This window comes from Triticum aestivum, chromosome 4B, assembly GCF_018294505.1.
Source record: "Triticum aestivum cultivar Chinese Spring chromosome 4B, IWGSC CS RefSeq v2.1, whole genome shotgun sequence".
Classification (NCBI taxonomy): Eukaryota; Viridiplantae; Streptophyta; class Magnoliopsida; order Poales; family Poaceae; genus Triticum; species Triticum aestivum.
Genome location: NC_057804.1, coordinates 639,351,372 through 639,423,460, shown reverse-complemented (window position 1 = coordinate 639,423,460; position 72,089 = coordinate 639,351,372). Strand labels below are relative to the sequence as shown.

Here is a 72,089-nt window from a genome sequence, read left to right as displayed (position 1 = left end):
CATCTAGGTCGTCTTTTTGTAACCCGTCACTGACAGGTTCGTTGGTGGTGCGGTGTAGATGCTCTAAGAGTAGTCACTCACTGGTCCTTGGATGTACACGACTGACCCTAGCTATGAGATGAGATGGCCAGATAAGCACGCACGTGCTCGTGACCGCTCAAAGAAAAAGCACGCACGTGCTGGTGAGTGCACCGCGCCCGGGTCGATACTCTTGTAGCGTACGTACGTGTCCTTGCCCACACCGGTGGTTCGACGAGACTCGGTCGTGGTATCGCTCTCTTCCACGTACGTATCGGTGCGGGTGCAGCAGCTTCGTCAATCGTCATCCGGGCCGGGCGGGAACACGTCAAAACGATGGGGACGTGCACGCGCCGAGGCGTAGCAATCCAGTCCTCAAGGATCGCCACAGGTTAGGGTAGACGCGCTTGACCGTCGGGTTGCTTTCGTGGCAGTCTCTAACTTTCATTGTCACAACCAATCACGTTTTTTTAATAAACCGTCATTAGTTTATGGACAAGTAACAAGTACTACTCCCTTTGTCTTAAAATAAGTGTTTTGAGCTTAGTACAAATTTATACTATAGCTAGAATAAAATTGAGACATTTATTTTGGGATGGAGGAAGTACTTCCTTGACTAAAAGGGCAGCACTGGGCGCCGGTGCGCCGGCCGAAAGTTTCGGCCGGTCTGCCCCAGCCGCCCGATTGCAGCTCATATTCTATTTTTTTCCCTTACCTTATCCCCGTCTCCAGCACACAGAGATAGGAGCGAGCCAGCCAAGGCCGCCATAGATGGGCGACCACCAAGCCCGTGCTTGCCGCCTTGGCACCGCCCGTGCTCGTCGCCCTGGCTGCATGTGGCGCTCGTCGCCGGTCCACATCCTCGCCGGCGGTCCTCGTCGCCGGTCCCCACTCGCGCCACCCGTGTTTGTCCTCGGTCTCGTGCTCGCCGGCAACCCGCGCTCACCGCCATATCCTTGGCCGCCCGTGCTCGTTCTCGGCCTCGTGCTCGGTGTCGCATCCTTTGACGGCCGCGCTTATCGGCCATGGCAACTCCGGTGCCGGTCGTAGCAAAAACGAACAAATGGTTGCAGCAATTGTTCGTTGTCGCTGCCGTCGCTGCTCGCGACTCCGCCATGGATGGATGTAGCAAAAACCCACGCCATTAGTAGCAAAATCCGAGGATGGTTGCAACAAAAAAAAGGCATCACCGTAGTATGTCGCAGCTCCGCCGTGATAGATGTAGCAAATTCTGTCGCTGGTAGTAGCAAAATTTGGCGACGGTTGTAGCAAAAACCTCGGCCGTTTCCAGCAAAGTTCTTGTCGTCGGTTGCCTGATTAATTCGCTTCCCATCACCGCCATTGACTTGGGGGGTTGCAACTTTTCTGCACAACGGTCTGAGCACCTTCAATGGGGGGTTGCAGCTTTTCTACGGGGGACAAAGCTTTCAGCTGGTCGAAGCTGTCTACAGAATTAGGTTGAAGCTTTTTCAAACTACGGTTGCAGCTTTCATATGAATGAATGTAGCTTTTTTCGATGCATGGTGTCCGGTTGAAACTTTATATGCCGCAGGTTGAAGCTTTCGATCAAAGGGTTGTAGCATTTTGGGTAGTCGATTGCAGCGTCAATGGAGGAGCAAGAAAAAAATGCTTCTAGGTTTGTTTTGGGAGGACATGGTGCAGCACTGGGGGGAGGAGACCGCGCTGCCGTGGCTGTAGCATCTCCAGTGGACGGTTCCAGCGTACAAAAACTGTGTGCTGCAGCTCGCGGACGGCATGTCCATGGAAGCTTCCCAAGTCCGGCTCGCCGGGGCGGAAGGAATCTGCAAGCCGGACCAGTGGAAGAAGTGTTTATGGGCGCGGATGTTGGAGATGGAGACTTACATGGGATTGGGGCTAGCCGGCAGCGGGATCTGAACGAGGAAGACAGAGGAGCGGCTGAGAGAGGGAGGGGGATCAAGAGGAAGAAGATGAGCGCTGAGCGAGAGAAGGGGATCGGGAGGGGTCGGGTGAGTAGGTGGGCCAGCTGTCGCACGAGGCCCACACCTTATACCCGCCGCTCGCGACCGGCTGAAGTTTCGGCCGGTCCACCGGCCACAAATGTTTACCTAACTAAAATCACCATACTTATATTGAAACAAGAGAAGTAAACCAGTGGTGCATGTGTGCACTACATATACAATCACGTATGCCTTCGTCGTTTAGCCTCTTCACACAATTGCGGATTGTGGTAGCCGAGTTTTTTTTGAAAGTATGTCTAGGCGTACCATAGCTTTATAGAAGATAGAATGTCCACTACAAGAAAACTAGCATTACGAACAACGAGCGTAGCACACACCACACCCGGGAAAGACCAAAGACGGGAACCACCCAAAGCGAACTACAACACCAAAGAGCCTATCCTAAGATGATATACAACACCGCGCCACGACCGATGCCGGTCACCTCCAAAGACCACAACTACCGCAGAGCTTCTCTTGTCGACGCACCATTCACTCTGAGCGCCTAAGAGGAAGTGGAAAGTGAATGGCAGGACTCGATCCAATCCGAAGAAGACGCCATCTTGGACACACCGACGACGGGTGTACATAGCGCCATCGAGGATCAAGGAACGACAGCGACGAGCACCAGAGGAGAACAACGAGGAAGCAGCCATGTCTCCAACACCATGCTCCCAACGGAGGAATGACGTTGAGGACACCGCCATCATGCCGATCCACCACCGAATCGAGGCTTTCGCCCGGAGACAACCACTGATAGAGGCAAGGGTCCCGATCTTTTGATGAGATGATAACTATCGATTTGGTGGAGCTGACTTTGACTATCTGACTACAAACGAGCACGACATTGCGCCTTAGCAATCGCTAAACCAATCTCCTGAGATTACTTACGATGCTGGAAGCACGATCAGCCTAACCACGAAGGTCTATTCCTGCATGCAATCGAAGAACAAGCAAGAATATGATAAAAGCAATCTGAATATTGCGAATATCGATGAAGTATTGATAAAGGTGAGGATCCGTAAGCGGTCTTGGTCTGGTCGTTGGACACAAACAAAGTACACGAAGTTGCGTTGGCTAACTTTTAACTAAACAAATCCCAAAGAAAAAGCTACTAGATGGATCTACTTATATAGGAGCAAGGGGTGGCAGCCAAGGAGGTGGGAGGACGTCCCAAGGCAGCCTAAAACTAACCCTAGGTTGTACAAGGCTCGTGGGCCCAAGTGGAGGTGATGATGCAACACCTTTGGACTTGTAGTTTGACTCGGATTCTGCTGCAGCGTCAGATTGTTTCATCGATAACTCAATGCTCCGGACGAATATGAAGGTGAATCCAATTTGGTTGGAAAGAACACGAAATCTACTTTCCAACTAAAAAATGAATCACCCAATTGGGAGTCCGTAGGAAATATTTCTTTGCATTTTGAGTCAGGTATGTCTGTGCAGTCTGAATCTGAATCCAGAATGTGAGAGACTTGGACTCTATCTTCTCTTGGCCCAAAAATTATGTGAGAGGACTTTTTGAACAGCACCTAAACTTCTCTTTTCCCCCTATCTTTATATGTGGATTGTAGAAATGTCCAATACACCTGTAATTAGACATGACACAAAAGTTTGTGAAGTACTTTTGTCCTGGATGACATAAATAAATTATTGCATAGTTTGCATTAGAAATCACCTCACAAATATACATGTATCCAATATTTTTGGTCGTATCCAAGGTAGTCATGTCCTCATCATCCTCCCCTTTTGAAAACAAAGCCGTCCTCAGCGTTGCTTAATCTGAAATGTGGATAACAAAAGAGACAAGGTATACATGTTGTATATGTATATGTCATCCATTTTTACTTCCCTTGATTTTTGCACATATGACACATGTATACATGAGTAACCTTCATAGTTTATAAAATGTAAAGCCAAAATATTATCAAAAGAAGTACAAGGCATGAAAATATTGCAACTCGGTTTGCACATATAAGTGAAGCTCTTATTCATTTCAAAAGGTTGACAATGTTCATCATTAAACGATCCTAACATTGGTGAATAAACCTTACTAAAATCAAATTTACATGCTACAACATGCTTAAATAAGCAAACATGCAATAAGTCATTGATCATAGGATCATCACCAAGATTAGAGGTCATATCAAAATGATTAAACATTGGTTGTTTTGTATCAACAACTAATTCAATGGGTGCACTCAATTTTTTTGGTATTTTAGTTGTTTGATCACATGATGCATTCATGACAGTAAGACAATTCTCTAAAATAGGTGGTGTGTTCAAATCAATAGGTAACTCAACACATGATGTTTTCAAGTTAACTAGGCATGCATCATTCTCATGTGAAAGTGGAAAATCTGTACCTTTGTCATTATCTCTTATGATCAACTCCGATGATGTAGGAACTCTCGGTGGTGATGTGTCACATTGTGGAGATGATGTAGTCCTCGCAACAACGGATGTGGTTGTCATAGTACGCCTAGTAGTTGGAGAAATGTCTGTATCAACACTTGGAATGTGCACCTTGCGCTTGTTCTCCTCGTGCAACACGTCGTTTTATTTCCTATTCAGCTTTGCAAGCAAGACTAAACAAACGGCCCATAGGATAACACTCTTCATGGATTAGTATATCCTGAATATCATGGTTTAATCCTCCCTAAAATCTATCCATAAAATCTTCTTCACTTTATTCTAAAAATGAGTGCAACAAGGTAGTTTGTAAATCATCATAATATTTTCTTACAGTGTCACTACCTTATTTTAAATGTTGTAGTTTTTTAATCATGCCATGAGTATAATAAACATCTATTGCCGTGGAATTGTCACGTCAGATGTCCTCGTGAAAGGACTTAGTTGTGGAGCCATCGCAACTAGGAAGCTTGAAGGGGTTAATCGGGACAAAGGACACGAGAGGGTTTATACTAGTTCGGCCCCTTACGGTGAAGGTAAGGCCTACATCTAGTTGGGTTGGTATTGATGTTTCGATGACCAGGGAGCGAGATACACTATGCCCGGTTCTCGATGAGTTGTTTCCTGCCCTAAGCCGCCAGTAGGTCGTCCCCTTATATACACGGGTTGACGCTCTGTGGCCTACAGAGTCCCGGCCGGCTTATAACAGTGTCCGGCTCGGTGACTAGTTAAAACTACCTTATGATACAAGTCATGCCATTATGGTGGTTTACTACAACGGGCCTTAAGTCGCATGTGGGCCTTAAGCCCTCTATGAACCGCCATCTTCATGCTTTGGTCTTGGGCCTTCTCTCTGGTAAGTCTTCTTTGCGTAACCCGGCCCCTCCTGGGCGGTTTACTCAAATAGTTATATCCCCAACATTAGGCCCCAGATTGATTTGAACCTGTTCATGTCAATCTTAAAATACCTCATGGAACTCTCCTTAGTCTTTTGTCTTGCATGAAGGTTTTAACCCGCCGTGACGTCATCATCTGGATCCGGGTTAAGTCTTCGTGATGTCATCTTCAATAAAACTTATTTTTACTCCGTCATATCTTCCAACGGATCTTTGCCTTTACTGACCATCCCAAGAATCGAGGCGTCGGGGCCGCTGGATAATGATGTTTTGGTCTCCTTGTTTCTTGCGCCATCTTGGTCAGTCTTCCTTTATAAATAGAGTGACCTAGGTCTTTCACTCTTCCTTCTTCCAGTCATCCTCTTCCTCTTGCTTCCTCTCGAGCTCCGCCGCCGCCGCCGTCGAACCCCTCGTCTTCACCGACTCAGGCCGCTGCATCAACCCGACTCTGACCAGAGATCGACGGTGAACCTCCGCAGCTCGTCCGCATCCGTGAGTTCCTCTCCTTCCCTTTCTTAGATCTGCATTGGGACTTTGTCGAGTTCGTCGGCGTTCATCACCGCCCGACGCAAACCCTCACTAGTTCTTACCTCCAATGCCCTGTTTAGATCATAAAAACTACATAGAATTGTTGAGGTACTTGTTTGTGTTGATCTTGCATAGAAATATATCTCATTTCCCTTGTTTGGAAACCCTCTTCGAGTGCATGAACTTCTCTGTCCTGTTTTTAGGTCTAAATGTTTTTCCTTTCAGAGCAATATTTTGATCCAGAGTAATAACTATCATCTGTGAAACTTGTTTTTATCACCCGGAAAACTTCTTTCTGGTAAATGCCCTTAAACACAACTGTCGAGGTGTCCGGTTTAAATAAATGACACAGAACCTTAGTTGCTCCTTATGACCTGAAGAATTTTGAACTGCGCTTGATACTGGTAGCGGCTTAAATATTGTTGCACAGTCATCCTTATATCATTAGGCCCCTCCTTAAGCCGCCACCTTGAATAATTAGGATTTTCCTCCCTGGTTAAAATTGAACCGGGTCTTCTTATTTTATCATAGGCCAACTGTTGTCATGGCTCCTAAGGCAGCCAAAGGCCCCTGTAACCTGCAATAGGGTCCCATCCACAGTTACCAAGAGTAAACTGGCTGAGTTTGTGAAATCTGGCCACCTGCCAAAAAAGGAGGTCATGTCTTATCGTGTCCCTGACCCATCTAAAGAGAAGCCTCATCCCAAAGAAGGGGAGGTGATAGTTTTTACGGATCACATGAGCCGGGGATTTGCTCCTCCCGGTTCAAAATTCTTCAGGGAGGTTTTGAATTTCTTTGACCTTAGACCTCAAGACATCGGACCCAACTCCGTGTCAAATATTTGCAATTTCCAAGTCTTCTGCGAGGTGTACCTGGGAAAAGAGCCAAGTGTGCTATTGTTCAGGGAACTTTTCTACATGAAGCGGCAAAATGAACGTGCCAACGGGCCGAGTCTTGAGCTTGGCGGCATCTCAATCCAGCGACGGAGAGATTGCCTTTTTCCTTATGCTGAGCTGCCGAGTCACCCAAAATCTTGGAACCAAACGTGGTTCTACTGTCAGGACACTTCTCCGGTTGATGAGAAGCCTCTGCCCGGCTTTCGCGCCCTGCGCCTTGAATCCAACCATCCGTTACCAGACAAACTGACGGCCGTTGAACGTCTGCCTATCAACCCTACCATCAAGAAGATCAAAGCTCTCTTGGGAAATGGCTTAAACGGCGTCGATCTGGTCCGAGTCTGGGTCACCTGGCGAGTACTTCCATTAAGCCGCTGTTCTGGCTTAATGTGTACTTATACTGGCGAAAAAGATGACTCATTACGCCATAGTCCTGACGACTTACCAGATGATGTGGTGGAGGCTACGACCCAGTCATTGCCGAAGGAGGGCACTGCGACGAGTAACACCTTCGGCTTACTTCCCTTTTGCAAGAAGAACCCGACCCCTGCAGTAAGTTATCAATCTTAACAAATACTCTTTGCTATGTTTTACCTTCTTTGGTACTCATAATTCCTTATCTTTCCCCACAGGCCGATGATAACTTCTGGAAGGTCAAATATGACCATGAAGCTGCAAAACAAGCCAGGGCAACCAAGAAAGCCGAAAGGAAAGCCGCCAAGACGGGAACCTCAAAGAAAAAGAGACCCAGCGCCTCCGACTTACTCAGATTGGAAGATAGTTCTTCCGATGATGAAGAGGTAATCTTTAAATTTTATTAATTCCCTTGTTATTACCTGTCTGGCATTCTATCCCTTCAGGAGGATACGGGGAACAGTCAAGTAGCCAATGAAGAGGTAACTATAATCTCCTCCGACTCAGAGCCTTTGCCAAAGCAAAAGATCCGAAGGGTGACCCGGAAAGTAAGATTTTCACATGCTCTTGCTTATCAAGATCCTCAATTTCTTTTGAAGCAAGAACAACTTGAGAATCGGAGGTAGACGCGGAACAACAAGGATGTGGAACTCTCCTCCGGCTTACCTGACGTAACCAGGAAGCGTCGGACTGAGGTTATCTCCGATTTACGTTCCGTTTTACCTTTAGCGGGCTTAATTCGACATCCTCTTAATTCGTCTGACTCTGATTATCAGGATACCTCTCCTTCTTCCGGTGAATCCATGCAGTCAAACATGCCAGCTTTCAAAACTGCTCCCGGGTAATGTAACCTTATGTACCTTGAATTTTTCTTTACCCATGCTTGCGTATTCATCCTTCTGCCTTTGTTAACAGCATGCAAGTAAAACCCAGCAAGAGGGCGAAGAAGAATAAGCCGTCCCAAGACCCGATTATAACTGAACCGGTGATTAATGCATCTACTCCAGACAGCTCTGCCCATCAGCCGCCGCCTGCGGCTTCTGATATTCCAGTGCCAACTTCTGATCCGCCTGCTGAAGATACTCTCAACACAAATGACCCGGAAACTCCTAGCCCGGTCAAGACAAATGAACCGGAAGTGGAGATTGTGAGGTCTCAGTTTGTTGAACCAGGGCGGCCTACTATCCTTGCCAAGTGTTCCGCCAAGGAAGAACTTGCCGAACGCCAGAAAGCCAAACAGGACATTACTGATTATACTCACTTAAGCATTGGTGATATAGTCTCGGGCTATCTGAATCAAGTGCATAATAGCCGTGACCTGGAAATTGACATGGTAAAACAAATACAGCACAAATCTGAGGTATAACTTATACTTTTACCTGATTATTACATACTGTACCAGCCCCCAAGTCTATTGCTTATGAATAAATATGCTGTAGACTTAGAAATCTGCTTTATTTATTAATTGAACCGACTCAAAGAGAATATATTTAACCCGGTTATAACATGATAGTTGTAAATTTTGCAATATACATTAGTCCCCAAGTGTCAAGTATCTTTACTTGTAAAGTGCTTGAGACTTAATATGTATGACCCGGGAGGATAAGGTTTAAAATTCTTCAACATACATTAGCCCCCAAGTGCCAAGTATCTTTACTTGTAAAGTGCTTGGGACTTGAATGTTACCTTACTATAATCCTTACCGTAACCTGGTGTCAATGCAGGCTGCCATAAGTCAGTTTGAATCGGAGGTCGCTGTCCTGAAGAGCCGTCTGGGAACTCAAGAACTTGAGACGCAGAAGGCTAACTCCAAATTTGAATTCAGCGTCTCTGAAAATGAGAAGCTGAAGAAGAATTTTGAGTCGGAGAAGAAAACTTGGGCTGATGAGAAGGCTTCCCTGGTGACTCGGGCCGAAACAGCAGAAGCATCCCTTGCAGAAGGAACAACCGAGCTGTCCGACTTAAAACAGCAGATATCTCAAATGGTCTCAGCCATCTTCGGTAAGTTATCGTGCAAAACTTCCAACCTTGTAACCTTTCAATGACTATGGTAATAATTACTTCCGGCTGACTGTTATACTTGTGCACATACAGGCCCCAGGAGTATCAACCTAAAGCAAAACATGCTGATCAAGCTTAAAGCAGTTTACACCTTAGTGGAACAGCTATACTCCGGGTCACAACGTGCCTTGGCCGTTGTAGCTTTATCAACTCCACATCCCCGCCTTCTGCAAGATGTATTGAAGAGCCTCGCTTTTCTTCCTCAGTGGATCCAAGACTTAAGGCGTACGTCCTCAAGAGTCGGAGCCGTAGCCGCATTGAGCCGGGCTAAAGCATGGCTCCCAGAACTAGACCCGGCCAACCTTGCCCTTGGATACCCAAGTCTGAAGGAGGACGACACTGCTTTTGACGACCATGACTTCGCCGCCTGTGTCAAAGCCATACGTCCCGTGGCGACCCTTATTGGAAACGACACTGATCTTAGCAAGTATGCACTGGCTTATGACAGTGAAAACCGGAGAATTCCAAATGCTCCATATGATCAAATCAGCCTGACCCCTCCAATTCGTAAGCATACTTTTGCCCCTGAAGTGGACCTAGCCGGTTTAATAGATGATGAAGCTGAGTTTGAAGCTTTGAGCGGCATTGACTGGGCCTTGTCAACTTTCCATGACAAAACAGCCGACGGAGAAGCGGAGAAGGATAATCCGGAGACTTCAAGCCCACCGAAGGAGTGAATCTCCAGGTGTCTTGCAAAAAACAATGCTTCAGTTACTCAGACTCAGGGAGTCTTGTAATAGGATAAGAAAAACCTCTCAATGTTTTTCATGCCTTCGTGCATGTTTTATGGCGCTTAATACTTTCATAAGCTGCCGTTTATATATTTCCAGCTTATGTTGATCGTTTGTCTCCCTGATGGTAAATTTGCTTGTCTTATCCTGCACATGAAACAAACAAAAGCTCCCTTGGCGGTTTATCACACCGGGGGTTACATAAAGTATTTGTAACCCGGAAACGAACCAAAGGCACCTTACATAGGTCGATTTATGACATTACTTTACTTAGCATAATAGCATACCTGCAATCTTTTGATAACTTTTCCTGCTAACTTAGTGCTCACCTGGTACTCAACAACCTGGTGTAACCAATATTAAACCGGAAAAACAAAAAACATCTCATAATGTTTTCCCAAGGTCTCAGGATAGTCAAAATAATTTATAGGCTTCTGATTCGAATACGATCAGTAAACCGTTCCAAAGGGGTTAAGCTAAGATTCGGATACGATCATATAGCCCCCAGTGGCTTGGCGATGCCGATCAAGTGGGTATCGACAGCTATGTTCTGTTTGGTTCGAATACGACCTATGTTTGAACAGGAAGCCCCCAAGTGACCATGAGATTTGTTTAATGACGCTGATTCGTACACGATCCACGTCAGACCCAAAGGGGTTAAGCTATGATTCAAATATGATCAAGAATCCCCCAAGTGGGTTTGGCAGTATGCCGATCAAGCGGGTATCGACAGCTATGTTCTCTTTGGTTCGAATACGACCCATGTTTGAACAGGAAGCCCCCAAGTGATCATGGCTAGATTCAATATGATCATAAGCCAGTCCAAAGGGAAAGCCGGATTCAGATATGATCCGCTCCCCGTTGGTAATGTCCACCACCTGATAAAGAAGACATAAACTTTTGAGGTAAAAAAGGACCAAGATCCTGCTTTATTATTTTATATACCGTTAAAATATATACATCTTGAGAGCCGGTGGCTTAAGTATAGTAAAACTGAAGATGTGTTATATCCCACAGCCGGTGATTCTCCTCCTCCAGCTTACGTGAGTCTTAGTGCTCTCGAGTATCAACGAGATAACATGACCTGTTGTTCAGATTCTGGCTGACCACAAAGGGTCCTTCCCAAGGAGGGGATAACCTGTGTATATCAGACTGATCCTGGATGAGCTGGAACACTAAGTCGCCTTCCTGAGGTTCTGCTTCTAACCCGGCGGCTGTGATAGAGATGAAGGTCTTGCTGGTCAATCGCTGAGTGGGCTATTACCAAGTCTCGCTCCCCATCCGACAAGTCAAGTGCCTTCTATAGAGCTTTTTTATTATCAGCCTCAATGTAAGCCGCCACACGGGGCGCATCGTGCCGGATATCATTTGGCAGAACTGCCTCTGCTCCATAAACCATAAATAAAGGTGTATAACCCGTCGGATCGAGGCCACTTACCCTTACGTCTCTGATTGTTACTCTATGTATTAGTGTTGGCCACAAATTCTGGGTTGCCGTCCGTCTTACGCTTATTGCCGCTTAGACTCACCGGGTTGTGTTGTTGGCTCTTTCCATTGCCGTCTCATTTTCCCTTTCCTGTCCTTTCATCGTCAGACACGGAATCTTTGGTACTATCAGAATCGGCATATTTGACTAGAGCCGCCATTAGCATACTCATATCCTTGCAGCCACGTTTAAGGCGCCCCAGTTTCTGCCTCAGTGGCTCGAAGCTGCAATTCTTCTCCAATAGAAGGACCGCAGAACCGGCATCCATCTTATCAGATGAATGAACTATCTCCTTGACCCGGCGTACCAAATGGGTGGTAGATTCACCCTCCCCCTACTTACAATTCGTCAAGTCCACGATTGACATAGATTGCTTACAAGTTTCCTTGAAGTTCTGGATGAAACGGGCTTTTAACTCCTCCCACGAACCAATGGAATTGGGTGGTAAACTCTTTAACCAAGACCGGGCCATTCCATCTAACATCATGGTGAAGTATTTGGCCATTGCCGCGTCACTGACTTCCAACAGCTCCATGGCCATCTCATAACTCTCAATCCATGATCCAGGCTGTAAGTCGGCCGTGTAATTTGGCACCTTTCGAGGTCCCTTGAAGTCCTTGGGCAGGCGTACATTGCGCAAAGCCGGTATCAAACAAGGAACACCTCCAGTTCTGGTGGCTACTCCCATCTCAGTAGAAGTCATTGGATACACTGGAATATCCTGATGTGCCGCCTGTTGAGCCGCCAGCTGAGCCGCCTGCTCGTTCTCCTGACATACTCGGTCCTGCGCCGAGTTATAGCCACCATGTTGGTCACGGCGTTGGGCGTAGCTTAACAAAGCTTCAGATTCCATGTGCCTATTGTAACTCGGACTCCGGTTCTGACGAGGCGGTGCTAACCAAGGCGAAGGAGTTGAATGAATCCTATCCCGGCTATAAGAATAGGTCTCTTGCTGAGCCAGGGCTGTCTGGACAAGTTCCCTGATTCTCCGGGTCTCAACTGCTGTTGGATCATCACCATCCGCTGGGAGAACCGCCAGACGTGCTGATGCTGCGATTAAGTTCTCCATGGGGTTGGACAAGTGACCCAGCGGCATCGGCACATAACATGGCGGTGCCATGCTCACATGAGGAGGTGGCATCTCTCGATGCTGAGCCGATCCTCCTGCTCCGGATGTCATAAACTGATTGGCATTCGGCGGGTTACTTGGGCCGGCTCCGGGTATAGCGAAAAGAACCCGAGGGTCGTAACTTGGAGGTAACCGGGATTGGGTCTTCTGGTGTAGCGGGATTGGGTCTTCTGGTGTAGCCGGCGGGCGCACACAGCCTCCTGCCCCGGCCGCTCCTATCCCGGATGTAACTGCAGTAGCGGCTGTAGAGTTTTGACCGGGTTGAGTCCCAGCCATGAAGACTCCTGCCCAATTCGGCGACTCACAGGGGTCCAGAATACTTAAGCCATCGGAACAGCCCCCGAGCACACCATCTTGAACTTGATACAGAGAATCTGTTGAACCGGCGGATGAATCACGGTCAGAGTGGACGGCCGTCTTACCACCATCTTCAGGACTTTCGGAAAGCTCTTCTCCATGGACACATCCCACAAAGACATGCTTCATGCCGGGTTGAGCCCGGGCGGTTTTCGCACGCTGAGCCGTCTCGACGAGGTCGGTGCAGTTATCCGGCTCAGGCCCCGGCTCGCCAATCCGGCCGATGAAGACGTGGATCCCTCCGAAGGGGACCCGGTACCCATACTCAATTGAGTCGGCGTCGGGGCCCCAGCCTTCGTCGTCGATGTAGATCTTGTCGCGATGACTCTTGGTCATCCCGACCACTGCGTATCCCTTGAGCCCTTCGAAGCTGCCCTTCAAGAACTCAAATCCACCGTGCGCTGGTCCCACTGTGGGCGCCAACTGTCGTGGAATTGTCACGTCAGATGTCCTCGTGAAAGGACTTAGTTGTGGAGCCATCGCAACTAGGAAGCTTGAAGGGGTTAATCGGGACAAAGGACACGAGAGGGTTTATACTAGTTCGGCCCCTTACGGTGAAGGTAAGGCCTACGTCTAGTTGGGTTGGTATTGATGTTTCAATGACCAAGGAGCGAGATACGCTATGCCCGGTTCTCGATGAGTTGTTTCCTACCCTAAGCCGCCAACAGGTCATCCCCTTATATACACGGGTTGACGCCCTGTGGCCTACAGAGTCCCGGCCAGCTTATAACAGTGTCCGGCTCGGTGACTAGTTAAAACTACCTTATGATACAAGTCATGCCATTATGGCGGTTTACTACAACGGGCCTTAAGTCGCCTGTGGGCCTTAAGCCCTCTATGAACCGCCATCTTCATGCTTTGGTCTTGGGCCTTCTCTCTAGTAAGTCTTCTTTGCGTAACCCGGCCCCTCCTGGGCGGTTTACTGAAATAGTTATATCCCCAACATCTATGAATCTATCTGTCATGACATGTTTTAAACCATCCCAAGTAGTAGGTATATAATCAGGGTTTAACCGACAGTATTCACTCCACCAAACTGAAGCATAACCAATGAATGAACCAACCGCGACCTTAACTTTTTTACAATCAGCAAAATTATTGGAAGCAAATATATTATTTATGTCGAACTCCCACAGAATATATAAAGCTGTTCTAAAACGGCCATTAAATGGTGGTATTGAAACATTAACCTGATCATGTGTGTTTGGATATTTGTTTACCTCTCGTGATGGTTGTAGTATTTGCTTAGGTGGTGGCACGTCTCCCACAATCGTTAACGCCCAAGAACTAACAACTCCAAAACCTACCATAATCGGCAGAAAACAAGAAACAAAATTGGAAAAGAATGTTCCTATGAACTACTAGGATGTGGTGGTAAAACGCTCACAGTATAGCAAATACCAATGTCTTACAAGTTCTTACCATGCAGTAGGTGGTGACCGGAAACCAACGGTGTCAAATAACTCCAAAGATTGAGAAAATGATTGCGAGGTGAACGTAAAAATGCACAGTGTAGAAATATGTGGAGCTAGGTTGGCTATATATGGTAGCAAAAGATTAGCAATAATCAATTCAGAGATGCAATGTTGAATAAACACTCAACAACGGTACTGTGCTGGTTCTAGGCTAGACCGGACTAGAGAAGCGAGCCTAGAACACTAATGAGGTCAAGGCGTAGCACAACTAGCATTAATAAAGTATATGGAGTAGCTCTAGACAGCAAGATAAAAGTGAATATCGCAATAGCAATAAAGATAATGATGTGAAACAACTGCCAAGCAGGATATACCAAGAACTTCCTCTCCAACTTTCCTCTGGAATAGTTTGAGCCAATTTGTGATATTTTTTCTAAAAATGGCACTAACTCATGCTTTCAAACGCAAAAAGAATCACTCAATTCCGAGTTGATATGAGGAGTCAAAAAATTCTAAAACTGGCCTGAAAAACTGGAACAAGCTGTGTTCACGAACTTCGGAGGACAAAAAGGCCTATTTAGAAGCCGATTTTGAGGTGTCAAATATTGAACTAGCTTCTGCAACTATTTATATGCGTCTCATCTCTAGCTTTAATTCAAATCATGAAGCCAAAGTGGACTTCGTATGAGGAAGATACGCTTGTTTTACTAAACAATGTGCAAAACAGATTCGAATCTGAATTCAGGTACAAGATTGAGTCTAGATAGATCTGAATTTCATGTTTTTTTCTTCTCTATTCTTTTTGTCTCACTTTTTTCTATTTTTCTTTCTCTCCTTTTTTTCTCTAATTTTTTTCCTGTCTTTTTTCTCTCTTTCTAAATCAAACTAGACAAGATGTAGATTGGATCAAGCAAAGATGCGAACGACCTCAACTATGATCATGACAATGAACGATGGGTAGCACGTGGTGGAAATGGATGGATGTGGTGGTGGATAGCAGAAGGGATAACAATGCAGCGGTGGTGTGACTAATGTGAACAGAACTCGAAACTCTAAACGAACTAGGCACTAAGACCAACAACTCGACACGACGATGCAACCGACAATTCAATAATGCAAAGAATAAAAAGAAAATTGCAAAGGCGCAGACTGGCTTGGACAAAGGATGAATAGATCTAACTTTTTTGTGGTGTTTTCTTTGAAAATAGGTAAGTAAATAAATCTAATCTAGGGAAAACTGGAAATTCTCCCCGAGCAACCTGAAAACTGATACCACTTGATAGAGGCAAGGGTCCTGATCTTTCGATGAGATGATAACTATCGATTTGGTGGAGCCGACTTTGACGATCTGACTACAAACACGCATGATGTTGCGCCTTAGCAATCGCTAAACCACTCTCTTGAGGTTACTGACGATGCTGGAAGCATGATCAGCCTAACCACGAAGGTCTATTCCTGCATGCAATCGAAGAACAAGCAAGAATATGATAAAAGAAATCTAAATATTGCGAATATAGATGAAGTATTGATAAAGATGGGGATCCGAAAGCGGTCTTGTTTTGGTCGTTGGACACAAACAAAGTACACGAAGTTGGGTTGGCTAACTTTTAACTAAATAAATCCCAAAGAAAAAGCTACTAAATGGATCTACTTATATAGGAGCAAGGTGTGGCAGTCAAGGAGGTGGGAGACGTCCCAAGGCAGCCTAAAACTAACCCTAGGTCGTACAAGGCTCATGGGCCCAAGTGGAGGTGATGATGCAACACCTTTGGACTTGTAGTTTGACTCGGATTCTGCTGCGGTGTCAGATTGTTTCATCGATAACTCAACGCTCCAGACGAATTTGAAGGTGAATCCAATTGGGTTGCAAAGAGCATGAAATCTACTTTCCAACAAAGAAAGAATCACCCAATTAGTAGTCCGTATGAAAGAGTTCTTGGTGTTTTGAGTCAGGTATATCTGTGCAGTCCGAATCTAAATCAAGAACATGAGAGACTTGGCCTCTATCTTCTCTTGGCCAAAGTGACGTGAGATGACTTTTTGAACAGCACCTAAACTTCTCGTTTGCCCTTATCTTTATATGTGGATTGTACAAATGTCCAATACACCTGAATTAGACATGACACAAAAGTTTGTGAAGTATTTTTGTCCTGGATGACATAAGTAAATTATTGCATAGTTTGCATTAGAAATCACCTCACAAATATACATGTATGCAATATTTTTGGTCATACCCAAGGTAGTCATGTGCTCATCAGCCACCAACTCCAGAAGAGCGAGGGAAATGACGAACATGCTTCAGCAACGCCTCCAAGGAGTGGAATGCAACCACAGGTGCCACCGCCACCGGCCCGGCAAAAACCGTGCAAGATTTTCATCCGCGCACCGCACTTCACCACACCTCCAGGGAATGGCGGTACCGTCCAAGTAGCCTCACACCACCGCCACTGCAGCACATAGTCGACGTAGTCGTAAAGCCGAGGGTCGGCGACCGTCCGGACACACGGTAAGGGGAAAACACGGCCACACCACCAACACCCAGCCTGGACAAAGAATCATAGCCACCCCACTCCAAGGGACGGCCTTGCGACAGCCAGATCTTCACCGCGCCGAGAAGCAGCGCACTGGCCGCCAGCACCCACCACTGCAGTGCGTCGAGGCCGATCAGTGGGCTCTGCTGCCCCGCTTCGTCGCTTGCCTGCGCGCCTCACCGTATCATGGCGCGCTGGCCACCAAGCTCGCTATCAAGTCGAGGAGAAGGAGAAGCCCTCCGCGACCCCTGCTCCAGGAACGGGAGATGGAGATCCCTCCACCACCGGCACCGCCCGGGCTTCGCCCGACGGTGGGGAGGGAGAGGGAAGGGGGTTGAGGACCGGTGTTTAGAGTAGGAGCACCCGGGTCGCCCGCAGGGGGGGGGGGGGGGGGGCACGGGGCCGGGTCGATCGTGGCAGCCGAGCTCACAATACACAGACAACTCTAATAAAGGGTTGCTTCTCTTTTGGTAGAATTATCGTTGGCGACTCTCTGTTTACAATAATAGCACTTACACAGATGGTTTTCAGGGGATACTATTGGCGAAATATCACAAACGGCTTTTGACGAGAACTGTCACTAGTAGAAAACAGGGCACTAGTCCCAGTTCCAGAGGGCCTTTAGTCCCGGTTATAGAACCGGGACAAAATGGTCGGGACTAATGCCCAAAACCTTTAGTCCTGGTTGGCTTATGAACCGGGACTAAAGGGGCTCCACGTGGCCGCTGTGGGGCGCCCACGAAGGAGGACCTTTAGTCCCGGTTGGTAACACCGACCGGGACTAAAAAGCAGCCATGTGTCAGCAGCTCGCTGGCGCTGTTTGTTTTGAAAGGGGTGGTTAATTAGGGGGTTTTGAGGGTTTAGGGGTTTCATATTGTGTTAGCTAGCTACTACATATAGAGAGAAGTGACATCCCTTTCTTCGTGCTTGGTTGACGGTAGCTACTACATATAGAGAGAACTCGACACTAGCTAGTAAGCAAATGAAGGAACCATTAATTACACAACATCGTCCTAAACATATATAGAGAGAAGTGACCTCTCTTTCTCTGTGCTTGGTCGAACAACAAGTTTTTGTATATCTAGCTGACGCTACTACATATATACAATATAACATCTCTTACAATCGCTAACATCATCTACCTAAGATCCATTTGCAATTCTACATGGTATTCTCCTTTGTCATGTATGACATGGTCAAGAAAGAATCCCGCCAATTCCTCTTGAATTGCTCGTATGAGATCATGTGGTAGGAGTTCTTCCCGCATCTAATTTAAAGAAGGGGGTCAATACATATATATGAATGAAACTCAACACAATTGATGGTAATAAAATAGAATTGTGAATATTGTTTACGTACTTTAAATTGTTGGTCAGAGGAGCCCCGCTCAGAGGTCGAGTGGCGCATAAACTCGCAAACGTAGTATCCATATACATTATTCCCGCTTTCCTGCCGCAAGCACTTTACGAGAATATATTTCAATCAAACTGATAATCAAGCATGATAATGGTATTGATGAAACTAGAATTAATGAGAGATGCGCGGAACTAGCTAGTACTACTTACTTTGGGTTATGTAAATCGCAGCTCCTTCTGCATACCCCGAACTTGAAAATTTTCCAAACCCTGCCCGACAAAGAAAATGATTACTTGATATCATAAAATGAACGAAAGTTGCCGATATGGTGCGATAATGATTGAACTTACTTCTGGAGCATTGCAGTCATGTCCGCATAAGCCTTGGGATCTTTACGTCTCGAGTCTAATACAGTTACTACTCCACCGTCAAACTTAATGGATAGCAAAATAAAGTGGAACCTGCAAACGCATAACTCATCAATTACATTACTTAATTAACCTCGAGTAAGCAAAACCAAATATACACAAGACAGTAACACTCACTTGAAGTTGTAAGGAAAGAGTATTTCCCTTTTGTTTTGATGTCGAAGGAACGCTTTTAACAAGTTATCCTCTGTTTCTTTGGCTCTGTTTTCTACCGTCCATTCATTTAAGGTATTTGGGCTAATGAACCCAATGTCATAGATTTTTCCTATTTTGCATTCGAAGATCTTCAATATGCATAATATAGTGAGGATAATTATATACATGCAATGAATGAGCTGAGACAGGGACTTAATTACAGAAGTAATACTTAGAGACAATAGCAAGTCATGAGTTGTTTGTCGAGGGCATCTTGATTGAATAACTGAAATAATTCCACAAATTCAACAGGCATCCACCTCAACTCCAATGAAGTCGTGCTCATCTTTAATCCCTAGCAATATACTGTCGGTCCCATCCTTGCTGCCGGTTTCCAAGTACCAGTTATGCAATCTTTACATCATGGTTGGTTGATGCAGGAGCTGATCAGGTTTGATGAGAGGCTTCCCGTGCTCGCATCTAAAGATCTCTACTACCTCAGCCGTTTCAAACTGTACATCATCACCCACATAATCACCAAGAGTGGTACCCGGCAGTAGCCCCGGATTAGCGATAACGCTAGACACCTTGAGCGGGGGGCACGATTGCTTCTCCTGTTCGCCGAGCTAGGGAATTGTTTTCCCACTTCTTCGTCTTGTAGAACTGGTAGTACTTCCCAACCGCTGCGCTTCATCATATGTCCTTCCAATACAACGGTCATAGTTGGATTGCAGCGGAGGCGGTGATGGTCGCTTAAGGGATCCAGAGTGCGCTTCACTTTCACCGGATCTACTGTTTCCTTCGAAGGTGAACATTTCTTCCGTTCAAAATGGGCATGCACTTCGGCTTCCATGATGTCTGCGTTTTCCTCGTCAGTCCTCTCATATGGTAACTTTGGAGGAGACTTGAGGCTTGGACCATATTTGAACTTCTTCCCGCATGTTGTACTGCTAGCTGTCAGAGCAGCAGTGGCTCTCTTTCGCCGTTGCTGAGGCAGCGGAGCCTGCTGACGCGCCAGAGGAGGCGGAGGCAGAGGTGGAGTGCGCTGCCGCACCGGAGGAGGCGGAGGAGGAGGAGGCGGAGTTCGCTGACGCGTCGGGGACAGCTGAGGACTCTGTCGAGAAGGTACATCTGGTTGAGTCTGCTGAGGCGGCGTCCAGTTTGGAAGCTTGATGTTCTTCTATCTCCATAGGCAGGTACTCCTTAAGGCATTTTCCAGTAGAATATCACCTTCACCTGTAGGGTAGTCAAGCTCTAGCCCCTCAAATCCCTCCATTATTTCATCCACCGTGACAATAGCATAGCCATGTGGAATCAACGGGAATGGAAAGTTCCCTCAGCTCGAGGAGGTATGACAGAGCCGAGCGCCACCTTCAAGTAAAGGTTATGGCATTTCGCCATTAGCACACAATGTTCAGCCTCCGTGATACTATCCACGAGGCAGCGAGGAGCAGTGATATCAGACTAAACGAGCTCCGTGGAAGCCACACTGCTTCTTCGCTGAGATGGTGGGGTAGCTTCGGGGGCAGTGTCAAAGGAAGGATCTTCGTGCCGCTAAGATGGTTAGCTGGTAGCATGCTGGCTCTCAAGTTCCTCTAGTTTCGCTAATCTTGCACTGAGCTTCTGCATTTCGCTTGCTTCATCTTTCTTCTTTCTCTCTTGGCTTCTATAACCACCATTGTCGGGAAACCCATGCACCCACGGAACGGAGCCTAATGTGCCTCATGTTCATCCAGGCTATTCAAGATTCCCGAGGGCCTCTATCAGCTCGTCCTTCTCTCTGTCGGGAATGAATGTCCCTTCCTGCGCTGCCTTGATTGCTTTCTCAAGCTTCCTGATGGGTATTGCAAGTTGATCATTCGTCCAAACACACTTCCCTGATTCTGGGTCCAAAGTTCCCCCAACCCCAAAGAACCAAGTTCTTGCCCAATCTGGCCAGTGCAATGTCGCTGGCTGGACCCCTTTAGCAAGCAGGTCTTGCTCAGCTTTGTCCCATAACGTTCGGGCTTTGCTGTAGCCACCTGACCCCATGGTATGGTGATACTTCTTCTTTGCAGCATTTTGCTTGTTTGTCAGTGACCTTTGCATACCCTTCTCCGATTTCTTGTAGGCCACAAATACGGGACAGTGATTTCTTATCTTCTCATATCGACCGATGAATTTTGGCTCTCGTCTTTCTTAACAAATTTTTTGTTCAACTCTTTCTTCTAGTTGTTGAATAGTGTAGTCATCTTTTTAAGAGCAAACGCCTTGACCATTTGCTCTATAACTGGGTTATCTGGATCCTCCTCTGGTGGTAGGCTGAAATTTGTCATCAGTGAGGTCTAAAGATCATCTTTCAGTCTATCTTGGACATAAGAAACATCAGGGGTCCTTCTTCTTATTCTATTCTTAGTCGTGTCTGGAACCGGGACCAAAGGGGTATGACGAACCAGGACCAATGGCCCCCGAGGCCCGGCCGACACCCCGGCCTCACGAACCGAGACTGATGCACCCATTGGTCTTGGTTCGTAGGAGAATCGAGATTAATGCCCTTTTCTGGCCTGGACCAAAGCCCTGTTTTCTACTAATGTGTGTTAAATTACCTATTTGGAGAAGCGACCAATATACCAATTTTCTTAGAGCATCTACGACCGCACCTCTCAAACCTGCCTCATACGTCCAGGCGGGCCGCCCGGTCACTGTCCCGTCACGATTTTTTAACCCAGACGGGCCCCACAAACGGCCCTCAAACGCCCGGGCTGACCGGTACCTCCCATATCCAGCCCAAATATATGGCGGATATGGGGGCACCCGGGCACGCCAGCCACGTCGGCTTGACGGCGTGGCCCCACACAGACTTGCCGGGAAACCCGACATTCCGACGGGTGCCTTGACCGTCGCCGCGGTGTGAATGCCACATGGCGCCACTCCGGCTCCCCGCCCGAGGCCGTAGCCGGCTATTTAAGCCGGCCGACGCCCTCAGCCCTAGCACATCTGCCTCTTCCCTCCCTCCGCCACCACTCGAGCCCGTTAGCCATGCCCCACGCCGCCGCTACTACACAATCCAGCACCGTCTCTTCCACCTTGAGCAGGTCCGGGTCCGTGGGGAAGCGGGGCTACCTCTAGAATCGGAGGAGGATTTCAAGGAGGTGGAGGAGGAGGAGCGGTGGAGGAGGAAGAAGAGGAGGAGCAGGAGCCGACAAACGAGGAAGAGGAGGAGGAGGAGCAGGAGCCGACGGAGGAGGCGCCATCGCTGGATGTGGGGATGGAGGAGGCGCCGACGATGGAGGAGGACGTGGGCGCGTGGCTGGACCAGCACACCATCCTGAACTCCATCCGCGCGGAGTCGGTTGCGGAGGCCAGGCGTCGCCATCGGCAATAGATGGAGGCGGCGCATGCAGCCCAGGCTCCGGCGCTGGTGGCCCAAGCTCCGTCGTGGGCGGCTCCGGCTCCGGCGCAGGCGACTCAGGCCATCTCCGTCAACGACGAAATTTGAGTAGTATAGAACGTAGTACGTAGCTATATATATGCAAGCTTTTATATGGAATTAGGGGATGAATATGAGAGAGCTGTATGTGAAGAAGGAAATATGGCGGGTGCCCAGTCAGTGCCCACGGACGCGCCCGGGCGCATCCGCGGGCGTTTGAAAGGCCGGATTTGCTAAATCCGGCTGTAGATGCGCTTGGGTATGATCTGGGAGATGAAATTCTTTTGTGGCGTTTTGGGATCAATTTTTTGGACATACAAAACGTGTTGAACGATTTTAAGAAGAATCCAACAACATACACCGATGTTATATATACAACTCCAAAAATTGCAGCTTTAATTTTGACACAAACTTCAAGAAAAAAAGGTACAAAACAGTTGTAAATAGTGCCAAATACTATTCACTCAAAGGTAACTGCAGACTGAATTTTGAGCTGAAATTTTGGAGTTGTCGATCTAACCCAGAAGTATATTGCAATTTCTAAATGTGAACTTTCTTGGTTGATTCAATTTTTTAATTTTTGTAAAGGAGGTTAAAAATCTTGGCCTGCATCAATCGATGCACATGATCACCTTTATTTATTATTCAACAAAGGTTTGACAAGAACATACATTAAACCAACTGAGCTATCACTCACATCTACAAACTGGATAATGTGGAGTGCCCTCACTCCGCACCATCTAAAACCATGATCACCGCCGATCCGCCCACATGACGTGTCAGGAACCTACACCTAGTGCAGCGAACCTAAAGAATACACCGCATGCATACGTTTTAGAAGTTGCCACCACCATCGAACTGCTGATCCAATGATCATATCTAAATGTCCACTCCGAAATGTTAGGGGTGTTTGTACTTAAAGAAAACATCCTTGTTTGGGAAATTTCCGGGTAACACCGGATGGACATAAACAACAAAACAGCTGCATAATTTAATTCCCTACAAGCTGCATACGACGCAAGTCAACATGTAGTAAACAAACATGAAACTTTGGAATGCCAGCAACACTAAACTGCAGCCTGACAGATCACTTTAGCCATGTTTCTATATGCACCACGAGGCTCAATTAATTGAGCATCTTGATTTGAAACGGGTATAGTATCGTCTCTCTCCTTGACCTGTGGTAACATGCAAGCTGGTCAAGCAAAGATAATGCAGGTCTACCAGCCGATTGTGTGTCGATCGGTACAATGACAGTGTATCCTTTGGTTTCATTCGCTTTCATTCACCGCTGGCGAGTGTCCGGGCTTGCATCGCCAGTTCACCAGAGACACAACTGGTGATCGCCTCACGTCATCAGCGTATATGCTGCTCGTCCGTAGTGACATAGAGTGCGTACGTCCCTAGTGATGGAATATGCTCCCTGATCTCGAGGATATATTCCACTCTGACGAGATTTGTCAGGCTAAGAGAAGGTTGACCTCGAGGTCTTTGTCGCCAGTAGTTGTCTTGTGTACGTATCTGACGTAGAGCCTGACGTTATTAAAAATTGGAGGGGATTTTTCTTTTTCTGAAGTTGAATTCCTAAAAATCATGAGAAATCCTAACGCAACCTAAGAATCCTTACCTTGTTTTATTTGACGATCCGCCTATTTACGCAGTAGCGCGAGTGAAGAAACTAAAGAATCGACGCCGCCATAGGCAACAAAGGCCCATTATATTGTGGAAACAAAAGTCGCATCGATTTGAAGCCACCAACTCCTCCTCAACAATGTAACATGAGTTTTTTTTTTGAAAGATCCGGGTTAGCCGGTTTCATTGATTTAGGAGAAAGCAGTCGGGAACAAGGTGATCAAACAATCAGTGGGATGGTACATAGAGAAAGAATAAAGGAAAAGTGATAGGGTTCTAGGCCACTATCTCATGTTTGGGTCCCCAAAAGGGGGCTCAAGGCAGACTGCTCCGGCTAGTCTCCACTGCTCTATGTTTGTGCGGATGGCACGGATGATATCTTTGCTCGATGGAGTCTTGGCTCTGAAGACGCAGTTGTTCCTCTCCTTCCAGATTTCCCATGGTACCATCAAGAGCATTGATCTGGCGCCGCACTTGTGAGCTTCAGGTGTCAGGTTGATCATCCTTTGACAGTGTGTGATCGATGATCTGCTTGGCGTCCACAGGAGGCTGAGCGCGAGACAACCCTGCCACGAGGCAACTCTTTGCCAGATTGCAGAAGAGAATGGGCAGTCCCACATCAGGTGTTTGTACGTTTTCAAATTTCTCATGCAAAGCGGGCAAAAGTAATCGTTCGGCCAACCTCTTCGCTGCAGTCGATCATTGACCCATAGTCTGTTGTGGTGCAGCAGCCAGGCAAATAGCTTCACATTGCCAGGGGCCCAGGCTTTCCAGATGTTTGATTTAAAACCAGTGGTTGTCGGGGACTGGTTGAATTGGAAGCGATATGTCGCGCGGGTAGTGTAAGAGTTGCCTCCTCCTGCCGTCCAGCGTATTTGGTCCGACATTTCTTCATCAATCACAATGCCCGAGTTCTGAATTCTTCTCCAAAGCTGCAAAAAGTCATTGGCGACCGTGTTGTAGGTCTCTAATCCATTGCTCATTGAGAAGGGTCGCTGCCACTGTTCTGTTTTTTCTTCTAGAATGCTTTAAGAGAGCTGGGTAGGAAGAGTAGAGGGCGGCCGGCCCAAGCCAGGAGCACTTCCAGAAGCTTGCGAACTGCCCATTGCCAATGGTGACCTGGGTGGCCTTAGCAAACAGAAGCTGGTCCCTGGGGGCGGTGTCGATCGGGAAGGCCATCCATGGCCGATGTGGTTCCTGCCAAGACTGCCAGAGTCATCGAAGGCGAAGGGCAGAGCCAAAACATTGGAGGTTTGGGATGCCCAGCCCTCTCTTGTCGATCAACGAGCATACTAAATCCCAGGCCACCTTGCATTTGCCTCCAGCTAGTGGTTCCTCTTGGGCCCAATGGAATCTACGCCATGTCTTGTCCATCTCTTTGAGGATCTTTTTGGGCACCCTGAGTACTGTGAGAGCGTAGGTAGGCAGTGCGGATAGGACGGCACGCACCAGCACTCTGCGACCTGCCAGGTTCATCAATTTTCCCTTCCATCCAGCAAGGCGGGCGTGGACACGGTCAATCAGGAACTGAAGCTGCACAAGACGCAGTTTTCTTGGGAATAGCGGCAGACCTAGACAGATTGTCGGAAATGCAGCAATCTGTCCTTTGAATTCCTGTAGCACATCTAGCAAGGACACATGTTCACGGTTTATAGGAATCACTGTTGATTTTTCTTGATTCAGTTTCAGTCCTGTGGCTTGACCAAACGAAATGAGCATCTCAAGCAAGTTGTCCACTTCTTCCTTGATTGGGTTTGCAAAAATGACAGCGTCGTCAGCATATAGGCTTGTCCTCAAATTCATTCTGCGTCCTGGAAGGGGAGCCAACAAGCCACGGTCGCTGAGAGTGCAACTATCCCTAGGTGGTTTTGGTAATGATTAACAACATATAGCTCAGTGAACTAATGCTATTTCAAGATCAATATTTCAGGAAAGTTCATTGATTGGCATGGCATGGATTAGGAATGTGGATCCCTCAAAATGCTAAGGACAAAGGATTGGCTCAACCTCTAAAGTTCAAGACTCTACATTTTACTTTTAGTGATCCAAGATCACATTGAGACCATAGGAAAGCCAATACTATTAAAAGGGGATGAGGTGTTGCTTAATGGCTTGCTTGCTCTCAAAGTGCTTAGTGATATGCTCCAAAGCCCTCAACCACTTTCTCATATCCAAATATGTCCCAAACCAGAAGTCAAACTCGGACCCACCAATTTGATATATCCGGCGCCACCGAGTTCAGTTGACATAGCCACTGCGAGAAACCCTAATCACTTCAGTCTAACCGATAGGGATCTCGGTCTCATCGAGATGGGATTGCAAACTCCCTGTTTCCCTTCATAACATTTTGGTCCCACCGAAATGAGCGATTGGTCCCACCGAGTTCGCAATGCAAACTCCCTGTTTCCTTTTTGTAATGTTTTGGTCCCACCGAGATGAGCGAATCGGTCCCACTAAGTTTGCCTGACCAACTCTTTGGTTAGCTTATTACCAAAGTCGGTCCCACCGAGTTTGTTTAATCGGTCAAACCGATATTACGTTATGCCCTAACCCTAATGATATCGGTCCCACCGAATTGACGTGTCGGTCCCACAAAAATGCCTAACAGTCACATTATGAACTAAATCGGTCCAACCAAGTTTTCTGATTCGGTCCCACCGAGTTTGGTAAATTGTGTGTAACGGTTAGATTTTGTGTGGAGGCTATATATATCCCTCCACCCTCTCCTCATTCGTGGGGAAAGCTATCAGAACGAGCCTACACTTCCAGCATTTATTTTCTGAGAGAGAACCACCTACTCATGTGTTGAGACTAGGATATTCCAATCCTACCATATAAATCTTGATCTCTAGCCTTCCCCAAGTTGCTTTCCACCCAAATCTTCTTTCCACCAAATCCAATCCTATGAGAGAGAGTTGAGTGTTGGGGAGACTATCATTTGAAGCACAAGAGCAAGGAGTTCATCATCAACACACCATCTATTACCTTTTGGAGACTGGTGTCTCCTAGATTGGTTAGGTGTCACTTGGGAGCCTCCGACAAGATTGTGGAGTTGAACCAAGGAGTTTGTAAGGGCAAGGAGATCGCCTACATCATGAAGATCTACCCTAGTGAGGCAAGTCCTTTGTGGGCGATGGCCATGGTGGGATAGACAAGGTTACTTCTTCGTGGACCCTTCGTGGGTGGATCCCTTCATGGACTCTTGCAGCCGTTACCCTTCATGGGTTGAAATCTTCATCATCGTGGATGTAAGATAGCACCACCTATCGGAACCACGCCAAAAACATCCATGTCCCCAATTGCGTTTGCACACTCCAATCCCATCCCTTTACTTTCTTGCAAGTTGCATGCTTTACTTTCCGCTGCTCATATACTCTTTGCATACTTGCTTGAACTATATCTTGATTGCTTGACTTGTGCTAAGTTGCTAAAATCTGCTAAGAACTAAAATTGGGAAAAGGCTAGATTTTTAGTTGGTCAAGTAGTCTAATCACCCCCCCTCTAGACATACTTTCAATCCTACAATTGGTATCAGTGCTTTGGTCTCCATTTGCTTTGATTTCCATAGCTTTTGGTGAACATAGCCTTGGTTTCACAACCTAGGAGAGTATGGCGTCTAGTGAGGGAAATTACCACGGTAGAGGTCCTTACTTTGATGGTACTAATTTTGCTAGTTGGAAGCATAAGATGAAAATGCATATTCTTGGACATAACCCCGCCGCTTGGGCTATTGTGTGTATTGGCTTGCAAGGTGAATTCTTCGATGGGAGAGAACCGAACCATGAAGCTACCGCAGAAGAGTTGAAGATGCTACAATGCAGCGCTCAAGCTTGTGATATCATCTTCAACGGATTGTGCCCCAAAGAATTCAACAAAATCAGCTGCCTTTAGAATGCAACAGAAATTTGGGATACTTTGATTGATATGCACGAAGGTACCGACTCCATCAAGGAATCCAAATTGGATGTGCTTCAAAGTCAACTTGACAAGTTCAAAATGAAGGACAGTGTAGGGGTCACTGAAATGTACTCTAGGCTTGCTGAGGGAGTCCTGGATTAGGGGGTGTCTGGATAGCCGAACTATCACCATTGGCCGGACTCCTGGACTATGAAGATACAAGATTGAAGACTTCGTCCCGTGTCCGGATGGGACTTTGCTTGGCATGGAGGGCAAGCTTGGCAATACGGATATGTAGATCTCCTACCATTGTAACCGACTCTGTGTAACCCTAACCTCTCCGGTGTCTATATAAACCGGAGGGTTTTAGTCCGTAGGACGAACAACAACCATACCATAGGCTAGCTTCTAGGGTTTAGCCTCTTTGATCTCGTGGTAGATCCACTCTTGTACTACCCATATCATCAATATCAATCAAGCAGGAATAGGGTTTTACCTCCATCGAGAGGGCCCGAACCTGGGTAAAAACATCGTGTCCCTTGTCTCCTGTTACCATCCGCCTAGACGCACAATTCGGGAACCCCTACGCGAGATCCGCCGGTTTTGACACCGACATTGGTGCTTTCATTGAGAGTTCCTCTGTGTCGTCACCTTTAGGCCCGATGGCTTCTTCGATCATCAACAACGACATGGTCCAGGGTGAGACTTTTCTCCCCGGACAGATCTTCGTATTCGGCGGCTTTGCATTGCGGGCCAATTCACATGGCCATCTGGAGCAGATCGAAAGCTACGCCCCTGGCCATCAAGTCAGATTTGGGAGTTTGAACTACACGGCTGACATCCGCGGAGACTCGATCTTCGACGGATTCGAGCCACAGCCAAGCGCGCCGCACTGTCTCGATGGGTATGATCTAGCTCTGCCGCTGAACAGTGCCCTGGAGGCCGCACCAGCGTCCGCTCCGACCCTTAGCTTGGAGCCGACTTCGCTGATCGAGGACGAGTGGCTGGACACCGCCTCGGGGGCTATGATCTCTATGGCGATTGAGCCGAACACCATCCCTGTCCTTTGCAAAGCCCGTAACTCTGAGGTGCCGGACTCCTCTCCGGACTCCGAACCTCCCGCACCCCTGCCAATCAAATCCGATTGGGCGCCGGTTATGGAGTTCACTACCACGGACATCTTTCAGCACTTGCCCTTTAGCGACATCCTAAATTCACTAAAGTCTCTCTCTTTATCAGGAGAGCCCTGGCCGGACTATGGTCAGGAAGGTTGGGATGCGGACGACGAAGAAATTCAACGCCCACCCACCACCCACTTGTCGCCACTGTCGATGATTTAACCGACATGCTCGACTTCGACTCCGAAGACATCGACGGTATGGACGACGATGCAGGAGACAACCAAGAACCAGCACCCACAGGGCACTGGAAGGCCACCTCGTCATACGACATATACATGGTGGACACCCCAAAAGATGGGAATGGCAATGGAACAACGGAGGATGACCCCTCCAAGAAACAGCCCAAGCATCGGCGTCAGCGGCGCCGCTCTAAATCCCGCCATAGCAAAAACGGTGATTCTGGCACGGGAGATAATAACACCCCGGACAGTACCGAAAACAACCCCCTCCAGCAGGATTCAACACAGGAGGAGGGAGAAGCCAACCCTCATGATAGAGCGGCAGACAGAGAGGTAGAGGACGATAATTATATGCCTCCCTCCAAAGATGAAGCAAGCCTCGATGACGATGAATTTGTCGTGCCCGAGGATCCCGTCGAACAAGAGCGTTTCAAACGCAGGCTTATGGCCACGACAAGCAGCCTCAAGAAAAAGCAGCAGCAGCTTAGAGCTGACCAAGACTTGCTAGCGGACGGATGGACCGAAGTCCTTGCAGCCGAAGAGTACAAACTCGATCGCCCCTCCAAGAGCTACCCAAAACGCAGGCTGCTACCCCAATTAGAGGAGGAAGCACCCAAACCTACATCACCAGTGCATGACGTGGCCGACCGGCCACCTCGTGGCTGCAACAGAGAGGGCTCTAGGCCTTCCACTAAAGCCGCACCCTGGCATTGCTCAAAAAGTACAAAGCCACGGGGAAATGTGCCAGACTTGTGAGACATATTGGAGGACAAGGCAAGGCAAATAAGATCGATCTACGGATCGTGTGGGCGCCCCATGACACGTGATGACAACCGTCACGCCGGATACAACAATTTCGGCTGGGCCGAACACAGTAGACAAAGCTCATTTGAGTTGCGTCGTGTTATAGCCCAATACAGAGGCGCCACACACCCACTATGCTTCACAGACGAAGTAATGGATCATCAAATCCTCGAGGGTTTCAAACCCGTAAACATTGAATCATACGACGGCACAATAGATCCTGCGGTTTGGATCAAGGACTATCTCCTTCACATCCACATGGCCCGCGGTGATGATCTACACACCATCAAATACCTCCGACTCAAGCTTAAAGGACCAGCTCGGCATTGGCTCAACAGCTGGCCAGCAGAATCAATTGGTTGTTGGGAAGACCTGGAAGCCACATTCCTTGATAACTTCCAAGGCACATATGTGCGACCACCAGACGCTGATGACCTAAGGCACATAATTCAGCAGCCAGATGAATCGGCCAGACAATTCTGGACACGGTTCTTAACCAAGAAAAATCAAATCATTGACTGTCCGGATGCAGAGGCCCTTGCAGCCTTCAAACATAACATCCGCGACGAGTGGCTTGCCCGACACCTAGGACAGGAAAAGCCAAAATCCATGGCAGCCCTCACATCACTCATGACCCGCTTCTGCGCGGGAGAGGACAGCTGGCTAGCTTGCAGTAACAACCTGACCAAAAACCCTGGTAGTTCGGATACCAAGGACAGCAATGGCAGGTCGCATCGCAACAAGCACAAGCGCCGCATTAATGGCGATAATACTGAAGATACGGCAGTCAATGCCGGATTCAGAGGCTCTAAACCCGGTCAGTGGAAAAAGCCGTTCAAAAGAAATACTCAGGGCCCGTCCAATTTGGACCGAATACTCGATCGCTCGTGCCAGATACATGGCACCCCCGAAAAACTAGCCAACCACACATACATGGATTGTTGGGTATTCAAGCAGGCAGGCAAGTTAAATGCCGAAAACAACGACAAGGGGCTGCATAGCAACGACGAGGAGGAGTCCCGGCCGCTGAACAACAGAGGACAGAAGGGCTTTCCCCCACAAGTGCGGACAGTGAACATGATATACGCAACCCACATACCCAAAAGGGAGTGGAAGCATGCACTAAGGGACGTATATGCGATGGAGCCAGTCGCCCCAAAGTTCAACCCGTGGTCCTCCTGCCCGATCACTTTTGATCGAAGGGACCACCCCACTAGCATCCACCATGGCGGATTCGCCGCATTGGTTCTTGACCCAATCATTGACGGATTTCACCTCACTAGAGTCCTGATGGACGGCGGCAGCAGCCTGAACCTGCTTTACCAGGATACAGTGCGCAAAATGGGCATAGACCCCTCAAGGATTAAACCCACAAAAACAACCTTTAAAGGCGTCATACCAGGTGTAGAGGCCAACTGTACAGGCTCAATTACACTTGAAGTGGTCTTCGGATCCCCGGATAACTTCCGAAGCAAGGAATTAATCTTCGACATAGTCCCGTTCCGCAGCGGCTTTCACGCATTGCTCGGACGAACCGCATTTGCAAAGTTCAATGCGGTGCCGCACTACGCATACCTCAAGCTCAAGATGCCAGACCCTCGAGGAGTAATCACGGTCAATGGAAACACCGAACGCTCTCTCCAAACGGAGGAGCATACGGCGGCCCTCGCGGTGGAAGTACAAAGCAGCCTCTTAAGGAAATTCTCCAGTCTGACTACTAAACGTCCGGACACCGTCAAGCGTGCCCAGAGTAACCTGCAACAAGACCTCCTGGCACGTTCCGAGCACACGTAGCAATGCGGCCCCAACCCCAGCCCTCGCGTAATTGTGAGACCAGTATCACGCGTACATAACTACGCTCTGGAGATACCATGGGCATAGGGGGAGGGGCACGACCACGGCATGCCCAGAGTGCGGCTCAACCGCACAAGGGGCTCCCAATTGTGTCATTCTTTTTTTTTCTTATTCTCAGGACTCCGTTTTCCAGAAGCCCTGTCCGGCAATAGAATAGTCGAACTCATGATGGAACAGCCAGGGAAGCAGAAAAGCTACGTCGAGTGTCCAGGTGGTCTCTATTTCGAGCAGTATACCTGTTTTACATACCATCCCGCAGCCTACCCCTGGAGGGGACATGTTAAATAGTCCCATCCCTTGCTTATCGCACTATTTGTATCGTTCTGCTTTCATTGCAGTATCTTTTGAATAAACAATACATAGCTTCTGCTTATTATTGCATTCCTTTTTTTCAATAAAATGTTCATCTAGGACATGTTGCACCCGTACAACTTGGTACGGTCAATACACCAGGGGCTTAAGTACCCCAAAACATGGTGTGATAAGTCCGAACACTTTCACAAGTGCGGCACCCCGAACTTATAGCATTATATGCATCGGCTCCGAATCATGTATTGGGTCAATAGTTGGGTTTGTCAGGCTCCCATGTTTTGGTACCTTACGTTCCGTTATATCGGCTAAGGTAGCGCTGGGAGAACCACTGCAATTGTGCCCCGGTTGAGCTGGGTTGAGCACCTCAGTGGAGAAAGCTAAAACTGACCGTCATGATAGGGCGAGAGCCGATCACTGTTCGAGAGGTTTTTCGTGTCCCTAAAGACTCATGCCGCTTAGAGCGAGGAGTCGGCATTGTCCAGCCAAGGCGTGGATAGCACCCCGAACTCGGTCTTTCGAATACTAGGGGCTTCGCCGAAATTTAAAATTATAGAATTCTATGGCTAAGTGAGAGTGTTCAAGCAATATAGTCTGGTTGCCTCGTTCGTCGTGTTGAACGCCTCCCTCGAAGGACCCAAGAATGGGAACAAGAGCGCTCAAGTTTATCCCGAACACGCCAGCACTCGCGGCATGGGGGCTGAAGCCAACGACTCGCCATCTCTCAAATTTGATAAACGGCCGCACAAAAGGTGATATTTTAAATTAACAAGCGTTGCTTGGCGCATATGAACAAAGTTTTAGTGTACAGGATAACACATGCGAGTCTACTCAAATATTACATCTTTGGAGCATTCACCCACTATAAGGTGGGCACCCTTCAGGATGCCCTCATAGTACATCTCGGGCTTGCGATACTCCTTACCCGGCGGTGGCGCGTCCGTCACAAGCTTCTCGGCGTCCATCTTGCCCTAGTGCACTTTAGCACGGGTGTCGGTGTCAAAACCGGCGGATCTCGGGTAGGGGGTCCCGAACTGTGCGTCTAGGTGGATGGTAACAGGAGAGAAGGGACACGATGTATTTACCCAGGTTCGGGCCCTCTCGGTGGAGGTAAAACCCTACTCCTGCTTGATTAATATTGATGATATGGGTAGTACAAGACTTGATCTCCCACAAGATCAGAGAGGCTAAACCCTAGAATCTAGCCTATGGTATGATTGTTGTTCGTCCTACGGACTAAAACTCTCTGGTTTATATAGACACCGAAGAGGGCTAGGGTTACACAGAGTCGGTTACAACGGGAGGAGATCTTCATATCGTATCGCCAAGCTTGCCTTCCACGCCAAGGAAAGTCCCTATCCGGACACGGGACGAAGTCTTCAATCTTGTATCTTCACAGTCCGGGAGTCCGGCCATCCGGACACCCCCTAATCCAGGACTCCCTCAGTAGCCCCTGAACCTGGCTTCAATGACGACGAGTCCGGCTCGCAAATAGTCTTCGGCATTGCAAGGCGGGTTCCTCCTCCGAATACTTCATAGAAGATGTTGAACACAAGGATAGTGTCCGGCTCTGCAAAAATAAGTTCCACATACCATCATAGAGAGAATAATTTCCGCACAAATCTAATCTGCTGACGTATTCCGCAGCGTGACATCATGCCATGGTCAAGCCTTTATTCGAATCGTTTTACTGTTCCACCTCAGCGTGTTTAGCAAGGCGGTTTCCTTGGCACGTCTTGTCGAAGCAGAGATAGTGTCCCCTTATTCCGGGATTCTCATCAATATGGGCATGGGTAACCCAACCGCGCCATTAACCGTGGTGCTTGGGGGATAAGCGAGTTTTATTAGGCTGATGGGGGCTCGTAGTTTCGGCCGCCCATATAAGGGGATAAGATTATACCCTTTCCCTTTACGCCTTCTTCCTCCTTTGCCTATCTGTCCCTGCGCACTCAAGCTCCAGCGCATAAGCCCGCACATCTCGCCTCGACCTTCTCCAACCATGTCCGGAGCGGGAGGCAAGTGGATGGCCTCCTCCATCACAGAGGGGCACATCAAAAGGTTGCGGAAAGCCGGATACCTGAACAACGACATTGCGCACCGGCTTCCAGATGAGGGGCAGCTCATCCCCACCCCCAGGCCCCATGAGAGGGTGGTATTCCTTCCCCATTTCCTCCGCAGACTGGGCTTCCCACTCCACCCATTTGTCCGGGGGCTCATGTTCTACTACGGCCTGGATTTCCACGATCAGGCCCCGAGTTTTATCCTCAACATCTCGGCGTTCATCGTCGTGTGCGAGGCCTTCCTATGCATCCAGCCCCACTTTGGCTTATGGCTGAAGACTTTTAATGTCAAGCCGAAGGTAGTGGGCGGCCGCCAAGCGGAGTGCAGAGGAGCCATGGTGGGCAAGATGCCCAACGTCACATGGCTCGAAGGCGCTTTCGTGGAAACCATCAAAGGGTGGCAATCGGGGTGGTTCTACATCACCGAGCCGCGTGACCCTGAATGGACGGCAGCCCCCGAATTCAGATCTAGCATCCCCACACAGCTCACCTTTTGGAAAGAGAAGGGCCTAACATGGGGCGATTCGGAGGAGCTGACCGGACTTCAAGCATGCATCCAAAAGCTAGTGAACAAGAATCTCAAGCTTGTCAATGTAGTCCAGGTCATGCTCATACGCCGGATCCTCCCGTGCCAACAGCGGGCTTTCAACTTGTGGGAGTTTGATCTGGCACAGCACCAGACCTTGAGCAGGCTCTTCGACACTACATACGAAGACGCCTGGAGGGTGCTTTTCAAGGGCGCCAAGGCTCCCGCATCCGCTACCGAAGATCGCGGATTCAGCTCGCGGCGTAAAGCCGACGAGGTAAGCTATTTTACCCTTTACAGGACGCTTTTTCATAGTTTGACACTATGCGGGATCTAAACTCCCTCACCTTTGACAGGACTAGCTGAAGAAGTCCGGGCAGGCTAACTGTCCGGCCCCCTTACCAGAAGACCCAGCGGGCGCCTGATTGACGGGGCTGCTGGTTCCGGCACCTCACGTGGTGCCGGAAAAGAAGGCCAAGAAAATGGCCACGGGAACTCGAAAGAGTTCCCATCGTCAGGTGTTATCAGACTCATCGTCCGATGACTTCGAGGCGGCCTCCTCCCGTGAAGGCGAGGAGGAGAAGAAAGAGTCTTCTCCCCCAATGGGGGGAGAGAAGAAAAGGAAGGCCTCCCCAACTGGGGAGGCCAGAGGGTCGAAAAAGGGAAGGACCCTTCCTCCGGACTACTCCACCAACGCCAACGACGACGAAGAGGAGTGGCCCTCGTGGGCCAAGCCCCTGGCGAGATCGTAAGTTTCCGGATTCCATAATGACTCATGATTTTTCTTTTGTCGCATAGTGTCTTCTAACACCGAATACAACCCTGTAGCCCGCCCAGGGACGATCTCCCCGCTGCATCGAGCGGGTCCCTGGGTTCGTCGGATGTGAATAGCACTTCACTTCCGACCGCCTCCTCCCCTCGTGACGCAGACGATGCCGAGGTGCGGTCCTAGAAGGGGCCCAGCCAGGAAGAGGTGGTCCTGGAGGTGCCGCAAGGCGACCTTCCGGACTTTGGGCGAAAAGAGGGCGGAACCCCCGAGGGTTCCAAGTCCTGCCCTGTGCCGGACTCCGTACCGGAACCAGCAGTGGTTCCGAAGTCTGGCGGGTGGCCCCTTCATGAGAAGGGCGAGACTGCGATGCCGGTGGCATCCGTCCAACCGGAGGCGCCGGATAATTTGCTGGAGGCGCTTAACGGCGCCTCCATCAACGAGGAACACCGCACTGTCATGAGTGCGGTGATCCAGAAAGTTCAGTCCGCCAAGAGCGGGCTGACTGAAGCCTGTACTAGCCTTCTAACAGGCTTTGAGGTAAGCAATTTAAGATATGTAAAAATGGTACCGCATAGACAGTAGCCCCTGATGCTCAGTTTGGTGTTCGGAAAGAAAAGCCAAGCTGAGGATCTAAAAAGATATACGCATGAGTCTAATAGAAATATGTCAATATGGGAATGCAGGCTGCACTGCTAACCTCTGCCGCACTGACTATGGAGGTCAATGCATTGAAGCAGAGCCTCGAGCGGTCCGAGAACGAGCTCGGCCTTGCCAAGAAGCAGCTCGAGGGCAAGGAAGGTAAGTAATACCTTATTAAAGTAGTACCTTATAGAAAAGGATTTGGTTGCAAAAAATGACAGGAATAACATGGGTATTGCAGGGGCCACGAATGAGGTGGCGACCCTGAAGGAGGCGGTGTCCAAGGCCGAAAGCAGTGCAGCCTTGGAGCGCACCGAGCGAGAGAGGCAGGAGGCGCGGGTGGCAGAGGTGCGGCAAGAGCTCCAGGCTCTTATGGAAAAGCACGAATGTTTGGAGCGTGACTCGAAGACTCGAGAGTCCGAGATCGCCTCGGCTCTTGACAGTGCCAAAGCCGCCAAGGCCGAAGCCGAAAGAGCCCTCCAGGAAATTAAGGTGATAAAGAAGATAGCGGCGGGTAAGGCCTTCTTCATGCAAAGCAAGCATGTGAAAGTGAATTACTTGTTACTTACCCGAATCCGGAGCTCTCCAGGAGCATTCACAGATCTGCCCTGCAGTGTGTCCGATGCTGCCGCATTCTATCGGGCCGAGGAAGGAAGCTCGACGGAGAAGGTATTCTGGTCTCAGTATGCTGAGGCCGGACATCCGGTGCCCCTTAGCGACCAGCTGAAGCAGCTGGTCGAGCTTCACAAGGTGGCCGAACAGGCCATGAAGGGCCTCATAGTTCGGCTGTGGCCTAAGGAAGCTATGCCTGGGAGCTACTTCGGTCTGGTGCGGCGGCTTGTGGACGCCTGTCCATGGATTGAAGTCATCAAGCACTCCGCCTGCATTGAGGGTGCCCGTCGGGCCCTTGCCCGTGCTAAAGTGCAGTGGGGCAAGATGGACGCTGAGAAGCTTGTGACGGACCCGCCACCACCGGGCAAGGAGTATCGCATGCCCGAGATGTATTATAAGGGCGTCCTGAAGGGTGCCCGCATTATAGCGGGTGAGTGCTCCAAAGATGTAATTTTTTAGTAGACTCGTATGTTGTTATCATGTGCGCTGAAAACTTTGTTCATATGCGCTAAGCAACGCTTGTTAATTTAAAATATTACCTTCTGTGTGGCCATTTATTAAATATGAGAGATGCAAGTCGTCGGCTTCTACCCCCGTGCCGCGAGTGCTGGGGTGTTCGGGATAAACCTGAGCGCGCTTGTTCCCATTCTTGGGTCCATCTAGGGAGGCGCTCAGCACAACGAACAAGGCCATCGGACTTATAATGCTTTATCACTCTCACTTAGCCATAGAATTCTATAATTTTAAATTTCGGCGAAGCCCCTAGTATTCGGAAGACCGAGTTCGGGGCGCTATTCACGCCTAGGCCAGATAAATCCGGCTCCTAGCTCTAAGCGGCATAAGTTTTTAGGGACTCGAAAAACCTCGCGAACAGCGACCGGTCTCTCGCACTATCATGACAGTCAGTTTTAGCTTTCTCCACTGAGGTGTTAACCCAGCTCAACTGGGGCACAATCAAAGTAGTTCTCCCAGCGCTACCTTAGCCAACATTGCGGAACGTAAGGTACCAAAACATGGGAGCTGGGCAAACCCAACTATTGACCCAAGACATGATTCAGAGCCGATGCATATAGTGCTATAAGTTCGGGGTGCCGCACTCATGAGAGTGTTCGGTCTTCTCACACCATATTATGGGGTGCTTAAGCCCCTGGTGTATTGGTCGTACCAAAGTGTACGGTTGCATAATGTCATGACTGAACATATTTGTATAAAAATAGATGAATACAATAATAGATAAGAGCTATGTATTGTTTATTAAAAAAGAGCTGCTATGAAAGCAGAACGATACAAATAGTGCGATAAGCAAGGGATGGGATTATTTGACATGTCCCCCTCCAGGGGCAAGCTGTGTGAATTTAAGTAAAACGGGTATTTAGCTCGTTATAGAGACCACCTGGACATACGACACGACTTGTTCTCTCTCGGGCTGTTGCATCGTGTGTTCGGCGAGTGTGTTGCCGGACAGGCCTTCCGAATGGTTGGATCCTGAAAGTATATAAAAAGAAAAGGAAACGGCAGAATAGGGAGCCCCTAAGTGCGGCTGAGCCGCATTCTGGGCGTGCCGTAGTTGTGCCCCTCCCCTTATGCCCATGGTATTTTCAAAGCGTAATTATGTACGCGTGGTACCGGTATCACCATCTGGCGAGGGCTGGGGTTGGGCCGCACTGCTATGCTTGCTCGAAACGTGCCAGCCGGCTTTGTTGGAGGTTGTTTCGGGCGCGCTTGACGTTGTCCGGACGTTTAACACCCGGATTGGAGAATTGCCTTGAGAGGCTGCTCTGTACTTCCGCCGCCAGGGCCGCTGTGTGCTCCTCCGTCCGGAGAGAGCATTCATTGTTTCCATTTACCGTAACGACTCTGCGAGGACCTGGCATCTTGAGCTTGAGATATGCGTAGTGCGGCACCGCATTGAATTTTACAAATGCGGTTCGTCCGAGCAGGGTGTGATAGCCACTGCGGAATGGGACTATGTAGAAGATTAACTCTTTGCTTCAGAAATTATCCGGGGATCCGAAGACCACTTCAAGTGTAACCGAGCCTGTACAGCTGGCTTCTACACCTGGTATGACGCTTTTAAAGGTTGTCTTTGTGGGTTTAATCCTTGACGGCTCTATACCCATTTTTCCCACTGTATCCTGATAAAGCAGGTTCAGGCTGCTGCCGCCGTCCATGAGGACTCTAGTGAGGTGAAATCCGTCAATGATTGGGTCTAGGACCAATGCGGCGAATCCGCCGTGACAGATGCTAGTGGGGTGGTCCCTTCGATCAAAAGTGATCGGGCAGGAGGACCATGGGTTGAACTTTGGGGCGACTGGCTCCAACGCATAGACGTCCTTGAGGGCATGCTTCCGCTCCCTTTTGGGGATGTGGGTTGCGTATATCATGTTCACCGTCCGCACTTGCGGGGGGAAGCCCTTCTATCCTCTGTTGTTCGGCGGCCGGGGCTCCTCCTCGTCATCACTATGCAGCCCCTTGTCTCTGGTTTCGGCACTTAACTTGCCTGCCTGCTTGAACACCCAACAATCCCTGTTGGTGTGGTTGGCTAGTTGTTCGGGGGTGCCGTGTATCTGGCACGAGCGATCGAGTATCCGGTCTAAACTGGATGGGCCCGGAGGGTTTCTTTTGAATGGCTTCTTCCGCTGACCGGGTTTAGAGCCTCTAAATCCGGCATTAACTGCCGTATCCTCGGTATTGTCGCCGTTAATGCGGCGCTTATGCTTGTTGCGGCGTGACCTGCCATTGTTGTCCTTGGTATCCGAATTGCCAGGGCTCTTAGTTATGTTATTGCTACGAGCTAGCCAGCTATCTTCTCCCGCGCAAAAGCGGGTCATGAGTGTCATGAGGGCTGCCATAGATTTCGGCTTTTCCTGTCCTAGGTGCCGGGCAAGCCATTCGTCTCGGATGTTGTGCCTGAAGGCCGCAAGGGCCTCGGCATCGGGACAGTCGGCTATTTGATTTTTCTTGGTTAGGAACCGTGTCCAGAATTGTCTGGCCGATTCCTCTGGCTGCTGGATTATGTGGCTTAGGTCATCGGTGTCTGGTGGTCGCACATAAGTGCCCTGGAAGTTGTCGAGGAATGCGGATTCTAGGTCCTCCCAGCAACTTATTGACTCTGCTGGCAGGTTGTTAAGCCAATGTCGAGCTGGTCCTTTAAGCTTGAGCGGGAGGTATTTGATGGCGTGTAGATCATCACTACGGGCCATGTGGATATGAAGGAGATAATCCTCGATCCATACCGCGGGATCTGTTGTGCCATCGTATGATTCGATGTTTACGGGTTTAAAACCCTCTGGGATTTGATGATCCATTACTTCGTCTGTGAAGCATAGTGGGTGTGCGGCGCCCGTGTACTGGGCTATATCGCGACGTAGCTCGGATGAGCTTTGTCTGTTGTATTCGGTCTGGCCGTATTTATCATATCCGGAATGACGATTATCGTCACATGACATAGGGCGCCCACGCGATCCGTAGATCGATCTTGTTTGCCTTGCCTTATCCTCCAATATGTCTCGCAAGTCTGTTGTGTTTCCCCGTGCTCTGGTGTTCTTGGAGCGGCGCCGGGGTGCGGCTTGGGTTGAGGGCCGAAAGGCCTTTCTGTCGCGGCCACGGGGTGGCCGATCGGGCGCATCGTACACTGGTGATGTAGGTTTAGTTGCTTCCTCCTCTAGTTGGGGTAGCAGCCTGCGCTTTGGGTAACTCTTGGATGGGTGTTCGAGTTTATACTCTTCGGCCGCCAGGACTTCGGTCCATCTGTCGGCTAGTAGGTCTTGGTCAGCTCTAAGCTGCTGCTGTTTTTTCTTGAGGCTGCTTGCCGTGGCCATAAGCCTGCGTTTGAAACGCTCTTGTTCGACGGGATCCTCTGGCACGACGAATTCGTCGTCGTCGAGGCTTGCCTCGTCTTCGGAGGGAGGCATATAATTGTCGTTCTCGACCTCTTTGTCTACCGCTCTCTCATGAGGGCTGGCTCCTTCGTCCTCCCACGCTGAATCCTGCTGGAGGGGGTTGTCTTCGGCACTGTCCGGGGTGTTGACGTCTCCGGTTGTGACGCCCGGGTAATTAAGCTACAGTACTCCTCTGCTAATGATGCCACGTCACCTCAATTATAGTTGCTAATCTCGAGTTAGTTCGAAACCGATTCAAATTCAAATTCAAAATCAGGCAAACGATAAAAGTTTTCAAATATTTAAACTAAAATGTTCGGAGTGAACCAAATATTGCATAGATAATTATGATGGGAAAACCGCACATTTATAAAATGTTTAAATACTATGAGATAAATAAAATAGTAGCAAAGAGATTAATTAAATACCTTTTATAATTAATAAAATGTCAAACTAAGTTATTTGGGGTCTAGATTTATTTTTGTGACTATGGACTAAGTTGAAATGCTAAGTGTATATTTTACTAAATTAAAATGCAACTAAAATAAAGAAAGAAAGAAATAATAAAAGAAAACAGAAAACAAACAAAAGAAAAAAAGGAAAAGAGAGAAAGGCCCCCCCCCACTGGGCTTCGGCCCAGCAGGCCGGCCCGTTCGGCCACCGGCCCAACCGGCCACACCCCTCACTCCCATAACCCCACCCCTGACAAACCCTAACCCAACCACCCGCACTCCCCCCCCACGGCGTTCCCACCCCCCTCCCGATCCAGATTGGATCGGGGACGAAACCCCCCACTCCCCCCTCGCTCCTCACCCCCCTCTGCCCGATCTGGGCCGGGCACGACGCCCCGCCCCTGCCGATGCCGCCGGCGTTCCTCGCCGCCGCCTCATCCCACCTACACCTCGCCCTCGTCGCGCGGATACGCCACTGATCCCTTGCCGTCGCCGGATCGCCTCGACGCCGCCGCCCGAGGACCTCGCCGGAGGCCACGACGTCGGACCTCCCCGCCGGCCTGCCTCCACTCCGCCCGCGCATCGTCCCCGTCCTCCTCCCCAAAGCCACCTCGAGCCTCGCCGCCCCCCCTGGTCTCTACATCGCCGGTGAGGGCCTCGCCCTCCCCCGTCTCTCCCTCTGTCCCGTACAGTTTTGCCACGGTCCCCTCCACTGTCGCTCGCTGTCTCGCTGTTTGCCGGCGCCGCAGCGCGCCTCGCGCCGCCGACCCGCCGATGCGTCGCCCCCCCCCTCAGTGGCCCCCCTGCCTCCTGCCGCTGACCACGGCTCGGCCGCGCCCGCGCCGGCCGGCTGCACCGGCCGCGCCGAGCAGACCCCGCTCCGGCCTCACCTTGCTACCAGGCGGGCTGCGGCTTCGCCCGCACCCGCATGCCCGCACGTCCCGACCACCGAGGCCCCCTGCCCGCCATCGCTCCGGCCACCGCTGCCCTTGCTCCCGCTCGCCGCCGGTCGGTTTTGCCCGCCCCTGGGCGTGCGCCCGTTCGGGCTATGCCCGCAACCAGCGCCCAAAACCGCTAGGCCCCTGGCCCTATGACATGTGGGGCCCAGCCCCCACAGAACGTTTTTGTTAAAAAAAAGAGAAGAATTTTAAAAACATATATATATATATAATAAATAAATAATAAATAATAAAAATAAATAAATAAATAAATAACTTAATTAATTATGTTTAATTAACCTAGTTAACTAACTAACCTAATTAACTCTGTTTAATTAAACTTGTTAATTAAACAGTCAATGACATGCGGGACCCACCTGTCAGGTTGACCAAGTCAACCCTGTTGACTGCTGACGTCAGCATGACATCATGCTGACGTCATAATTCCATTTTCGAATTAATTAAATAATTAATTAAATTTCAAAAATTAATAAAATCTTTAGAAAATCATATCTTTTAATCCGTAACTCGGATTAAAATATTTTCAACATGAAAGTTGATCAGAACGACGAGACGATTCTGGATACGCAGTCCGCTCGTCCGCCACACACCCCTAACCTATCGAACTCGCAACTTTTCCCCTCCGGTTCATCTGTCCGAAAACGCAAAACACCGGGAATACTTTTCCGGATGTTTTCCCCCCTTCACCGGTATCACCTACTACCGCGTTAGGGCACACCGAACACCGCGTATTGCCTTGTTATATTTTGTGATGCTTTGTTTGCTCTGTATTCATTATTTCTTCCCCCTCTTCTCTCCGGTAGACTACGAGACCGACGCTGCTGCTGACCAGTTCGACTACGGAGTTGACGACCCCTCTCTCTCTTGCCAGAGCAACCAGGCAAGCCCCCCCTTTGATCACCAGATATCGCCTACTCTTCTCTATACTGCTTGCATTAGAGTAGTGTAACATGTTATTGTTTTCCGTTAATCCTATTCTGATGCATAGCCTGTCATTGCTGCTACAGTCATTGATACCTTACCCGCAATCCTAAATGCTTAGTATAGGATGCTAGTTTATCATCATTGGCCCTACATTCTTGTCAGTCTGCCTTGCTATACTATCGGGCCGTGATCACTTGGGAGGTGATCACGGGTATATACTATACATACATACATACTATACAGATGGTGACTAAAGTCGGGTCAGCTCATGAGTACCCGCAAGTGATTCTGATGAGGGGGCTGAAAGGACAGGTGGCTCCATCCCGGTAGAGGTGGGCCTGGGTTCCCGACGGCCCCCGACTGTTACTTTGTGGCGGAGCGACAGGGCAGGTTGAGACCACCTAGGAGAGAGGTGGGCCTGGCCCTGTTCGGCGTTCGCGGATATTTAACACGCTTAACGAGATCTTGGTATTTGATCTGAGTTGGCTACGAGCCTATACGCACTAACCATCTACGTGGGAGTAGTTATGGGTATCCCGGCGTCGTGGTATCAGCCGAAGCACTTCAGACGTCAGCGACGGAGCGGCGCGCGCCGGATTGGACTGGAACGCCTACTAGGCTAGGTCTGCTTCCGGCCGCCCTCGCAACGTGCAGGTGTGCTATGGGCGATGGGCCCAGACCCCTGTGCGCTTAGGTTTAGACCGGCGTGCTGGCCTCTCTGTTTGCCTAGGTGGGGCTGCGACGTGTTGATCTTCCGCGGCCGGGCATGACCCAGGAAAGTGTGTCCGGCCAAATGGGATCAAGCGTGTTGGGTAATGTGGTGCACCCCTGCAGGGAAGTTAATCTATTCGAATAGCCGTGATCTTCGGTAACAGGACGACTTGGAGTTGTACCTTGACCTTATGACAACTAGAACCGGATACTTAATAAAACACACCCTTCCAAGTGCCAGATACAACCGGTGGTCGCTCTACCTCAGGGTTATGAGGAGGGGATCGCCGGGTAGGATTATGCTATGATGCTATTGGAGATGCTACTTGGAGATGCTACTTGGAGATGCTACTTGGAGGACTTCAATCTACTCTCTTCTACTTGATGCAAGACGGTGGCTGCGAGAAGCGTAGTCTTCGACAGGATTAGTTATCCCCCTCTTATTCTGGCATTCTGCAGTTCAGTCCACCGATATGGCCTCCTTACACATATACCCATGCATATGTAGTGTAGTTCCTTGCTTGCGAGTACTTTGGATGAGTACTCACGGTTGCTTTCTCCCCCTTTTTCCCCTTTCCTTTCTTTCTGGTTGTCGCAACCAGATGCTGGAGTCCAGGAGCCAGACGCCACCGTCGACGACGACCTACTACACTGGAGGTGCCTACTACTACGTGCAGGCTGACGACGGCGACCAGGAGTAGTTAGGAGGATCCCAGGCAGGAGGCCTGCGCCTCTTTCGATCTGTATCCCAGTTTGTGCTAGCCTTCTTAAGGCAAACTTGTTTAACTTATGTCTGTACTCAGATATTGTTGCTTCCGCTGACTCGTCTATGATCGAGCACTTGTATTCGAGCCCTCGAGGCCCCTGGCTTGTATTATGATGCTTGTATGACTTATTTATGTTTTAGAGTTGTGTTGTGATATCTTCCCGTGAGTCCCTGATCTTGATCGTACACATTTGCGTGCATGATTAGTGTACGATTGAATCGGGGGCGTCACAAGTTGGTATCAGAGCCGACTGCCTGTAGGAATCCCCTTCCACACTCCTTGGCCGAAGTCGAGTCTAGACTTTACAAAACTTTTACTAACTTGGCTGTGTGGCCCATGGGCCCACGTCGCCATTGGGTGGTATTAGGATCTTTTACTCCTCAATCTTTACTCTGGGACTCTGAGCTCTCTTCTATTCGGGTTAAACGATTTTTACTGAAAACTAACTTTAGGTTCTCGAAAATACTTTCTTCCGGAGAGCCCCTTCAGTCCAGATGGTCACCGACTGCACCAGAAGATTTCGGAGATACTCTTTGATATTCTCTCGAGACTTTGTGCCCATCACTTTTGCTATTCCCGATCACCGATAAATCCGTATGGAAAACTACTTACACTTGCCATTCATACGATCATCCCCCATTGATCTTGTTATTACAAGATACCCCGAAGTTTTCTCTATTGTTTCAAGAATACTTTGTGCCTACTGCCTAGCAGTTCCTTGCCACATGAATACCCCTTCAAATAAATACTCGCACTTGTCGAGTATCCGCTCATCCCCAGTTGTTCATGTGTTTCACGAAAGTCTTCAAAATAATATTCGATCTTCCGTAAATCCTCTGGAGCCTTTGGATCTTGAAATTCTTGCTTGCTTGCATTATGGTTAATCCCATAAGTCTCGTAGTCTTAATGACATTCCTTGTCATTATCATTTTGAGTCTGTTGACTCAATATTCTGCGAATACACGCAATCATCATTGAATCCTTATAAATTACCTTTCCGGCTGAGCTTCCATTCTTTTAACTGGAATTGGTTCTCGACCAATCCAATTGTCATTGATTGTACCCTAAGGCTATTCAACTTATCCATCCCTACTCAGAGCATTGCTCCTGATCCCTTGATTTGGAAATCATAATTCCTTGGCATTTGACAATTGAGTTAGTCAGTTGTTTCTATAATCTGATCTCCTTGCAATCTGCTTCCTCTAGTTGAGTACCGATGCTCACACCAGATCCCTTGTGGACCACCAGATCCTTGTTGGATTTTATCTGACAACGCCCTTCATATTCAATAACCTTGTGAGCCTTTCCTCTGATACATAATGCCTTTGGTAAATTGTATCCTCTGCTTTCTTAACCATGCTCTGTCTTCGAGCTTGAGTTAATTACTTCTAAAAGATTCTGGTATAGGATTCTAAGATGCCCCGATGGGTTGAACCTATGCCTTCCTTAATATGTGTGAACTCGAAAGTTTTCACGAGTCGTACTCTTCTGGTATTTTGCCAGATAAAATTTCAACGCTATAACTTCATCGAAAGTGAGAAGTGAATGAAAGGTTATGCATTGGAGAAGTGGGAGTCGACCTTGAACTTTGTGTTCATGCCCATGGACGCGATGTAGATCCTGTCATAGAAGCTTCTTGTAATAATAACTACTTCATTGATATGAAATCATCTGGTATTTATGTATTGGTCATTTGCAGTCGTGGTCCCGACCACATTTTCTCCTTGATTCAATTTCTCGGACAAGTTAAAGTGCTTGCCTTTTGCAGATCAATACGCTTGCCCAACCTCTATTTTGATCTTCCTCGATTATTAACCTTTGGTATCTCGAGAACTATGTTGCTTCCTGCGAGTCTTCATCTAGTATTGCTTCTCACCGATCTCGGATCCCCCCCCAGGGTCTGAGTTATTAGTCACTCGAGAACACCGATAACTGAATCGAGTCCGCACTGCGATTCAACAACTCTTAGTAATCTTCATCGCTTACGAGTTTGTACTCGATCGTGTCATTCCCAGCTGATTGACTACATCATCATCGTCAGGTTGACTGCTTGACCATTTTACCTATGTCCTTCATCCTTGGGGCACAATCCCGACAGTGCTCTAAGCTTACATCGAACTTTCACCATCATATTGTTTGTCTTGAGAGATAACTCTAAATTTTGGGATGACATCTTATCTACGGTTATAATAGCCTTTTGCTTCACCATTCCCTTGGCTTGATGCCGTCGCCGAGCGATTGCATCTTCATGGAGCCTCTCGACAAAATTTGTCGTGATCATCATCAACATTTTAACTCCTTCCAGGATATCAATCAAATTCATGATGGGAAATACCATCCTTGCCCCTCGATGATCGTGTTATCATCGACCACATCCTTGTCTTCCCTCAACACAAACGTGTTCATGTTTTGGATTGAATCTTGAGTTCCTTGCTATCCAGCATTTGTTCTACTTCACCTTGAAGTATTACCATCTTTTATGTCAAGAAGGTTGTGAGAAGTGCTCCGCCTCTTAAAATCTCTTGGTATGGTGATACTTCTCACCATCACCATTCCTTCTTGGCCCCAATGTTGATTCTAACCGGAATACTAGCAAGTGAACGGTGCTGCTTGGATTCTGTACTCCTAGCAACCCTATTGCTTTGAAGTTAATGGCCGACAGCTCATCCTCAGGCTATTGGTTATTGATTCACCATTCTGACATGGTCGTGCAACCCAACCCATATTTCGGGTGCACTTTTCAACCAATGTTTAATTGTGTATGTGTTCCTCAAGCATACCCCATTATATTATTTGATCTGACAGCTGTTATCTCCTTGTTCACATAATTGTGGAAATCCATTTTTGGAAATCTCGATGAATTGTCGCTGAGTCCATCAGCCACCTCCTCACCCTCTCCTTGGTCTAATGATGAGTTTTTGTTTCGAAACTCGCTTCCGTAGTAAATTTCCCAAGAATCTTGCAATGTCATCTCATCAATTTGTGTTGCACCTTTCTTCTCAGGCATCCCGAGTCTGAGTTATACTGACACCAATCAGATCTGAATCTCGGTCAGATATGATGGTTGGAACATATTTTCAAGAGTTATAACATTGGTCCTTTGATGACCTGGTAACATGATGTCATGCCTAGCACCCCCCCCCCCTGGGTGGAGGACCTATTATTGTAGTATCCTTTTTAGCAAGTTTAGCCATTCTTCCCTGAGGAAATTGTAAGACTTATTCTACAAGCTGTTCCTGATGGATCCTTCGAGTACCCAAAGTCTGATCTACACCTGATGACCATGTCAATGCTATCTCAAAAGCTTGTTTGTGATACTCCGATTTCCAACAAGAACATTTGGAGCCAAAGGCTAAAAGTTTCCTGCTCAATTATCCAAACACCGTTGTATGGGTTGTCTCCCCTACCTAAAGAGTTTTTTTTACATTATATCCTGTCATGGATATCATGATCTGCTTGTCCTTGGGAAGGATATACCCCTGAAATATGTGATTAAACACATTTTCCTTGTCTTTGTTTTGTGTAATTTGATAACCATATTTCCTTTCCGTTGTTTGGTTTAACCTTTCTTGTGATCTATATAATCTAAGCCGTAATAATTCACTGCGTAGGTAAACACCTCGGTGTACAACTCTGACAGTGAGACCCTGTTTCTATTGTTGACGACATTTCGGTAACCGCCGATGGATGAGAACTTTGCCTCTTGGCCCGCCTCGTTCAACGAGCAGGAAAATAGTTCTCTTCGTCCCGCGCTCTTGGTATCGACGTTGTCGCCGACATAATCGACAGGCTACCCCCCTGACATGCCTTGCTTGCATGATCACGCAAGACGTCTCCGCCCTTCCTACTTCTAACCCACATGGTGGGCCCATAACCCACAGTTCCACAGGATCGAAACCTGACTCTCCTATACACCCTGTTGTCGAAGTTATTCCTCGCGCTTGGCTTCGTATTTAATTCACGGGCCACCTTCCTAATGCTCTATTCTGGTATCAGACGCAATACTTACTCTCGCTGCTCTGAAACCCTTTCTCACTCTGGTTCAGACTTCGAGCAACTATCTATCCACTTGGAACCTCTTATTGTACCTTCGTACCTTACTCTTGATGTATTCGATATGTTCAACTCGAGAGATAATCTTATGCTCATTCATGGGTTAACCCCCAGATTGTTTCCCTCATAAGCATTCTGTCGTAGCCGAGCTGCCCCTTACCTATTCGTAAGTACGTTGGAGTTCCCGAGAAAAGAACGACATCACCATGATGACCTGAAGCAGAAAAGTGAAGACAACAATGTAATGGATCGACCTCCTCGAGAAGAGTAGCCAATACCAACAAGACCCGTTAGAATTTCGCAACCTAATCCCTTCCCCGCACTTCCCCTCTTAAATCTCGGGACGAGATTTCTTGTAGTGGAGGAGAATTGTGACGCCCGGGTAATTAAGCTACAGTGCTCCTCTGCTAATGATGCCACGTCACCTCAATTATAGTTGCTAATCTCGAGTTAGTTCGAAACCGATTCAAATTCAAATTCAAAATCAGGCAAACGATAAAAGTTTTCAAATATTTAAACTAAAATGTTCGGAGTGAACCAAATATTGCATAGATAATTATGATGGGAAAACCGCACATTTATAAAATGTTTACATACTATGAGATAAATAAAATAGTAGCAAAGAGATTAATTAAATACCTTTTATAATTAATAAAATGTCAAACTAAGTTATTTGGGGTCTAGATTTATTTTTGTGACTATGGACTAAGTTGAAATACTAAGTGTACATTTTACTAAATTAAAATGCAACTAAAATAAAGAAAGAAAGAAATAATAAAAGAAAACAGAAAACAAACAAAAGAAAAAAAGGAAAAGAGAGAAAGGCCCCCCCACTGGGCTTCGGCCCAGCAGGCCGGCCCGTTCGGCCACCGGCCCAACCGGCCACACCCCTCACTCCCATAACCCCCACCCCTGACAAACCCTAACCCAACCACCCGCACTCCCCCCCCACGGCGTTCCCACCCCCCTCCCGATCCAGATTGGATCGGGGACGAAACCCCCACTCCCCCTCGCTCCTCACCCCCCTCTGCCCGATCTGGGCCGGGCACGACGCCCCGCCCCTGCCGATGCCGCCGGTGTTCCTCGCCGCCGCCTCATCCCACCTACACCTCGCCCTCGTCGCGCGGATACGCCACTGATCCCTTGCCGTCGCCGGATCGCCTCGACGCCGCCGCCCGAGGACCTCGCCGGAGGCCACGACGTCGGACCTCCCCGCCGGCCTGCCTCCACTCCGCCCGCGCATCGTCCCCGTCCTCCTTCCCAAAGCCACCTCGAGCCTCGCCGCCCCCCCTGGTCTCTACATCGCCGGTGAGGGCCTCGCCCTCCCCCGTCTCTCCCTCTGTCCCGTACAGTTTTGCCACGATCCCCTCCACTGTCGCTCGCTGTCTCGCTGTTTGCCGGCGCCGCAGCGCGCCTCGCGCCGCCGACCCGCCGATGCGTCGCCCCCCCCCCCTCAGTGGCCCCCCTGCCTCCTGCCGCTGACCACGGCTCGGCCGCGCCCGCGCCGGCCGGCTGCACCGGCCGCGCCGAGCAGACCCCGCTCCGGCCTCACCTTGCTACCAGGCGGGCTGCGGCTTCGCCCGCACTCGCATGCCCGCACGTCCCGACCACCGAGGCCCCCTGCCCGCCATCGCTCCGGCCACCGCTGCCCTTGCTCCCGCTCGCCGCCGGTCGGTTTTGCCCGCCCCTGGGCGTGCGCCCGTTCGGGCTATGCCCGCAACCAGCGCCCAAAACCGCTAGGCCCCTGGCCCTATGACATGTGGGGCCCAGCCCCCACAGAACGTTTTTGTTAAAAAAAAGAGAAGAATTTTAAAAACATATATATATATATATATAATAAATAAATAATAAATAATAAAAATAAATAAATAAATAAATAAATAACTTAATTAATTATGTTTAATTAACCTAGTTAACTAACTAACCTAATTAACTCTGTTTAATTAAACTTGTTAATTAAACAGTCAATGACATGCGGGACCCACACGTCAGTTTGACCCAGTCAACTCTGTTGACTGCTGACGTCAGCATGACATCATGCTGACGTCATTAATTCCATTTTCGAATTAATTAAATAACTAATTAAATTTCCAAAAATTAATAAAATCTTTAGAAAATCATAACTTTTAATCCGTAACTCGGATTAAATATTTTCAACATGAAAGTTGCTCAGAACGACGAGACGATTCCGGATACGCAGTCCGTTCGTCCGCCACACACCCCTAACCTATCGAACTCGCAACTTTTCCCCTCCGGTTCATCTGTCCGAAAACGCAAAACACCGGGAATACTTTTCCGGATGTTTTCCCCCCTTCACCGGTATCACCTACTACCGCGTTAGGGCACACCGAACACCGCGTATTGCCTTGTTATATTTTGTGATGCTTTGTTTGCTCTGTATTCATTATTTCTTCCCCCTCTTCTCTCCGGTAGACTACGAGACCGACGCTGCTGCTGACCAGTTCGACTACGGAGTTGACGACCCCTCTCTCTCTTGCCAGAGCAACCAGGCAAGCCCCCCCTTTGATCACCAGATATCGCCTACTCTTCTCTATACTGCTTGCATTAGAGTAGTGTAACATGTTATTGTTTTCCGTTAATCCTATTCTGATGCATAGCCTGTCATTGCTGCTACAGTCATTGATACCTTACCCGCAATCCTAAATGCTTAGTATAGGATGCTAGTTTATCATCATTGGCCCTACATTCTTGTCAGTCTGCCTTGCTATACTATCGGGCCGTGATCACTTGGGAGGTGATCACGGGTATATACTATACATACATACATACTATACAGATGGTGACTAAAGTCGGGTCAGCTCATTGAGTACCCGCAAGTGATTCTGACGAGGGGGCTGAAAGGACAGGTGGCTCCATCCCGGTAGAGGTGGGCCTGGGTTCCCGACGGCCCTCGACTGTTACTTTGTGGCGGAGCGACAGGGCAGGTTGAGACCACCTAGGAGACAGGTGGGCCTGGCCCTGTTCGGCGTTCGCGGATACTTAACACGCTTAACGAGATCTTGGTATTTGATCTGAGTCTGGCTACGAGCCTATACGCACTAACCATCTACGTGGGAGTAGTTATGGGTATCCCGACGTCGTGGTATCAGCCGAAGCACTTCAGACGTCAGCGACGGAGCGGCGCGCGCCGGATTGGACTGGAACGCCACTAGGCTAGGTCTGCTTCCGGCCGCCCTCGCAACGTGCAGGTGTGCTATGGGCGATGGGCCCAGACCCCTGTGCGCTTAGGTTTAGACCGGCGTGCTGGCCTCTCTGTTGTGCCTAGGTGGGGCTGCGACGTGTTGATCTTCCGCGGCCGGGCATGACCCAGGAAAGTGTGTCCGGCCAAATGGGATCAAGCGTGTTGGGTAATGTGGTGCACCCCTGCAGGGAAGTTAATCTATTCGAATAGCCGTGATCTTCGGTAACAGGACGACTTGGAGTTGTACCTTGACCTTATGACAACTAGAACCGGATACTTAATAAAACACACCCTTCCAAGTGCCAGATACAACCGGTGGTCGCTCTACCTCAGGGTTATGAGGAGGGGATCGCCGGGTAGGATTATGCTATGAGATGCTATTGGAGATGCTACTTGGAGATGCTACTTGGAGGACTTCAATCTACTCTCTTCTACTTGATGCAAGACGGTGGCGGCGAGAAGCGTAGTCTTCGACATGATTAGTTATCCCCCTCTTATTCTGGCATTCTGCAGTTCAGTCCACTGATATGGCCTCCTTACACATATACCCATGCATATGTAGTATAGTTCCTTGCTTGCGAGTACTTTGGATGAGTACTCACGGTTGCTTTCTCCCCCTTTTTCCCCTTTCCTTTCTTTCTGGTTGTCGCAACCAGATGCTGGAGTCCAGGAGCCAGACGCCACCGTCGACGACGACTACTACACTGGAGGTGCCTGCTACTACGTGCAGGCTGCTGACGACGACCAGGAGTAGTTAGGAGGATCCCAGGCAGGAGGCCTGCGCCTCTTTCGATCTGTATCCCAGTTTGTGCTAGCCTTCTTAAGGCAAACTTGTTTAACTTATGTCTGTACTCAGATATTGTTGCTTCCGCTGACTCGTCTATGATCGAGCACTTGTATTCGAGCCCTCGAGGCCCCTGGCTTGTATTATGATGCTTGTATGACTTATTTATGTTTTAGAGTTGTGTTGTGATATCTTCCCGTGAGTCCCTGATCTTGATCGTACACATTTGCGTGCATGATTAGTGTACGATTGAATCGGGGGTGTCACACCGGTGCCGGATTCGCCATTCTTGCTTTGGCGGGATTTAGAGCGGCGCCGCTGACGTCGGCGCTTAGGTTGCTTCTTGGAGGGGTCATCCTCCGCTTTTTCATCGCCATCCCCTGCTTTGGGGGTGTCCACCATGTATATGTCATATGACGAGGTGGCCTTCCAGTGCCCTATAGGTGCTGGTTCTTGGTCGTCTCCTTCATCGGCGCCCATACCGTCGATGTCTTTGGAGTCGAAGTCGAGCATGTCGGTTAGATCGTCAACCGTAGCTACAAAGTGGGTGGTGGGTGGGTTTCGAATTCCTCGTCGTCCACATCCCAACCCTGCTGACCATAGTCCGGCCAGGGATCTCCTGACAAAGAGAGAGATTTTAGTGAATCCAGGATATCGCCAAAGGGCGAGTGCTGAAAGACGTCTGCGGCGGTGAACTCCATGATCGGAGCCCAATCGGGTTCGATCGGAAGGGGTGCGGAATATTCGGAGTCCGGAACGGAGTCCGGCACCTCGGAGTCACGGGCCTTGCAAAGGACTAGGCTGGTATTCGGCTCTATCACCGTAGAGATTGCGGCTCCTGGGGTAGCATCCAACCGTTCGTCCCTGACTAGCACAGTCGGCTCTGAGCTAATGGTCGGAGCGGACACCTGAGCGGCACTCTGGGTGCTGTCCGGCGGCAGAGCTAGATCATGCCCATCAAGACAGTACGGCACGCTCGGCCATGGCTCGAATCCATCGAAGATCAAGTCCCCGCGGATGTCGGCCGTGTAGTTTAAGCTTCCAAACCTGACCTGATGGCCAGGGGCGTAGCTTCCGATCTGCTCCAGATGGCCAAGCGAGTTGGCCCGCAGTGCGAAGCCGCCGAATACGAAGATCTGACCGGGGAGAAAAGTCTCACCCTGGACCACGTCGTGGTGACGATCGAAGAAGCCATCGGGCATAAAGGTGACGACATAGAGGAACTCTCAATGAAAGCACCAATGTCGGTGTCAAAATCGGCGGATCTCGGGTAGGGGGTCCCGAACTGTGCGTCTAGGCGTATGGTAACAGGAGACAAGGGATATGATGTTTTTACCCAGGTTCGAGCCCTCTTGGTGGAGGTAAAACCCTACTCATGCTTGATTAATATTGATGATATGGGTAGTACAAGAGTTGATCTACCACGAGATCAGAGAGGCTAAACCCTAGAATCTAGCCTATGGTATGATTGTTGTTCGTCCTACGGACTAAAACTCTCCGGTTTATATAGACACCGGAGAGGGCTAGGGTTACACAGAGTCAGTTACAACGGGAGGAGATCTTCATATCGTATCGCCAAGCTTGCCTTCCACGCCAAGGAAAGTCCCTATCCGGACACAGGACAAAGTCTTCAATCTTGTATCTTCACAGTCCGGGAGTCCGGTCAAAGGTCATAGTCCGGCCATCCGGACACCCCCTAATCCAGGACTCCCTCAACGGACAAGGGCCCGACGGGCACCTTCAATGCAGACGGAGCGCTTGTTGACTTCAATCCATGGACAGGCATCCACCAACCGCCGCACCAGACCGAAGTAGCTCCCAGGCATGGCTTCTTTAGGCCACAGCCGAACTATGAGGCCCTTCATGGCCTGTTCGGCCACCTTGTGGAGCTCGACCAGCTGCTTCAGCTGGTCGCTCAGGGGCACCGGATGTCCGGCCTCAGCATATTGAGACCAGAACACCTTTTCCGTCGAGCTCCCCTCCTCGGCTTGGTAGAACGCGGCAGCATCGAACACACTACGGGGCAGATTGGCGAACGCTCCTGGAGAGCTCCGGATTCGGGTAAGTAACAGATAATTCACTTTCACATGCTTGCTTTGCATAAAGAATGCCTTACCCGCCGCTATCTTCTTTATCGCTTCAATCTCCTGGAGGGCCTTCTGGGCTTCGGCCTTAGCGGCTTTGGCACTCTCAAGTGCCAAGGCGAGCTCGGACTCTCAAGTCTTCGAGTCATGCTCCAAACTCTCGTGTTTTTCCACGAGAGCCTGGAGCTCTTGCCGCACCTCCGCCACCCGCGCCTCCTGCTTCTCTCGCTCAGTGCGCTCCGCGGCCGCACTGTTTTCGGCCTTGGACACCGCTTCCTTCAGGGTCGCCACCTCGTTCGTGGCCCCTGCAATACTCACGTTATTCCTGTCATTTTTTGCAACCAAATCCTTTCTATAAGGTATTATTTTAATAAGGTATTACTTACCTTCCTTGTCCTCGAGCTGCTTCTTGGCAAGGCCGAGCTCGTTCTTGGACCGCTCGAGGCTCTCCTTCAATGCATTGACCTCTGCAGTCAGTGCGACAGAGGTCCTGCATTCCCATATTGACATATTTATGTTAAACTATTGCGTATATCTTTTTAGATCCTCAGTTCGACTTTTCTTTCCGAACACCGAACTAAGCATCAGGGGCTACTATCTATGCGGTAATATTCTTACATATCTGAAAAACTTACCTCGAAGCCTATTAGAAGGCTGGTACAGGCTTCAGTCAGCCCGCTCTTGGAGGACTGAACTTTCTGGATCACCGCACTCATGATAATGCAGTGCTCCTCATCGATGGAGGCGCCATTAAGCGCCTCCAACAAATTATCCGGCGCCTCCGGTTGGACAGAGGTCACTGGTGTCGCGGTCTTGCCCTTCTTACGAAGGGACCGCCTGTCGAACTCCGGAACCACTGAAGGTTCCGGTGCGGAGTCCGGCCCAGGGCCGAACTTAGAACCCATTGGGGTTTGATCCCCCTTATGCCCAAAGTCCGGGAGGTTGCCTTGCGGCACCTCCGGGACCTCCTCCTCCTGGCTGGGCCCCTTTTGGGACCCCACCTCGGTGTCATCAGCAGCGCAAGGAGAGGAGGCGACCGGAAGTGAAGTGTTGTTCACGTCCGACGGAGCCAGGGAGCCGCTCGTTGAAATGTCGAGCCCGTCCTTGGGCGGGCTGCAGGGTTGTATTGGGCGTTAGGAGATTCTATGCGACAAACAAAACGCCATGAATTATTTTGGTATCTGGACACTTACTATGTCGCTAGGGGCTTAGCCCTCGGTGGCCACTCCTCTTCGTCGTCGGCGGCGTTGGTGGAGTAGTCCGGAGGAAGGGTCCTTCCCTTCTTGCACCCTCCGGCCTCCCCAGTTGGGGAGGCCTTCCTTTTGTTCTCTCCCCCCGCTGGGGGAGAAGCCTCTTTTTTCTCCTCCTCGTCTTCGCGGGAGGAGTCCGCCTCGGAGTCATCGGACGATGAGTCCGATAACACCTGACGCCGGGAACTCTTTTGGGTTCCCGTGGCCTTCTTCTTGACCTTCTTATCCGGCACCACGTGAGGTGCCGGAACCAGCAGCCCCGTCAATCGGGCGTCTGTTGGGTCTTCCGGTAAGGGAGCCGGACAGTTAACCTGCCCGGACTTCTTCTGCCAGGCCTGTCAAAGGTAAGGGAGTTTAGATCCCGCATAGAGTCAAACTATGAAAAAACAAGTGTCCCGTAAAGGGTAAAATAGCTTACCTCGCCGGCTTGACGCTGCGAGCTGAATCCGTGATCTTCGGTAGCGGATGCGGGAGCCTCGGCGCCCTTGAATAGCACCTTCCAGGCATCTTCGTACGTAGTGTCGAAGAGCCTGCTCAAGGTTTGGTGCTGTGCCGGGTCAAACTCCCACAAGTTGAAGGCCCGTTGTTGGCACGGGAGGATCCTGTGGATGAGCATGACCTGGACTACGTTGACGAGCTTGATCTTCTTGTTCACAAGGTTTTGGATACATGTTTGGAGTCCGGTCAGCTCTTCCAAATCACCCCATGTCAGGCCCTTCTCTTTCCAGGAGGTGAGCCGTGTGGGGATGCCAGATCGGAATTCGGGGGCCGCTGCCCATTCAGGGTCACGCGGCTCGGTGATGTAGAACCACCCCGATTGCCACCCTTTGATGGTTTCCACGAAGGAGCCCTCGAGCCATATGACGTTGGGCATCTTGCCCACCATGGCGCCTCCGCACTTCGCCTGCTGGCCGCCCTCTACCTTCGGCTTGACATTGAAGGTCTTCAGCCATAAGCCAAAGTGGGGTTTGATGCAGAGGAAGGCCTCGCACACAACGATAAACGCTGAGATGTTGAGGATGAAATTCAGGGCCAGATCATGGAAATCCAGGCCATAGTAGAACATGAGCCCCCGGACAAATGGGTGAAGTGGAAAACCTAGTCTGCGGATGAAATGGGGAAGGAACACCACCCTCTCATGGGGCCTGGGGGTGGGGACGAGCTGCCCCTCGTCTGGAAGCCGGTGCGCAATGTCGTTGTGCAGGTATCCGGCTTTCCTCAACTTTTTGATGTGCCCCTCCGTGACGGAGGAGGCCATCCACTTGCCTCCCGCTCCGGACATGGCTGGGGAAGGTTGAGGCGAGATGTGCGGACTTGGGCGCTGGAGCTCGAGTGCGCGGAAATGGATGAGCAAAGGAGGAAGAAGGCGTAGGTGAAAAGGTGGATCCTTATCCCCTTATATGGAAGGACGAAGCTATGCGTCCCCCACCAGCCTGATAAAACTCGCTTGTCTCCCAAGCATCGTAATCAATGGCACGGTTGGATTACCCACACCCGTATTGATGAGAATCCCGGAATAAGGGGACACGATCTCTGCTTTGACAAGACGTGCCAAAGAAACCGCCTCGCTAAACACGCTGAGGTGGGACAGTAAAGACGATTCCAATAAAGGCTTGGCCATGGTGTGATGTCACGTCATACAATACATCAGCACATTGAATTTGTGTAAAGATTATTCTCTCTACGGTGGTATGTGGAACTTATTTTGTAGAGCCAGACACTATCCTTGTGTTCAAAATCTTCTATGAAGTATTCGGAGGAGGAACCCGCCTTGCAATGCCGAAGACAATATGCGCGCCGGACTCGTCGTCATTGAAGCCTGGTTTAGGGGCTACTGAGGGAGTCCTGGATTAGGGGGTGTCCGGATAGCCGAACTATCACCGTTGGCCGGACTCCTGGACTATGAAGATACAAGATTGAAGACCTCGTCCCGTGTCCGGATGGGACTTTCCTTGGCGTGGAGGGCAAGCTTGGCGATATGGATATGTAGATCTCCTACCATTGTAACTGACTCTGTGTAACCCTAACCCTCTCCGGTGTCTATATAAATCGGAGGGTTTTAGTCCGTAGGACGAACAACAATCATACCATAGGCTAGCTTCTAGGGTTTAGCCTCTTTGATCTCGTGGTAGATCCACTCTTGTACTACCCATATCATCAATATCAATCAAGCAGGATTAGGGTTTTACCTCCATCAAGAGGGCCCGAACCTGGGTAAAAACATCATGTCCCTTGTCTCCTGTTACCATCCGCCTAGACGCACAGTTCGGGAACCCCTACCCAAGATCCGCCGGTTTTGACACCGACACTTGCTCTCATCACAAATGAGATTGACGGATTAGGAAGTGAAGAGATGACCGATAGATTCATAATCAAGAAGATCCTAAGAGCCTTGGATGGAAAATATGATACCGTGTGCACATTGATCCAAATGATGCCCAACTACAAAGATCTCAAGCCAACAGAAGTCATTGGAAGAATTGTTGCTCATGATATGTCACTCAAGGATAAGGAAGAGCTTCACAACAAGTCAAGTCGTGCTTACAAAGCCTCATGTGATGCTCCTACATCATCAAGTGAGAAGCAAACCTTCAATGAAGAATTGAGCCTAATGGTGAAGAACTTCAACAAACTCTACAAGAGTAGAAGCAAGGAAAGAAGTTCCAAGTCAAGGTCCTACAATGACAAAAGATCTTCGAGTCGTGAATGTAATTGCTACAATTGTGGAAGATCCAAACACTACTCAAATGAGTGTACGGCTCCCTACAAAAGGAGAGAAGATTTACCTAAAAGAAGAAGTAGAAGAGAAGAATCACCACCAAGAGAGAGAAGGAGTAGAGATGATCGTTATGAATGAAGAACCTCCCGGAGAAGCAAGGATTCGGAAAGGAAGGACAAATCATCAAAGAGCTACACAAAGGGAAGACATCAAGCTCATGTTGGTGAATGGGTATCCGGCTCCGACTCCGACCATCACTCTGAGAGAAGTTATCACTCTGACTCCGAATATACTCAAGATTAAGGTGTTGCCGGTCTAGCACTTGTGTCAACCAACTCCTATGACATATTTGACTCACTAAATGAAGGAATTGGAAGATGCGTCATGGCTAAAGGCCCAAAGGTATCACACCCCAAGTATGTTGATTTCAATAGTGATGAAGATGACTTGTTAGGTGATGATGATTTACTTGTTGACAACTCTAGTGATGAATACTATGATGAAACATCAATTAAACATGCTAATCAAGATAAAACGAATGACAATGATAAGAAGAAGATTGAGCGTCTAACTAAAGAACTAAACACTCTTAAGTTAGCTCCTGAAACTACCTTGGAAGATCATCGAGAACTTTTAAAGACTCGTGAGAAGTTATTTGAAAAGCTCAACCTTGAGCAAGAGCATGAGTTTTTAAAGGCAATCAATGATGATCTTCGCAATAAAAGTTCTTCTTACATTGCTAAGCGTTTACTCCTATCTACTTACATGCCACAAGTAAAATCTAGCACCAAAAGTAAGAAAGATTCTTCTTCTAGTAGCAACAATAATCATGCTAAATCCAATGTTGTTGCTTCTAGTAGTTCTCTTGATTCCACTAATGATTCTCTTAGCCAAGTTACACTTGAGCAAGAAAATAGCTTATTGAAGGGAATTATAGAGAAAGGTGTTTACAAGATCCTTGTCGGAAGTAAGCAATTTGAGGAAATTGTACGCAAGCAAGGAAGGCACCGAAAGAATCAAGGTGTTGGTTTTGAATGAAAGTTCAATGCAAATGGAGTTGAGTGGGAATAAGATCAATACCCTAAGACGAAGTTTGTTCCTCAACAAGAGAAGTATGATCCTAATTCTTTTCAAGGGACACAAGCTCAAGATGATCTTCCACCTCAAGACCACAAGCAAAAAGGCAAGGACAACCTTCGAGAGGAAATTGATGCATTTGAAGAAGCTCCTAATACCTTTGTCAAGTGGGTTCCCAAGACTACATCAAGTTCTACTTTATCAAGTACGACTACAACCCCAAGGATTCCCATCAAGATGATGTGGATCCCGAAGAAGAAGAACTAGAGAGTTCTTGAGGGTTACTCCGCGAATACACTTCACTCACATCATTTTGGCAAGAACAAGTGCAAACAACTTCCACATCTTGCACTAGTTCAAGGAGTCACAAACCCTCTTGTTGGTAAGACAAGAGATAAGGTAACAAAAATGCTTTCATGGACATCATCTTGTGTGTACTTCACTCTATGTCTATGGATATCCTTGTTTGTTCCTTGTGGGACTAACCCGTGTTGGTATTGAAAGTGCAACTCACTCCAATGGATTGCTCCGAATGATCTACATCAACATTGAGCATCCACATCTTCAACGCCTACATGAAGTCATCAACGACAAAACCCAAGGTTAGTTCATCCCTCTTAGGGGGGATATCACATCTAGGGGGAGCTTTACTCTAAGAATTGAGCTAAAGCAACTCTAATGGTGTGAACACAACAATGCTTTATGTAAAAGTGGTAAACCCCACTTGTGCTTAAACGATGAGTATGACCTATGATCAAATGTTCTCATTTGACTCCTAAGTCAATATACTCATATATAGATGACCTAGTCATCGCAAATTTCTTGATAGATGCTAGAGTGTTTGTTCATGCTTTGCCACATATTTCATTTGCCATTTTATTCTGTGAGCATGTTGATTGCATATTTTACTCATTCGAGGACATCCACTTGTTGTTTTGATTGGCTCTTTCTCTTTTGCCAAGTGGATGGACAAGAATGCCTAAGAACCTTCTCTGGCTATCTATGCTTTTCTTGTCTCAAACTCTATTCATGCTACATCACAAAGTTTGATCAAGTCAGATTCGAACCACTCTGTGTGAGGAGCACTCGGAGTCCCCTATTCGTCATAGACTTAAACTTCCAAAACCTCTTTGTGCATTTCGGTCTGACCGAGTCATCCACTTAGGTCAAACCGAGTTCACTAAGTTGATCTAGGTTTTCATCTCGGTGCAACCGATTTGAACACTTCGGTCACACCGAGTTGCAGCAACCGCTCGTGATTCTGCAATCTCGGTGCCACTGAGATGTTCCGCTCAGTCACATTGATAGGGTCAGGATATAAATACCCACGGGTGAGATTTTGGAAAATTCTTCAAAACCCCTCAGTCCACACGTGTCCTGCTCTGCCTCCTCGGGTCTCCGGATCGCCTCCTCGCTGCCAGCGACCTCCCGCCGCTGGTTACTACCACTGTTGATGGAATCTGCTCCACCGCCGCCGCCGTAGCGAACACCCGCCGATCTAGGGTATGTGTTTAACCCCTTGTGCTATCTATTTAACTCCGATTCCTAGCACGAGGACAATGCCATGATTCTTGCCACGGATGAAATCAATCTATCCATCTAAATCTTCCTTAGGCCTAGATTGATTCGAAAATTTTAGGGTTAGCTCTCCGTAGAACTCATCTCGGACCGACCGAATCGTAGAAATCGGTCTCACCGATTTGGCTTAGGCCATTGCACATGCGCTTTTCAATCTGACCGAAAACTGCAAATCGGTGTGACCGAGTTCAATTCTCTGTGAAACCCTAGAAATCTCGGTGCCACCGAACTATGACTCGGTCTGACCGAGTTCACTAGTTTAGGTTCCAAATGTTGCTTCGGTATCACCGAGTTTATCAATTCGGTAGCTCCGAGATCATTTCCGTAGAGAACTAAAACTAAGATTTTTGACTCATTTGTTTTGCAAAACCTCTGTACTTTGTGATGCTCATCTACTCTACCTCATCTATAATCTATTCACAGGGTTTGTTGTCAGTTTGCCTGCAAGATGTCTGACCAGAGTGACAGCCTGAACAGATCTAAACAGCAAGAGCATTTGAGTGAGGGCACTAGCCCCTCAAGCAGCTATGATGAGGGCAGCAGGGGCACACCTAGTAACTTGTCTATGGCAGCTACTAGAGCAAGAAAGAAGAGAACCTCAGATTCTGAAGATGAATATTATGTTGCAGCTGGGGATGAGGCCATCTCAAAGAGGGAAGTGGTGAAGAAGGAGCTTGGCACTGCTGCATCTACAAAGCCTGGTTTGAACAAGAAGGCACCAGCTAGGAGAATCCCAACATCCAAGCCAAGAAAAGTTGCCACAGGACAAACCATGAAATTCACAATTGCATCTGATGATGAAGAGGCAGCTGGTGATGACAAGAAGAAGAGGGCAAGAACCACTACTGCAAAAGTTCTTGGCAAGTCAACTATGGTGAGACATCCATCTGATGAAGAGTAAGAGGAAGAGGATGTTGCTCCAGCACCTAAGGCACACAAGCTTATGGGAGATGCAATCAAGTGAGGGGCTGCTCCTAAGCCCAAATCTGCTCCCAAAGCTACAGCTCCAGCCACCAAGTCTGCACCCAAGAGAAGCGCAAGAAACATACCTGCAGAAGAGAAGAACAAGGCCCCAGTTCCTGAAGCTGAAGCCCAAGTGCTGAGAAAGCTCAAATCAAAGATCCCAGACCACGATGACACTCATCCAGTGGCAGAGGACATGAGCATCGGGAAGGATGCATGTCTGAGACTTTGGAGGAAAAGTGACCCTTATGTTGTGAGAAGGAGAACCGCTGATTACAGGTTCCACACCAAAGAACAACAAGACTTTTATGAGACCATTCTGCTTGACAAGAAGCCAATTGTCTGTGACATGAGATGGTTTGACTGGACATACATCAGAGAGAATGAAGATGACTTCCCATGTGTCTATGATAGCTTCAAGGCTTGTGGAGTTGACAAGTTTGTTGGTCAGAAGCTCACTAAGTGTAATGATGAGCTGATCATGCAATTCTGCTCCACTGCTCACTTCTATCCAGATGGCAGGATAGTATGGATGTTTGAAGGTACTAGGTACCAATCCACTGTTGATGAATGAGCCAAGTTGATAAATGCCCCAGCACCGCATGAGGATGACTTGGATGTGTATGCCAGAAGAAGAAAGACCACAACCCAATGGCAAGTATGTACAAGGCAATTCCTGATGAAGCCCTTGATTCTCATAAGTTGGGCTCAGTGAAGTTTCTGTTGTTTGGCCTGCCTACAATCAACACCATCCCGAGGCATACTCTTTTGCCCAAGTCTGTAGATCACAGGATGATAAGAGGACACTCAATCAACTTGCTGCACATTTTTATGTCCCTCAAAAGTTCAAGGTGACGAGTCTGATTGTAGAGACAATCAAGCGGAAACTTGCAGATCAGAAGAGGTCTTGTGGGTATGCTCCACAAATTCAGGTGTTCATCAACTCAAATATGGGCACAGGCACTTATTTGTTGGACAAGGAGCACTTACCTCTCAAGCCAGAATTTGAAGATAACACAGTGGTCATGGATGAGAATGATCCTTCATCAATGCAAGCACCTAAGAAGAGAGCAAAGGCAAGGGCAGAGAAAGCTGCAAAGATGCCAAGTGCAGAAGAGGCATCTCAGGAGTTCCTAAAGAGAAAACAAGATCAACTTGGATTTCTGATCCAATCCACCTTGAGGATTGAGAAGGGCTTGGCCACCCTGACTCAAAATCGGGAGAGTTTGGAGAGAATCATTGAGCAAAAATTCTATGATCTTGATGTCAAAGTAACTGAGATTCAGTCAACAGTAGAGCAGCTCCAGGAGGAAGCAAATGAGAAGAAAGGAAAGACAATAACAAATGTTTTTTAGCGAGTGCATTTTCCATGAGGTCGGAGGTCTGATGCAGTGCCTGTTCCTGATACTAGAGCAACCACATTTGCACCAGAAGCCACAACTTTAGTGCCACCTCCAGCAGCCACTCTACCAGCTCCAGCTACATCAACAGAAGCGTTCGTCCTGGGAGTCATCTCTACACCACCTCATGGAGACCAAGCCTGATAGACGCATATTACTATGCATATTTGAACTTTTGGTAACTTTTTGCCAAAGGGGGAGAAATATGTAAAGATCATAGTCTTCGAGAGAGTGTGTGTTGTTTTTTTGTCTGTCTTGCACTTTATTTGGTTGAACTTTATTGTGTGCTTGCTTGATACATTAATACATTATGTCTTTTGTGAGATACTTGGATGATCATGTGTTTGATCATATGCTACTTTAATATGTGCTTGAATGATATTATCTCTTATATCCATATATGATCATTCACTTTGCTTGGTGATGAGTGCATGCTTTTCATTGTTATCATTTTGAGCGCTCCACCAAGATGTATGTGACATGGAAGAGTGACTCATGATCCTAACAAATTGTTCATTTACAGTCCAAAGAAAATTTTAAAAGTGCACAAATTTAGGGGGAGCTCTTGCTTATCACATACTTCTCAAAGCGACGATGTATTTCAATCTTATTATCATTTGTCGAAGCTTTGATCTATATGTTGTCATCAATTACCAAAAAGGGGGAGATTGAAAGTGCCACTATGCCTGGGTGGTTTTGGTAATGTTTAACAACATATAGCTCATTGAACTAATGTTATTTCAAGATCAATATTTCAGGAAAGTTCAATGATTTGCATGGCATGGATTAGGAATGTGGACCCCTCAAAATGCTAAGGACAAAGGATTGGCTCAAGCTCTAAAGTTCAAGACTCTATATTTTACTTTTAGTGATCCAAGATCACATTGAGTCCATAGGAAAGCCAATACTATTAAAAGGGGATGAGGTGTTGCTTAATGGCTTGCTTGCTCTCAAAGTGCTTAGTGATATGCTCCAAAGGCCTCAACCACTTTCTCATATCCACATATGTCCCAAACCAAAAGTCAAACTCGGCCCCACCGATTTGATCTATCCGGCGCCACCTAGTTCAGTTAACATAGCCACTGCCAGAAACCCTAGTCACTTCGTCTAACCGATAGGGATCTCGGTCTCACTGAGATGGGATTGCAAACTCCTTATTTCCCTTCATAACATTACGGTCCCACAGAAATGAGCGATCGGTCCCACCGAGTTCGCAATGCAAACTCCCTGTTTCCTTTTCATAATGTTTCGGTCCCACCGAGATGAGCGAATCGGTCCCACCGAGTTTGCCTGACCAACTCTTTGGTTAGCTTATTACCAAAGTCGGTCCCACCAGGTGTGTGTAATCGGTCAAACCGAGATTACGTTATGCCCTAACCCTAATGATACCGGTCCCACCGAGTTGATGTGTCGGTCCCACCGAAATGCCTAATGGTCACATTATGAACTAAATCGGTCCAACCGAGTTTTCTGATTCGGTCCCACCGAGTTTGGTAAATTGTGTGTAATGGTTAGATTTTGTGTGGAGGCTATATATACCCCTCCACCCTCTCCTCATTCGTGGGGAAAGCCATCAGAACGAGCCTACACTTCCAGCATTCATTTTCTGAGAGAGAACCACCTACTCATGTGTTGAGACCAAGATATTCCAATCCTACCATATGAATCTTGATCTCTAGCCTTCCCCAAGTTGCTTTCCACTCAAATCTTCTTTCCACCAAATCCAATCCTACGAGAGAGAGTTGAGTGTTGGGGAGACTATCATTTGAAGCAAAAGAGCAAGGAGTTCATCATCAAAACACCATCTATTACCTTTTGGAGAGTGGTGTCTCCTAGATTGGTTAGGTGTCACTTGGGAGCCTCTGACAAGATTGTGGAGTTGAACCAAGGAGTTTGGAAGGGCAAGGAGATCACCTACTTCGTGAAGATCTACCCTAGTGAGGCAAGTCCTTCGTGGGCGATGGCCATGGTGGGATAGATAAGGTTGCTTCTTCGTGGACCCTTCATGGGTGCAGCCCTCCATGGACTCGCGCAGCCGTTAACCTTCATGGGTTGAAGTCTCCATCAACGTGGATGTATGGTAGCACCACCTATCGGAACCACGCCCAAAACATCCGTGTCTCCAATTGCGTTTGCACACTCCAATCCTATCCATTTACTTTCTTGCAAGTTGCATGCTTTACTTTCCGCTGCTCATATACTCTTTGCATACTTGCTTGAACTATATCTTGATTGCTTGACTTGTGCTAAGTTGCTAAAATCTGCCAAGAACTAAAATTGGGAAAAGGCTAGATTTTTAATTGGTCAAGTAGTCTAATCACCCCCCTCTAGACATATTTTCGATCCTACAGTCGCGAGCATCTTCCAACAGCCGGTGGAGAGGGTCGATCGCCATGATGAACAATAGAGGGCAGAGGGAGTCACCCTGCCTCAACCCCTTGCCATGCTTGAAGGAGGGCACAGGGATTCCATTGAGGAGGCATGAGGAAGAAGCAGAGCAGAACAGCAGTGCCATACAGTCCCTCCATTTAGATGGAAAATCCATCCACTGCATGAGGTCAAGCATGTATTCCCAGGAAATGGAATCGAATGCTTTGGCAATATCCAACTTGAAAAATAGAGCGCTTTTCTTGTGACGGTGCAACATCTTGATGCAGCTTTGAACACATAGATAGCTATCATGTATGCATTTGCCCTTCTAAAAAGTAGATTGCACCGGCGAGATGATGTCTCTGAGAACGCCTGCTAGCCTGATGGAGAGGACCTTGGAAATGAGCTTCACCACTGAGTGAATGAGGTTGATTGATCTGTAGTGACCCAGTTGATTTGCACCGTTCTTCTTAGGTAGCAGGGTGATGAGCGTGTTATTGATCTTTGTGAAATTCTGCCCAGCCAGCTGATGGAATTTGTGGAATGCCGCCATGATCTCATCTTGGATGACTGGCCAGCAGGACTTGTAGAATTGCCCCATGTGTTGGGGAACGTAGCATGCAATTTCAAAAAAAATCCTACGATCACACAAGATCTATCTAGGAGATGCATAGATACGAGAGGGGGAGAGTGTGTCCACATACCCTCATAGACTGAAAGCGGAAGCGTTATGTTAACGCGGTTGATGTAGTCGAACATCTTCATGATCCAACCGATCTAGCACTGAACGTACGGCACCTCTGAGTTCAGCACACATTCAGCTCGATGACGTCCCTCGAACTCTTGATCTAGCAGAGGGTCGGGGGAGAGTTTCGTCAGCACGACGGTGTGATGACGGTGTTGATGATGTGATCCGTGCAGGGCTTCGCCAAAGCACTACGATGATACTATCGGAGGAGTAAATGGTGGAGGGGGGCACCTCACACGGCTAAGACAATGTTGTGCCTTCGGGGCGCCCCTCTGCCTCCGTATATAAAGGAGGAGGGGCGGAGGAAGCTGTCGGTGTCAAAACCGGCAGATCTCGGGTAGGGGGTCCCAAGCTATGCGTCTTAGGATCGATGATAACATGAGCACGGGATCTTACCCAGCTTTGGGCTCTCTTGATGAGATAATACCCTGCATGCTGCTTGATTGACTTTAATGAGTATAGGGGTTAAAAGAGTTGATCTACCCCGAGAACATATGTTGTGGTCTAAACCCTAGAGGTATGGTGAGTAATGTCAGAATAATCTATCGACTAGCCTGGCCTCAGTTTATATAATGTACCAGAGGCCTAGGATAACAAGAGTCCTAGCCGAATACGCCGGTGGGGAGGAGTCCTTGTCTTGATCACCAAGTCTTCTAGAATCTTCCTTGTGTATACTTCGGCTATCTGTACTGGCCCATGAGTAAACGGCCATGGGGGTCCTCGGCCCAATCCAACTGATTGGGAGACGATGTGGTGAGTACCCCGTAGTCCAAGACACCGTCAGTAGCCCTCTGAACCGGTCTTCAAGTTGGGGATGCTCCTTGTTTCTTTCGAACTGTTCTTCATCTTCGGTCGTCGGTCTTGAAAACTGGTTCAACAAATCTTCTTATCTTCGATCTTGAGGATCGCCGAAGTAAATCCGAAGAGTTTACACGTCGGGTATCTAAGGAGCCCCTTTAAGTTATCGGCCTTTATCAATGCCTGGTTATTTTTTACGCCACACCTCGGTTTTGAAGTTGTTCCCGGGCGCGGTGTCCTCTTGCATCCGAGCTCCAACGTCGGACTGTATCTGAGCTCCAACGCTGGACTGTATCCAAGCTCCAACGCCAGACTGTATCCGAGGTGTCATAGATCACCTTGGCTTGAAGAAGTTTAAAGGAGGTTAGCTGAGCTTAATGCCGAAAATGCCTTCTATGGAGCCAGCCACTGGCGCCCAAGCTTTATGCCGAACTGCTTCCGAGGTGGTGCACCACCCTGACTGTGGGCTGTTTTTTTATGGTGCAATTTATTCTCTATCGAGATATATAGCCAGTAGCCCTCAAGGTGTGTGCGTCAGTCTAAAACCCGGGATGCACCTGAGGGAAAACATGAAACCACTGATCCTAGTAGCCCCTGAGACTTAGGTCGATGCGCGAAATCTGCATGAGGATCAACTCCTAGCTCGGCAGCATACATAGGAATAGAAACGCAATGTAATATATTAGAGATAATAGTGATCGGAGAACGGGACCTTGAGAGAGGGTCTTGAGAAGTTGTAATATACTAGCTTGATGCCGAAAAGGTCCATATGGTACCTATTGTTGTCCGAAGACGCGTTTGCGCATAGATCAGTCAAGCCGAACACTGAGCACTTTGAATTTTCTGCATTGAATAGGCAATGTAGTAGCCCCCGAGACACTGGTCGGGTGGCAACACCAGATCAGGGGATAGATGTGCCCCTTTAATATTTGTAAATAATAAGCCCGAAGCCCAGTAGCCCTCGAGCTTTAATGCGGGAATGGGTGGCCGAATTAAGGATCGATATCCATAGTATAATCACAAATTATGTGTAATGACTCTATGTATCCAAGTACTATACATCATTAATGCTCGGATCCGCATTGTACAAAACTTTGTTGACCGACCATCGGCTTCAACCTCTTCGGCTAGTAGCTGAGGAGTGTTTTCCTACTTTATGAAACCGGAAAACAAGGCAATCCGGCCATACGGTTTTATAAAAAAAGGTACACGAAGAGATATGTTATATTACGTAATGTAAGAAACATCTTCCAAGGTAAATAGTCCCGCTATCGGTTCCTTTCTTTGGGTCGTCATGCTTATCATGATCATGAAACCTCACCTCCGGTCAATGTGGGAGGAAAATATTGAGGATTTAGTTCGGGAAAAGTTCCCGAACTCTATGTTATTAATGAACCAAAATTTTAACTTCCATCGCTTCCAACCAATGTGATTCTTTAAGATTGCTAGCTTTTGGCTTCACCCAGTCTGAGGTACTTACTTGGATGACCCGGTAGTAACAATCACAGAGGTGCTCCCTTTACCACCTAGCCGAACAATCGGGAACGTAGGGGTAAGCACAGGAGCCAGGCAACCCAGCTGGGCCAAAATCTTAAGTCAAATTGATGCATATTTATGGATTTATAATGATGATTACGGAAGGCGGCTCTTGTATATTAAATACAAATGCCGGTGATATGTTTATATTGACTCCGTTGCGACCGTTTATCAGTTGAAAGTGGCCCATCGTCGGCTTCTACCCCTTTGTAGATACTACGCAGGGTGTTTCCACAATAACAAGACAACCCTTAGTCGATGTCTCGGTGCCCGAAGGCGGTTGTGTTAGCGAGAACGAGGCAATCAGATATGCGGGCTTTATAAATTTCACTTAGTCATAGGAGCTTTAAACTGGGGAGGCTAGCTACGAGCCACCGGTTAGTGTTCGGCGACAGCCAAGGTCAAGCCATAAACAATTCGGCCAATGTTATGAATGGCCCGTCATTTATCATAGTCATCGGATCACTGACCAGTTTACACTAATTGTGACAGTCAGTTTTTGGCTTTCTCCACTGAGGTGCTTAACCATGCGAGCTGGAAGCACAATCGTAGTGGTTCTCCCTTTGCACACCTAGCCGAACAAAGCGGAACGTAGGAGGCAAGCACAGGAGCCGGACAACCCAACTATTGACCGAAGACACAATTTGAAACAGATGCATATATAGCAATATCCAAGAATGTTTTTGCCGAATCCCTAAAGGTGTCCGGCATTGCACCGCGAGACTTGTGCTGGAAACACACAAATAGTCTAAAAGTGCCATAAGCTTTGGAAAACCAAAAAATGTCAGTAAAAACTTGACATCCAAACAAGATCAAGTGTTCGGTGGCAATCCGAAAATTGGAAAAAAATTGTGCTTCTGTCGTGCTTTAACATGACACATCCGATCTCAAGACTTCACGCGGGTCAGCCCTTTGCAATGACCCAGAAGGAAACACATTTACTATAAAATAGCTCATATAAATTTTAAGAGCCCCCAAGTGACTTGGGTAAAAGAATTTTATGTATGATGATTGTATGTAGCAAAGTACTTATATCACATTTGTGTTCACCCGAACTTTGAACCTGTCTTAACCGACCGTCGGCTTCCCCCTCTTCGGTTAAGGACCGAAAAGTGCTATGTACTCCACCTGTCGAGAATATCGACGGTGTTTCCGATAACCAGGCAATCAGGCCATAAGGCTGTAACAGACAAAGCGCGCTCAGGGAACTTATGCTATATTACTAACCAAGTGTAATAAGCATCTTCGAAGAAAATAGTACCTCCACCGATACCTTTCTTCGGTTGCTCATTGTTACTATGAAACTTGTGCAATAGATTTTTTGTACTCATGAGTTCCGTAATGTGCCGACCATGATTGAAAACAATAAGAGCGCTAGCTTTCGGCTTCACCCAGTCTGAGGTCCGAGCTCAGATGAACCGGTCGTGACATTCGCAGAGGTGCTCCCTTTAATCCCTAGCCGAACAATCGGAAACGTAGGGGTAAGTACAGGAGCAAGGCAACCCAGCTTGCGGAACACTTAAGTCAATATGGTGCATATTGTGGCGTAATACACGAACAAGGAACGAAGCCGTATAAGTATAATCATATGCAAGAGGAAAGGCTTCATAAAGGAAGCCCCCAAATAATGAGGTATTTGAATTTGTGTGTCACAAACAAAGTTATGACAAGGAACTTTTGTCACAAACAACTTTTTGCCAAAAAAAAGTATAATGCTTGGTCGAACCGGACAAAAGTTAAAACAGAATGTCTTTGAGCATGAGAGCGACTTAGCTGGTTAATGTTCTCGGTGTTTATGACGTGATTCGGGCTTGTGGCGGGACGAAGATGCCCATTGACCTGTGACAGATCCGACAAGGTTCGCAGTCCTCGGCATGGCCAAGGTCCAGCCCCCAAGCCTGAGGTGTCCGAGCAAGGAGTTCGGCACTCCGGGGTAGTGACCGCGTAACACAGTCAAAATCAATTACCTGCACACATAAAACAGTGTGGTCGAGGAAATAATATATATATATATATATAATCCTTGCATAATTGATTTACGCAAAAATAATTTATTTAAAGAGATGTGGCCTGGCGCCAAGGCCAATGTCGATGCAGGGCATCGGCGTGACGCAGTGAAGGCGTGACAAAGCCCGAATTCACAGGTCGATCTGAGTTTTGGATACGGCATTCGCCGAACTATGCATGGAAACTGACCGAACCACCACGCAAGCATTGTTAATGTGGCCACCATTTGATAGACCTATGTATAGATGATGGAACAAAGCAGAGTAATAATTCTTTGGGAAAAATAAACCCAAACAAGCAAAAATTGCTAGGATTAATAGCACCTAGTTTATTTGTTGTAGCGGTCCGAAGAAAGGTTAGTCCCAAAATTGGGACTCGATCCGCACACCCATTGCCTGATGGGTGATGAAGCGAAGGCATGACGATGCTGGCAAAGGTTGGCTTGTCGAGGCAAAGCCCATGGTCCAGCTGATGTGATGAAGCTGGTCGGTCGGTGATGCCAAAGTCTCCGAAGTAAGTTCATGAAGGGATGAAAAAGCCCCCGGTCCAAGCGAGGAGACGGAGCAGGTCGATGAGGAGATGTTGCAGCTGCCATGTCAGCCGAGGTGTTGAAATAGTTTGGCGTGATGGACATCGGCTTGATGAAGCAACGGTTCGGCCATGCCGATGCAGGTTGTAACTTGTGACGTGGTCAATCCTGGCTTGATGAAGTGACCATGCGATGATGCCGGTGTACCCGCTCCGTGTAATACATGGGGCGCGACATTGGTGACGATTTATCCTTCGCGATGCCGAACTATTGTTCGGCTGGCCGAGATGATGATCCAAAGAAGTTGAGCTCGGCTCAACAAAGCGATGACGTGTCTAGCGCAGGTCGGCCGCCGTGGAGTGATGTTGTCGGGCTGGTTTGACACCTGCGTGACGGTGAAGATTATATTGGAAAAATGCTTATAATATTAGTGGGATGTGTTTGAGAATAAAACACAATACTCCATACAAAAACTTCCTTCAAAAAGGATGTCTGAAATCCCGTTCATAAAGAAGATGAACTTGGGTCGGATTCGTTCTCGCGTAGAAAACAGATCCGAAAAGTGATGCACTAATCTGAAGGTTCCCAGAGTTTGGTGGGTCGGATCGAGCTGAATTTTTGACAGGTGGTAGATATAGGAATTCCGCAGCCGAT

The 72,089-nt window shown here is 48.3% G+C and overlaps 1 pseudogene; it reads right to left on the bottom strand.

The window, feature by feature from the left end:
• Nucleotides 1–38,439: 38,439 nt before the first annotated feature.
• On the bottom strand, nt 38,440–56,992 carry LOC123089523 (uncharacterized; annotated as a pseudogene).
• Between the last annotated feature and the right edge of the window lie 15,097 nt (nt 56,993–72,089).